Source organism: Panthera tigris, chromosome B4 (genome assembly GCF_018350195.1).
Source record: "Panthera tigris isolate Pti1 chromosome B4, P.tigris_Pti1_mat1.1, whole genome shotgun sequence".
In the NCBI taxonomy this organism is placed as follows: Eukaryota; Metazoa; Chordata; class Mammalia; order Carnivora; family Felidae; genus Panthera; species Panthera tigris.
The window spans coordinates 27,114,795-27,186,193 of record NC_056666.1 but is presented as its reverse complement, the minus strand read 5'-3'; the positions used below and the strand labels follow the sequence as shown (position 1 = coordinate 27,186,193).

At 48.8% G+C, this 71,399-nt stretch overlaps 1 protein-coding gene across 7 annotated transcripts; it reads right to left on the bottom strand.

Annotated features, from left to right (window-relative positions):
- Positions 1-23,033: 23,033 nt before the first annotated feature.
- Positions 23,034-65,281, bottom strand: JCAD (junctional cadherin 5 associated). 7 transcript variants are annotated; one of them, XM_042991320.1, is made up of 5 exons: positions 62,386-62,492; positions 55,246-55,362; positions 52,587-52,925; positions 33,430-37,163; positions 23,034-27,810 (listed from the first exon to the last, which is right to left on the bottom strand). In XM_042991320.1, exons 3-5 carry the CDS (start codon positions 52,865-52,867, stop codon positions 27,674-27,676), a joined length of 4,152 nt encoding a protein of 1,383 aa, XP_042847254.1. In that variant the 5' UTR covers positions 52,868-52,925; positions 55,246-55,362; positions 62,386-62,492; the 3' UTR covers positions 23,034-27,673. The 7 variants fall into 7 exon arrangements, with proteins under 7 accessions (XP_042847254.1, XP_042847252.1, XP_042847255.1 ...); XM_042991318.1 differs by lacking the exon at positions 62,386-62,492 and adding an exon at positions 55,592-55,731; XM_042991321.1 differs by lacking the exon at positions 62,386-62,492 and adding an exon at positions 55,603-55,731.
- Positions 65,282-71,399: the final 6,118 nt, after the last annotated feature.

Genomic DNA, 71,399 nt, shown 5'->3' with positions numbered 1-71,399 from the left:
TTAGCTCAATGTATTTTGGGTAACTTTCTTCTTTGATAGCTTAGGCTCCAAATGCCTCCCCGCTTCCTGCCATCAATCCAATGGACTGTTCCACTGGAGATGAAAATAGAAACCCAGCCCATGGAGAAAGGCTTCCCTGAAGGCTCTGTGCATTTCTTCTTCCCATCTTTCCTCACGCGGCTTAACAGCTTTTTGTTGATCTGATGTTATCTAGCTTTCAAGACAACACAGAAGTACCATTTCCTCCCAGATGTCTCTAACTGTTCTCTTTTCCATCCCAGCCGCACCGACTGTTAGCATCTCCTGCCGTATTTGTGGTACCCTGACTATTAAAAACTTTACGGAAACTAGATTGTTCAGTTTCTTAAAAACTTTCTCACAACTCGGCCTCGAACCTGAAGCGAGTCAAACTCAAGTAATAGACATTCCCGCAGGTACGTGTGAAAGATGAACATTCAAGGGAGCATCATTTGTGTCTAAGGGAGTTACTTTGATAGTCCTGAGCCTTCGGTGCTAGTTTACACTCCTTAGCCTCTAAGACTTCCAGAAAATTCCAGCATTATTGGAGAAAGTGGTCCCTTCCAGAACAACATGTTGGTTTGACAGAACTGGTTAAGGAACGATGCTTTTTTATTTAAAATCAGTTCTGCTTTTTTATGATGCTCTCTTGCAATATCCGATGAATGTTTTCCTGGTTAGAGGTGGAAAGAAGAAAAAAGAAAGAGGAAATGGACCGGATGGGGGTGGGGCTGCGGCAGGTGGGGCTGAAGGGGTGGGGCGGGTGTGAAGAAGGCTGCGTCTTCAGAAATGGGAGAGAGGCTCTGAGCATTCGGCAGACTGTATCCTAAAACCGGGTTGACGGGGCTGGGAGCTATTTCTCTGCTTTATACAGCTTGACTGGTTGAGAGAATGTGGCCTTTTTGAAATGCACCAGTAAAAATATTACGTCACTAATACATATAGAGAGGAAACTATGATATAGCTCTTCTTTAAGTGTGTCTGCACGTATTTATCGAGATGCCTATCCATTGGCTCTTGTCTTGATTTTCATAAATGGGATCACACTACATGTATAGTAACAAATAACATTTTGGAGGTATTTGCTCGACACCGGTACCCTGAGTCCTCAACGTGCAGAACTTAAGTCTCAGAAGAGCCTTGTAAGTACTATCTACACCCCCATTACACAGAGAGGGGGGAAAAAGGCATGCCGAGAGTCAGTGGCTTGCTGGGAAATGACAGAGCCAGGCTCTGAGCCCCGGCTCTCTGGTTGTAGAACTCTTGCTTATGACCAAGTCAGACCACCTCTCCTGTTGGTTCTTGAACTTATTTTGTATTTAAAAATGTCTTTTGTAAATACATTTCCATGTCTGTTCATCTCATCCTTTTAAACGGCCGCGCCATGCATAAAATTCCCTTCTGCGTGTGCTCTGTGTTTTACGTAAGCGTTTCCTATTGACCTTTAGATTGTTGCTTTTTCTCTCAGGAGGCAGCAATAAACACCCTCCATCCAGGTTCGTGGGTCTGTATGGGCAAGTACACACTCCTAGAACTGCAATTGCTGGATGAAACGTTGTGTGTCCTAAAACCTGTGTTCGATAGCTGCCAAATTGCCTCCAATTTACGCTCTCGTCATCCGTGTATGGGAGTATCGATTGCCCCCCCCCCAAAAATAACTGCATACGGTCAGTTGTAGAATTTTTGGTTAGCAGAGCAACTTTTAAAGTCATCATCAGGCTTAACTCCCTTCCCTCAAGAGACAGGAGAGGAGACTGTGTGAGTGGTTACAAAAAACCCAGCTCTTCAGCTTCTAGACCCACGCCGCCAGCCCCTTGTTCTGTACCCGTTGCACCCCCACACGCCATTTGCACAAAGAATAAATCGGAGGGTTTTTTTTTTTAACACTGTGACTTTATTTAATGGGTTAATTATTTAAATTGAACTAAATAATTACAGTGAAGTATGTAATCCGCCCTATGCGTAAGTGTGCAGCTTGATGTTTTACATATGTCATTGATCTGTAATGACCACCAGACCTACACATGGGACATTTCCAGCACCCCAGAAGCCCTCCACAGTCACAAGCTGTCTCCCCAAGTGTACATTACCTGGACTTCTGTCATTATAGATTAGGTTTGCCTATTTCTTAACTTTATATAAATGGAGCTGGAAAATCCGTCCTCTTCGTGTCTGGTTTCTCTCATTTACTCTTGCATGTCAGACGCATTCATGTCACGGGACTGAGCTGCCTGTTCAGTTTCATTGCTGTGTTTATTTCATGGCACGGATATACCATAGTTTAGTTATCCGTTTGCAGTGTTTGTAGTTCGGAGCGATTCTTACACATCTTTTGATCAACATATTGGGTAGCGACTGACAAATGGAATTGCCGGGTGATAGGATTCATGTATGTTATTTTAATAGACGCTCCCGGTCAGTTTTCCAAGGTGGTTGCAGCAGTTTACGTGACGACAGGCAGAGCAGGTGGTGTGATTTGCTCCGTATCTCACCAACATTGTATATTGTCAATCTTTTAAAAAATTTGTACCGTTCTGATGTGAGTGTACAGATACTACACTGTGGTTTTAATTTGCATTTTTATTTTTATTAATGTTTATTTCCTTATTCTGAGAGACAGAGAGAGTGCATGAGTGGGACAGGGGCAGAGAGGGAGAGAGGGAGAAAGAGAGAGAAAGAGAGAGAGAATCCCAAACAGGCTCCACGCTGTCAACAGAGCTGTGGAGCTCGAACTCAAGAACCAGAACCTTGAGATCCTGACATGAGCCAAAATCAAGGGTCCAATGCTTAACACTTAACTGCTTTACTGACTGAGCCACCTAAATGTCCTTTAATTTGCATTTCTTTAATGACTAATGCGATTGAACACCTTTTCATATGTCGATGGCCATTTGGATATTTTCCTCTAGTATACATTCAGTATTTTTGTAATATTTCTCTTGGGCTATCTGCCTTTTCTTATTGATTTATAAGAATTCTTATTCTGGGGCTCCTGGGTGGCTCAGTCGGTTAAGCGTCGGACTTCAGCTCAGGTCATGATCTCGCCGTCCGTGAGTTCGAGCCCCGCGTCAGGCTCTGGGCTGATGGCTCAGAGCCTAGAGCCTGCTTCCAATTCTGTGTCTCCCTCTCTCTCTGCCCCTCCCCTGTTCATGCTCTGTCTCTCTCTGTCTCAAAAATAAATAAACATTAAAAAAAATTTTTTTAATAAAAAAAAAGAATTCTTATTCTAAATCTGAGGTTTTTTGTTGGGATGTGAGTTGCAAATACATTCTCCCACATTGTGCCTTGTCTTTTCTTTTTCTTAGTGGTAGCTTTTAATCGACAGAAATTCTTAATTTTAATATAGTCAAATTTTAAAAAATTTTAAGTCCGTTTTTGTGTGTGTGCTTAAGAATACTTTGTCTAGCCAAAGTCATGAAGACATTCTTCTGTATTAGCTTGTAGAACTTTATGCTTTCCCTATCACAGTCAGATCTAAAATCCAACTGGAATTGGTTTTATTGATAGCATAAGGGAGGGATGCAGTTGATTTCTCTCTTATATGAATATCCAATACCTCCAGGCACAATTGATTGAATAGAACATCCTTTGCCACTGAAGTGTCTTAGTCGAGCGACCACGTAGGGGATGATGTGTTTCTGGACTTCCCATTCGTTTTCTCTGGTCTATTCTTTCTTCTTGGGCCGACACCACATTTTCTTAATTATGTAGCATTGTAATAAACTTGATTTCTGACAGTGCATATTTTCCAACTCTGTTCTTCAAAACTGTCTTTGCTCTTCTTCTCCCTTTGCCCTTCCATATAAAATTTAGAATCTGCTAATTTCTACAGAAAATGGCTGGTGTTTTTAATGGAATTGCATTGAATCTACTTATTCAGCTTGGAGAGAATTGGGGACAAAATTGTAGTCTTTATGATATTCAATCTTTAGCTCAATCCATAAATATGATATATCCCTCCATTTATTTAGGTTTTCTTGAATTTCTCTGCAGTATTTTGCAGTCAGTGTAGAGATACTGAATACTTTAGTTCCTACATATTTGACTTTTTATTCTACTGTAAATGGCATTTTAAATCAAATTTTCTAACTGTGTGTTGTTACAGCCTGCAGTTGAGTTTTTAAAACATTGAAATCCAGTAACCTTCAGAAATTCACTTATTTACCCTAAAAGTTTAATTGCTAAGTTCAAAATCATTGTGCCTGACAATATAACAGTATCGTTTCTTATAAAAGTTATTTATTTATCAATTTATTTTTCTTGCTTTATTGCACCAGCTAAGACCTCCTGTCACAGAATGAATAGTAAGTGGTGAGAGCAGGGGAGCCTGGTGGCACAGTTGGTTAAGCATCCGACTCTTGATTTCAGCTCAGGTCATGATATCCTGGTTGTGAGATCAAGTCCCACACCAGGCTCCATGCTGAGTGTGGAGCCTGCCTGGGATTCTCTCTCTCTGCCTCTCCCCTGCTCACGGTGTCTGGCACTCTCTCTCTCTCTCTCTCTCTCTCAAAATAAAAAATAAACATAAAAAAATGTGGTAAGAGCAGGCTTCTTTGTTTCCTTCCTCATGTCAGAGGGAAAGCCTTCAATGATCAGATGATCATTGATTGGGATGCTTGCTGGTGGTATTTTTAGAGTTCCCCTTTAGCCTATTAAGAAAGTTCTACTTCTAATTTTCTATTTATCACAGATGAGGATTCAATTAAAGAACTACGCATTTTACTTATTTTCATTTATTTTCTTTACTAGAATTCAGCCCTTCTCTCTTTTGTTTTAAGTTTGTCTATCTTGAGAGAGAAAGAGCACAAGTAGGGGTGGGGCAGAGAGAGAGGGAGAGAGAGAGAGAATCCCAAGCGGGATCTACACTGTCAGTGCAGAGCCCGATGGGGGTCTCAGACTCACAAACTGTGAGATCATGACCTGGGCTGAAATCAAAAGCTGGACGCTTCACCACTGAGCCACCCGAGGTGGCTAGGGTACCCAAGGGTAGAATGCAGCCCTTCTAAGAGCCGGGATTTTGTCTGCTCTAGTCCCTGTTGTTTCCCCGGTGCCCGGAATTGATACCTAGAGTCACGGTCCCGAGGCTGTGGGGTTAAATGAGATAATGTATGTAAAGCAGCAGGCACTATGCCCGACGCACAACAGAACCTCATGAACGGTTGCTGGTTTTTTTCGTCATCGTTCTGACTGTGTGACCTGCCAGGTGGCTCGTCCGTAGCTCACATTCACGTGCCCAGGTACGGAGGGCATACCTGGGGCCATCCACCAGCAAAGGCACCCACAAGAATTGTGAATTGAGGTGCCTGTTTTAGCTCTTGAGGCACTAAAGCCTTCTGAAGTGTCCCTGCTCGCCCCCACAGCGGCTGGCACCCTGTGTGCCTCCCAGAGCAGGGCTGGAGAGACTCCCGCAGATCACACAGGTGCTGTCCATTCACCTCTGGCACCTCATCACCAACATGGTGCGGGACCACTGGAGGGGTTCAGAGAAGAGCTCTGGCTCCAGTGAGGACAGTTGACAGGCCGGTTTACAAGGCGTGGCTGGAGAAAGGACCACTGAGAGCAGAAGACGCCACGGGAGAGCAATTATTAATGTGGTGTGAGCCTCGCACGAAGAGAGTGTTTCTTGAAATGCTCCAGGATAAAACCAAGGGGAGACAACCTAAGACTGGCTGTTGTGGGGTGTCTCTGACAAAAAACAGCAGGTCAGCAGAGTTGTGTTTTTTTTTCAACAGGAGAGTTGGAGCCTCTGTCACTTAGAAAGAAAAAAAAAAATTAGAACAGATAGAGTACTATTAATTATTGTAGGTGAAACTTCCTGAACCAGCCAGGGATCGAACCAAATAGGACATCTTTGGTCTCTAGATCACTAGTACCTCAAGGAAATCGCCAAGGATCCATGATCCTTCCATCTTTATCCTGTCTGGTCCAGAGGAACAACAGCAACAATATATGTAACTTACTCAAATTAAAACTAGAGTAAACATGTGCAAGTCAGGGAAGGGCCCGGGGGGAGCTCTGGAAAGTGCATGTACAACTTAACCTCCCATGCCTTTCAACAAGCCTATGCCTTACGGCAGGGTTTCTCAACCTCAGAACTATAGACACTGGGGGCCAGAGAATTCTTTTCTATAGGGGCTGTCCTGCGCATTGTAAGACGTTGAATGGCATTTCTGCCTCTACCCGCCAGATGCCAGTAGCACCCCCTTCCCAACCATAACAATCAAAAAGGTCTCCAGACATCGCCAGATGTGCCCCTGAGGGACGAACCCACCTCTGATTGGGAACCAGCGCCCTAGAGAAAGTGAGCGTGAGAACGTGCTCAGAACCCAAGACCTTACTGTATTGTGAGTATCTTGCCACAATAAACACTTTCAAATTTCCAGGGGGCCCCTGGCTGGCTCGGTTGCAAGAGCATGTGACTCTTGATCTTGGGGTCATGGGCTCACGCCCCACGTCGGGTGTAGAGATTACTCAAAAAGGAAACGAAAAAGAGAATATAAAGACATATGTAAAGACATTTCTTCTACTACTTAACTTGTGAATACAACTCAAACATTTTATCCAGGATAGATGAAAAGCTGGCCCATCATGGGCTTCCTGAGGAATGCTCTTGGCGTGGAGGAACACTACAAGAGTCTTCAAGGAGTACTTTGTCCACGATCTGCACTTCATGCTCTAACGTTAGACCCCAACCTCTAAGTCAGAGGGTACTCCATTGTGAGGACCCTCTGCTGCACCTGGGATTATAAGAAAGGTGGATGGAATTCAAGGCATTTTGCAAATAGAGGCGTGCAAGTTGCCATTCTTGGGAAGATAGGCGTGAATAGCCACGCGAGGACTGAACCTAGATGCAGGGGATGTGGTCCGTGAAACTTCCACAGCGGAGGGAGTGCATTTGGGTAACAAACAGCCCCAAAATCAGTGCCTTAAGAAAGGCAGATGCCTATTTCCTACTCATTAATGCTCCCCATACTGGAGGATCAGCTGTGCTAAAAACGAGAGCTTTGACCTTTATTGGCAAGGACCCAGACGTCCATCTCACGACTCCACCATCTCCTAGGGTACTGTCCTTGGCCGCCAGACCGAAGCCAGGCCATGAGATGTCACTGAAAGGGAAAGAGAGTCCAGGGCAGCAAATTCCTTCTGTGGCAAGTGAGGCGGGAGTGGCGCATACCTCTTCTGTTCACATTCCATGGGTGACAACGAGCTATGTGGCCACACCCAGCCACAAGGAAGGCAGCGATGTGTATAAATGACTTGAGTTTTGTGGTCCTATGAAAGGGAGGAAGGAAGAAAGGAAGAAAGGAAGAAAGGAAGAAAGGAAGAAAGGAAGATCAGGGCTGGGAGAACTCTGACCAGCATCCGCCAAATGAAGAATTCCAGTTCAAATTCTGGAATCCCTTCAAAAAAGGATTAATGTGGGTTTTTTTTTAAGCGTATTTATTTATTTTGAGAGAGAGACAGAGAGAGAGAGAGAGAGAGAGAGAGAGGCAGAGAGAGAGGGAGAGAGAGAATCCCAAGCCGATTCTGCACTATGAGTGCAGAGCCCGACCCGGGGCTCGAACTCATGAACTGTGAGATCATGACCTGGGCCAAAATCAAGAGTTGGACGTTCAACTGACTGAACCACCCAGGCGCTCCAAGGAATTTTATAATCTCTCTAGATTATACCTGACCCCTTAAACTTTCCACATGCTCCTTGGTTTGGGACCAAAGATTGTTTAAAGACAGGCATCTGCCTTTCCCCCAAACATAGGCCTCAGGGAAGAGACAGTAAGCCTTCTGAGGGCATGAGTTATTTGAGAGAAGATGAGGGAATGCCAACTTGGTGGGTTTAGGGCCCTCCCTAGCGACACTGCAGGCCTGGGGCTGAGGTTACGCCAACAATGGGCACCCTGACATTTTTCCTACTTCCCTGCAGAATTTCTGTGCTGAGGGAATTAGTTATCTTCCCAATTTATCCTCTTTCCATCTCTGACGGTTAGTCAGAGCTAACTGTGCATAACACAAAGGCCCGGGAAAAATAATCAAAATGAATAAAAGGCCTTCCCTTGCCCTGGGTTTTTGGTCCAGGCATGTGAGCACAGTCCAGAGACCTACACCTGGCTGGGCTGGAGACAGGAATGGAAATGAGCCCTCCCCTCACCTCCTGGGCAACCCCGGGAAGAGTAACCAGAGGAAGGGGTTTGTGCAGGAGCGGAGGACAGAGGTGAGGTGGAGGGAGAGAGTGGAACCTAAAAGCCCAGAGAAGCCCAGGGCTGGAAGCCTGGCCCTGACTTTATTTCCTTTGCAGAAAGTGGGTCCTGATCCCGCCCCCAGTCAAGACTCCCTTCGGCCAGATTAGGTTAAATGTGAGCGAGCCTGCTCCCAAAGCCATCTTTCACCATGTCACCTGCCATTGGGAGCACCGAGAGCACAGTAGGACAGATGTGTCCATCATGGGACGGACGTAAGCCTGGCTCGGCCAGAGCAAGCATCGATGCCCAATCCAGACACCCAGACGTTCTTTTTTTTTTTTTTTCTTTTTAGTTTTAAATTTATTTATTTTGAGAGAGACAGAGACAGCAAGACTGGGGGAGGGACAGAGAGAGAAGGAGAGAGAGAATCCCAAGCAGGCTCCACGCCGCCAGCACAGAGCCCGAGGCAGGGCTCGAATCCACAAAACCATGAGATCCTGACCTGAGCCGAAATCAAGAGTCGGATGCTTAACCGACTGAGCCATCCAGGCGCCCCCCAACCCCGACACCCAGAAGTTCCGACGGAATGGGTCTGCATGGAGACACGAACCGCGGTCATTCTCAGCGCAGCCAGGACCGAGAGCTGCGGGCATACAGAACCTCCAGAGAGCCTCTGTCTCCCCACTGAGAAAAGTTGGGCCGTTTTATGGATGAGGAAACCATGTTGAAAGTGAGATCGCCAGCGGACTAGTCATTTGATTCTTGGCCAGAAACCACAATTGAACTGCCCCTTGGAGGAAAAGAGAGAATGTTTTTCAGAGTGCATTTACAGCATGCCCCTGCCTGTGCGGTCTGTAGCGATAACGTGATTCAGTGTTACTCTTGCAAAAGTGACCGAGAGGAAGCCACCTGCGTCCCCAGGGCCCCACCTGCGTTCTCCATGTGCCGCGCTCGGATGAGCCTGCGTGCGGGAGAGCGAATCACTCGTTTACACGTTGCCGATGTGTGAATTTTGTGCCATGTGCTTTTGGTCTCCTGGGAAGCGCGGCCATTAGACATTTGTGCCTTGTTCTTTTTTCTTCTCTGTCATCAGGCAAGGGTCTCTCCACTCTGGAGAATCCAAGTCTGCCCCCACTGCTCTCAATCCCCCACCGCCCCCTCCCCCAGGAAGATACCAGCCTGAAAGCAAGCTGTGGAGTGCAAAGCAGGGGACATCTGAACCACAAAACAGGTTTGAACTAGAATGTCCTACTTGAGACTTCTTGTGGCCAGCGGGGGGGACATCTGTGTACAATTATGGAAACCATTTTGTGTTGTAGAAAGACCCAGCACGGCAGCAGGACCTTCCTGAAGTCTGGGGACCCTGACGTGTAAACAGAGGTCTCTTCCCACAACCACCGAGGATGTCTGGCCCCAGCAACTGCTGCTACAGGGGATGGGGGGAAGAGTTAAGATAAGGAACGCTGTCGCTTTGGGAGTGTTAGAGCAAGCGCAAGTGCGCACGCGCATCATCACGCCCACCTACGCAACACACGCTCGCCGCAACAGCCGCAGCACCTGCGCAGGTAACACACGCTCGTGCAGCGTGCGTGGACAATACATGTTCTTTCAACACACGCTCATGCAACACGGAACGCGTGTAACACACTCATGCGATACACATACACAGCACGTGCACACACGACACCGCGCGTGTGCATGCAACACACGCTCGTGCGACACACGGTGCACGTCACACGCTATGTGATACGTACACAACACGTGCACACACAACACTCTGCACGTGCACCCGTAACACACGCCCATGCAACTCATACAGTGCACATAACACGCTCATGCAACACATGCACGTAACACACAGCGCACGCACATGTCACACACGCTGCTGTGACTCACGGTACACACGCGTGCACTCACACTCACATGCAGGTTGCTTCCGAGAGACCTCACAGAGCATTTGCGATGACCAGCCAGCAGGGGACAGCATTGCAAAGGCTTTGGAGGGCGAGGACTTTGCATCCAGAAGCAATACTCACAGAGGACCAACTTCCCAGGCTGCCTCAGTCGATTGCTTACGTGGTGCCAGGCATTTTGCCGGGTGCTGCAGGGGGCCGGCAGTGAGAACCACCGGAATGCCTTCTGCTTCCAGACCAAGCTTCCTTCTGACACTCTCCCGAGCGGGGCTGCACCCAGAGCCATCGTGGGGCCGCCTGGCTCTGAGGCAGGGGTGGGGAGTAGAGTCGCTGCCTTAGATCCAGCCCTGGGCTCAACAGGTCCGTGATGGCAGGCAGGCCACTTCATCCCTGCCCCGTTTCTGGAACAAAAGCGGCTGGTAGAGCCGCAGCACCCAATAGAAATACAGCGCGAGCTGCCAATGAAGCCACACTGGGGGCTTTAAATTCTCTAGTAGCACCTTTGAATAAAAGAAACGGGTAAAATTATTTTTCACAATGTACTTAATGTAACCCAATATATCAAAATACTATTTCAACGTCTAATACAAAAATATCGGGCTATTTTACATTTGTTCTGCACGTAGCCTTCAAACTGGGGTGCAGTTTCTTTCCACTTACAATGTGTCTCGTTCCAGACGGGCCGCGTCACAGGTGCTCCGGGCGAGACGGAGTGGCCCGAGTCTTTGCAGTGCATTGGAATCATCTGGAGAGCTATTTATTTTTTTTATTTTTTATTTTTTTTAATTTTTTTAACGTTTATTTATTTTTGAGACAGAGAGAGACAGAGCATGAACGGGGGAGGGTCAGAGAGAGGGAGACACAGAATCTGCACATGATCTTAGCCAAAAGGCCGAGAAGCGATGGGAGACACAGAATCTGAAACAGGCCCCAGACTCTCAGCCGTCAGCACAGAGCCCGACGCGGGGCTTGAACTCACGGAACGTGAGATCATGACCTGAGCCGAAGTCGGACGCTTAACCGACTGAGCCACCCAGGCGCCCCTGGAGAGCTATTTAAAAAAGCCACCCGTGGGGTGACCGGGTGGCTCAGTCGGTTAGGGCCCGAATCTTGGTTTCAGCTCAGGTCGGGAGCCTGATATCAGGAGTATCAGGAGCCTGAGGTTGTCACCAAATATCAAATGGCAGCCTAGCCCTTTCTTTCCCCCTGTGTAGTGTGTACCCTCATCCTACTCTCCACACACATACAGATACACAAAGACACACACCCATACAAATATATACATGCACAAATACACACAAAGATATACACACAGAAGATATACACGTATACATATATACGCACACAAACACACACATGCAAATACACACACACACACACACAAAAGCATATACACAGGCAGGTACACACGCACGATGTTTGGAACCTAATGTTAGAGGTTTATTAGAGTCGCCTTTTATCAGAAAACACAAAACAAGGGCGCCTGGGTGGCTGAGTCGGTTAAATGTCCGACTTCGCCTCAGGACATGATCTCACAGTTCGTGAGTTCTAGCCCCTCACTGCTGTCAGTGCAGAGCCTGCTTTGGATCCTCTGTCCCCCTCTGTCTCTGCCCCTGCCCTGCTCACGCGCACTTTCTCAAAAATTAATAAACTTAAAATATATTAAAATATAACATAAAACACAACACAAAGGGATGGAAGAGAGAGTCGGACTCGTGCATTTCTTCATAGCTGGACTCCAGCCCCTGTTCTGGGGGCCCCGTGGCTTCGCCTGAAGTCCCCTCAGAGAGCTCAGTACTGCCCTCCGCAGTGAGGCTGGGACGGCCCCTCCTCTGCTCCAGTGCTGGCCGCCTCTTATCATCTTCCTTCCAGGCGCACAGTGCCAACTCCTTTGTTGCTGAGGAAGCTGCAAGTCCCAGCAGTCACAGCCCTTTCCTCTCCTAGGAGCTGAGCCTCCGCCCGCCCCCTCCCTGCGCCCACAGGCTGGGGTGAGGTGAGGTGGGGACTTTCAGGGCTCCCTGCCTGCGGGCATTTCAGCATTTCCTTGGCTGAGAGAGCCTGGCTGATGGGTGTGGCTTGAAGCTTTCCTGAGGGGATCACCTGGAGGCCACCAGCTGCCCCCTGGCCCAGGTGTCCAGGTATGTGACTGTTGACGCTCCAGTGAGACAGACACAGGAGGAATGGCCCAGGGAAACCCCCATGTACTTTGGTCCCTTGAGCAAGAGGATAATAAAGCAAAATCCCATTGGTACCACTCGCTCTCTGTAGGGAACCAGAAATTCGTTTAATAGCAAGCACACATGTAACTCCTAGTTACCCCATCAAGGTTTGGGAAGAGAAGAGAGGTTTGGAGGAAATATCGTTTCCACTTACTGTCCAGACGGGTCTCCTCTGCCATGGTATTAGCTGACCTTGGAAATGTCCCTAAACTTCCTGAGTGTCTGTTGCCTCACCTGCAAAATGGGAATGAAAATACTGCCGTATCTGGCTCTCAGGGGGTTGAGGAGGCCAGAAAGGAGACATTGGCTCAAACTTTTGTTCAGCTCAACGAGGGGTTGGGCACGGCCGCCTTCCTTATAAACTAGCCAGTAAGTCAGCCAATTTCGCGGGTGGTGGTGGAAGACACGAGACTCTTGGGTCAGAGATGAAGGACTCTACTCCTCACAGCTATAGCGGTAAGCCGGGTAGCAGCATTTCTTGCACCAACCTAAAACCCAGTTCACGGGGCAACATAAGACCCCCATGCGGGACAGGAACCCTGCACTCAGGAAGCCCACGGCATTTAGAATGGGTGGTGAGCTGGTCTGAGCTCTGCCCCACAGAGACACATTCTCCTCATTCTACTGGGCAGTGAACAGACCTGCCTTTGCTGTGGAGACAGCACTGCCTCTGTCTTCCCAGGCTGTTCGCTCTACAAACACCCTTGGCAAGCTGGTCCTGAACAAAGTCCAGAACAAAAGCAGTCAGCTCTTCTGTGGGCACGTGGGAGACCCATGGAGAATTATCTCCCCACAGAAGTGCTGTGTAAAGGGTGCACACTGTGCACACGTAGGGCATCCGACTTCACGTATTCTGACAATTGCCCCCTGAGGAGGGAGAAGCAGAAGTTACCATTTTGTCGCTTAGGTGGATCGGGAGTCCGGGGTAGGAAGAGGTTAAGTATTTGCCTACGGCCCACCCAGCCACTTGGTGAACTGCCATGTCTAACACTGAGAAGTCTAGACTCCAGGCCACTGGCAAGATGATCTCTCACTCATTCATCTCCACTACAATCTACAGATTGTAACACCCGGGGGGGGGGGGCACTCAGCACTCACGGCCTTTAGAATCTCCTAAAGCTTCCAAGGCTGAGCTCATTTGAAAACAGGTGATATGGACCCTGAATAACTAGGCTCTGTTCTGGGTTATCAAAATGATTCCAGGGGCTGTCCTGACCTGCCAACTTGGATGTCTGGAGGGAGGGGTAGGAAAGAGCTCAGTGACACCCAGGAGCAATCAGGCGCCACAGGGGATCGGCCTCTGTGAGCCTCCTGATCCAGGAGCTGCCTGGGAGGGGCAGGAGGAGCAGGCCTGCGGGGTGGAGGTCAGCCAATGCCTCACACCTGCCCTCCCATTGCTGCTCTGTCCCCAGGGGTCTTGCCCTGAGGGGTTCTTCCTGTGCAGCAGCAGAAGGTCGCCAGCCTCAAGAGGTCACATGGCCTGGGACTGAGGTCTCTGCTTCAACAAATACGGTGGCACTTCCCCCCTCACCCCCGCCAAGGGGCAGGGGTTTGTGCAGAAGCAGCAGCCTGCCTGCTGGGTCTCTTCAGGGGGCTCATGCCCAATGTGGCGGGGGGGGGGGGGGGGGGTGCCTTTCCAAGCCACCAGTTTGGCTGCCTGTTAACACTGGTTGAACGGTGCTGTGACAAGCCCGTAGCAGGCATGACCTTACTTAATCCTCACAAGATGCATTCCTACGGTGACATGCTCCAGTCACACAGGTAAGTAACCGAACCGCAATTCACCGAAAGCCCATCCGTATTGTGCTTCCAGCCAAGGGCTTGTGGGTTATCTGCACATCTCCACAAATCAGGTAGGGGTCCAGGAGCAGAATCCCTTAAAAGCCTTTCTTCTGTGCCAGCCCGTTGCAGCCAAGTCCCTCAGCCTAGATCTCTACAGAAGGTACCACGTGGGCTCCGCAGGAAAAGCTGTGGCTGTTGTCCCATCCAGCAGGGCCCCGGGCGCTGAGGCACTCTGTCCTCTAGTGGCACGAGCATACGCTGCCCTCTAGTGTCCAAAGAGCGGCAGGACACTTCCTTGGTTCAGGACGCGCAGGGTGGCGGCCCCTGGTCTTTTCTTGAAGCGCGGCACAGAGCCCACATTTTCCCACTCTGAAGAATGGGCCTCTTCCCGGCGGGCTCTCCCACACAGACAGTGAGGCCCCCCTTGTGAAAATCCCCAGCATCCGTGTGCCACGTGGGGCTGCCAGGAGCCCTGCAAGCTCAGCTCTACAAGAAGGGAGTTTTGTTTGACTCTGAGGGGGACTTTTGTACACTGTTGGCTACAGTCACCTCCCAAATGGCGAGTGTTGATATGGAACTATGTTCAGCTCGGATTCCACAATCCTCAGATCTATTTCCCATTCTCTCCCATGTCGCTCTCTCTCTCTTTTTTTTTTTTTTTTTTAACGTTTATTCATCTTTGAGAGACAGAGAGAGACAGAGCATGAGCAGGCAAGAAGCCGAGAGAGGGAGACACAGAATCCGAAGCAGGCTCCAGGCTCTGAGCTGTCAGCACAGATCCCAACCCGGGGCTCGAACTCACGAACTGCGAGATCATGACCTGAGCCAAAGTCAGATGCTTAATGGACTGAGCCACCCAGGCACCGCCCCCCCCCCCCTTTTTTTTCACCATGTCACCGTCTCTTTAGAAACCTAGGCCCCAAGAAAATAATCTGTACACTAAGGAGCAAAGCAACTCCTCATGTTAGGATTTTAGAAAAATGTTTTGAATGTACAGAAAGCAGAGGAGCCCTCTGATGATTAAAAATCACTAGATCATTACCCTTTGAAGAAGTGTGAGAGGAAAAGCCTGAGTTCAACTTGACCACCAGGAATAAATGGGGGTGAGCCTGCATGGTGAGATTTCCCAAGGCACCAGTCCTAGGCTAATCGAGCACTGATATTTCCGGGTCAGGTGCAGGGTCAAAGGGCAGAGAGACAATCTCTTGAGTACACTCCCTCTCCAGGAAATTCTTGATATTCCTGAAGGCCTTAACCTCAGGCATAATTCTCCCCTTGAATGTAATAGCATATACATAAAAAATGGAATTAGCGTATGTCTCAGTCAGCAGCCATTGCCATTGTAATGCTGCGTAACGAGCAACCAGAAAGATTTCAGGGTTGTTTTCCTCATGCATCTGTGGGTTAGCTGACCCTTGTCAAGCTATGGGTCTTCAGGTTGACTGGGGTGGTCTGCCTCTCTGTGTCTCTTATTTTCCTGGAATGAGGGGCTGGCTAGGGCATATTCTTATGGCAATGAGAGAAGCACGAGAGGGAAAGCCCAACCACATCTCCAGCCTTTGCTCACATCCTGTCTGCTGATATATCGTTGGCTAAAGCAGGCTGTGTGGCCAAGACCCAGCTCAATGGGCAGGAAGTGATTCTCTGCCCTCCATGTGTGCACTGAGGAGGGGGGAGTGGAGATTAGAGACTAAACGTTTGTTCAGCTGTAATCCAAACAATTACACCCCTTTGGACCCTCATGTGCCTTTGACTTAATCAGCGGGTGGGATACACAGAACCATGTAGAAGTAGATGCTGGGCTGACTCTCGGATGGGTGACCTATTCCCACACAGGAGGCCTCATTTATGAGCCATCACTACTCTTCACAAAAACCACTCAAGAATAGACAAAACTCTGCAGGCCAGCTTGGCAAAGGCCCTGTGACGGTCCAGTTTCCTCGGGCTGAGAATTCTCCACCCAGGCGGGTCTTCAAGCTGGTCAGCGTGGAGTTGCCCGTGGAGACGTTCCTCCGTGGGACTCCTGGTTCTCAGGCCAGCGCTCACGCCTTGAAACGGGTGGCCTGGCACAGTGTCTCCAACACTTGTCTCCAACAAGACACGATGGAGAAATCTGCACTGGGAAACCACATTTTGTTTGCACAAGACGTTTTCTCTCTATTGTGTGGGATCTATGCGATGGCTCCGGGACTTGAAACTTCTCTGGATTAAGAAAAAAAACTGAAACCCTCCACAGAGACCGTCCACTGGAGGTCCTTAAACTGAATAAAGATGCTCTGTCATAAACGAAATGAATTCTGCAGACTTCAGCTTATTTTTCCTCATGGTACGACCTTACGTACGTGGGATGGATCTCAACCAAATATAATACGGGCACGATTTTAACTCTGACAGGGCATCTTCTGTGTAACAGACCTTCATGATCAAGATAATCATTTTAACATCGTGGTAGGGACCCCTCGGCACACCCCTGTGATCCGAGCACAGCGTTCCGTCCAAGCTCATGCACGAGGGGCTTCCCAAAGGCGGAAGTGACTCTCCTGACAGCTTGTATCATTTGTTCTTCCAGAACAGACCCCGTGGCAAAATGATGAAGCTGTCGGAATGAATCCTCCCAGCCCCCCGGTCTTCTGTTTCTTCTTCTTCTCCCTGATGGCGACCACAAGTTTCCCTCTGCTTTCTGACTTCCTTGCTCGGGTTCAAGGTCAAACATCCAGAATCAGTTTCCTAGTTCTGCGCAACAGATCCCCTCCAAACATGGCAGCTGAAAACAACGGGACACGTTCGTTATTCCACATCATTTCCGCCGGCATGTGGGAGCAGCCGGGCTTGGTGGCGCGAGGTGCCCCTTGAGGCCGCCCTGGAGAGGTCAGCGGCAGACTCTGGAAGCCTCCACGGGGGCGAGAAGACCTGCCTCCTCCGTGGCTGGCTCGCAGGGCCCGGTGGGGGGCTGGCGCTGGCTGGCAGCGAGGGCCTCAGCTCCCCACCGCGTGGCGCCCTCCCCAGGGCTGCAGGAGTGCAGCCTGACGTGGAGGCAGGCTTCCCTCAAAGTGAGGTACCCAAGACAGCAAGCTGGACACCCCAGTGGTGTTTTTTTTTTTTTTTTTTAACGACCGAGCTTCAGAATTCACGCACCGTCGTTTTTGCAACCTGCCGTTGGGTACAAAGTTCCGCCTTTCTCGACGTGGGAGAAGATTCCGTAAGCACGTGCAAACTACAGAGCAAGGGTTACAGGGTCCATTTTGTGAGGCTGGCTACCAGGCCTCCAGCTCAGGGTCAGGGGCCTTTTAAACAGAAATCCCTTTCTCCTACTGAAATGGAAATCAATCTGAAATCAGTCAGTGGCACGGGCTGATCGAGTGGCTAGATTTCGGAGTGAATGTCAGACAACAATCGCATCAACCAGCAGCTGATCTTATGCCTAGTTGTAATAAAAGGCGTCATCCCACGCTGAAAGTATGGAGGAGGCACGCACCAGGAGGAATGGGGGTGCACCCCTGCCGTCACCTGCTGATTTACCTGAGGTCTGATGTGAGGGGAACGGACGGCCCTGGGAAGAGTGAATAGGGTAAAGAGGCCGGGCGGGATCTGTGGGCTTTCTGCAGTGGGGGAGGGGTCCTTCCTTCGGCATCCACAGGACCCACCATCAAGACAAGGGAGGGCCAGGGACGTCAGGGTGGCTCAGTCAGTTAAGCTTCCAACTCTGGGTTTTGGCTCAGGTCTTGATCTCATGGTTCGTGAGAGATCAAGCCCTTTGTCAGGCTCCATGCTGACAATGAGGAGCTTGCTTGGGATTCTCTCTCTCTCTCTGTCTCTGCTCTTCCCATACTCAGGCCCTCTGTCTCTGTCTCTCTCAAAATGAATAAAAACTTTAAAAAAGAAAAAAGACAGGGGAGGGCCAGCCCAGGCTGTGTGGGGAAGACAGAGCGGGAGGGGGAGGGTGCGTCCTGCTCTCCTCCCACCCATGCCTGCTCACGCCCTCCGCCCACCTCCTCTGAACTCCAACGACAGAGCCAGGACCTCCTGTGTGTGGCTAAGACTCCACAGCCCTGAGTCTGCCTCCCCACCGAGCCCCCCTTGACCCATTCAAATCCCAACTACCCTGTGTTAACATGGGCAACTCTGACACCGCTCAGGATCCGGTTCCATTCACTGGCTGGTTTTTCTCCTCTTTTTAAACTCTTTCCTCTTTGTCCATGCAACAGCGATTTCCTATAGAAAACACAGTGAAACGATGTATGCACACTTACATCCATACCCATGATCCCGACCCCAGAGATAACAATTGTTGACATCTTGGTGAAAACACTTCCAGGCTTGTTTTATTTATTTTTTAATTTTGTTTTTATTTGAGAGACAGAGAGAGAGAGAGAGGCAGTGGGAGAGAGAGAGAGAGAGAGAGAGAGAGAGAGAGAATGAGCAGGGGAGGGGCAGAGGGAGAGAGAAAGAGAGAATCCCAAGCAGGCTCTGTGCCCATCAGCATGGAGCCAGTGTAGGGCTCAATCCCATGACCATGGGATCATGACCTGAGCTGAAATCAAGACTCAGAGGCTCAACTGACTGAGCCTCCCAGGTGCCCCTCCGGCCTTGTCTCCAGAAGAGTTTCCTCAAATGTCTACGGGACGACGGACGTGGAAGTCACATGCCTACTAGTTAAAAAAGAAGTGTCCTAGTTTTCACGCCAGATACACTGGGTCCGCCTCTTTTTCTCTTTTAACAAGTTCCAGGAAACAGGATACACACCCAAGTTTGCAAGCCACAGCCCTGGGGCCGCTGCTTGTGGGGACGGCCCGGCGCTCCTGGCATCCAGGCTGGTCATTCCAGAACCAGCCCCGCAGCACCCCAGCAAGGGAGAGACGTGTTCGTGCAGACTGGGAGAGGGAGTGAAGGTCAGTTCCTGCAATTCATCAACTGCCTGGGCACGTCCCTGTCTCACATCTTAACATCTCTGAAATCGGGATGGACTTAGAGTCAAAGGCAACTAATCATTTAACCGACAGCATTTGCTTCCGAACAAATAATGGCATGTCTCCCAGGTTTGTGAAAATATGGTGGTCATCTTTCCCGACTCCCCGAGCCTCTCCTCCCTTGTTTAGCATAGCGCGCCCACCCGACTGGAGCTCAACTCTTCTGCTCCTCTTGGGGAGACCTTCCGGGGACAGTATTCTACGCCCTTCAGAATATTCCAGACCATGCTGTTAGACTGCACGAACAGTGCTACCTGTCACAACTTTTCTCCACACCCTGGACATCTTTAAATGTTTTCTCGTGGCTCCTGTTTCATTTTTGCCTTTAGTCATGATGCCTGCCAAAAAAAAAAAAAAAAGTTTCTGGGGCACATCTGCTTCAGTAGAGATGCATCTATAAATACAAATCTCCATGACCAGGAAGGGGGTTCAGGGACTTTCCCTTGCATCGTTTACCAGCTGAGATCATTAATCGGAGAGGCAGAATATTCTACTGTCAAACGTGCTATCTGACCTGCTCAGAGTTCTGGTCCGGTTCCCTTGTGGTCAACTGCAGGACTTCTAAGGCTGAAAGCGTCCATCTTGGGCAGGAAGGCACTGGCATAAGCCCCCCTCTCGAGACCTTTCCAGCGAGGAGGCAGGGGGAGACGCTGCTTCATCTATCTCCGCGGTGGCTGTCCCCACGCCAGCCCCCTTCCACCGCGGGCTCACCCGCCAGCTGCCCCTCCCCCACCCACCCTGGGGACTTTCTCCTGAGGACTGTTGGGACCTCTGTGAAGACAGTCGAGAGTTCAGCCCGGGCCTCTGGGCAGAAGGTGTGATGAGTGGAGCCTGGAGGTGGCTGGACACAGTCCGTGGTCCTCAGAACCCGCAAATGCGGCATCTCCGCTGCCTTGTGCGCCGGTCACCTTGCCTCACACTTCCTCGTCAGCGCTGACGTGGAAACATCATTTTCCTTCGCCGGACAGTGCATGTCCTAGAAAGCAAGGGACGTTGTCAGACCCGAAGGCTGGACTGCAGGGGGGCTGCCTACAGCTCGCCCTGTTGGCTTCACGGTGGCTCCCTCCTTGGGGTAAAGGCACGATTAAAAACTCTTCGTTTGAAGCAACCTATTTAATCTTTCATGAGCCAGAATCTTCAGTGTTGCTTGTGGAGTTCTGTCGCGAACGTTCTACAGAGACGTGGAAGGCACACGGACTGCTCTGTTTTGTGGCTGGTGGGCACCCATCCGCCCTGGGGCTAATGCCTGTCGGTAATTTAATGCCGCAGAGGCTGCTTGGTGGTTGCCTATAGTTATTGACTATTATTCCTCTCTTGATTACTAATAGAACTTTGATTTTATGCAGACCCTTGAGAGTGCCCAGGTTAAAAAGAACCACATTTCCCAGCCTCCCCTGCAGCTAGCTTGACCATGTGACTGAGTTCCAGCCAATGGAATGTAAGCAGAAGGGTGTCAAATGGCCTGGACGTCTCTTATAAAGGAAGGTGACTCGTTTGGAAGGAGAATTCTTTCTCCTGTCAGCTACCTGGAAGGCGTTCAAGATGGCTGGCACCCTAGTAGCCACCGCGGACCAGAAAGTTACCTTGAGGATGGAAGCCACCATGTGAAGAGGCTGGAGCAGAAGGGACAGGGGGCCTGGCTCCCCCGTTGCCATGGTGGTGACACGCTAGTCCCGGACCACCTGCCTCTGGACTCCTTTGAAACACGAGAGAGATACGCTTCCATCTCATCTAAGCCACTGTTGTTTCTAATTCTCTGATGTAAGCAGCTGAATCTGATCCTAACAAATGCAGTTAGTATCGTTAAGCTGTGACTTTTGAATTTCTTACCTGGAGGATCCTTGTCTCATCCTCCTCCCAGGATACAGCAAGCTAAGACGAACAGCATGGGCTTTGGGGTATAGAAATAGGTTTGAGTCTCTCCTCTCCTGCTAGCTGCAGGCTGCAATTTTTTATCGTCTCCTCCCTGTACCCTTTTGTCTTTTGTAAAGTGATATGCATTAGATTAATCAATGCATGCAACGTACCTGGTCCACAGTGGGGACCCAACAATGTTACTTTCCTTGTCGCCCCCTCATCCCCATGTTGAACATTTTTAAGGACTCAGAAAAGGCTCTAGGTGAACGCACATTTGACTTCATGTCTCCACAAGCTGACCCTGCCATCGTAACTGGGGAAACACCAGTAGGGTCAGGCTGGGGAGAAACAGCCACGGTTAACACAGCGGGCGCACAGGACGGAGGGAGGTAACCAAGAGAAGAAGCAAATGGATGCTCCGCGTGATCTGGCACAGACCTCCTCTTGTTCAAAGAAGAGCTAGACGCTCCCTTCCAGCCGAAGCCAAACCAGAGGCCCACTGCACCTGGGAGCGCCGATGCCCCCCCGGTTTTCCCTGGAGCCATCGTCCCCAAAATGCTGAGCACTGGGGTGACTCACAGCATTTCCAGCCTGTGAAACACAACCTGGGGAAAGATTTACGCGTGGGGTAGTAGCAGAAAGGCCAACTTTGCTGGGGAGACACAAACATCTCCAAACCTCAGTGCATTTAAAAGAACCCCAAGCAGGCAAATTGTGAGAAAAGCACTCTCTACAGACACTGCAGATTAATGTCTTGGGCTGCCAGCCAGGCTCATAAACGCCCAGTGCCCTGCTCTAACATAAGAAAAATATGTTTGGGAGAATTCAATATTGTCAGTCTCTTGGCTGGTTCCAGACTATGGCGAGGCGGGGAGAAGTATGATAAGTTGTTGGAATGGAGAAATGGACCACCCTGGTGAAAGAAATAATGGCAGGGCTCCCTACCCCGGCGATGACCCGGTCCTCAGTCATGTATGGCCGTAGTTTTCAAGTTATTTTACTCTTGGACCCTTCTGGCAGGGCAAAGACCCCATGGACTTCCAATTTTGCCAAAAAATAACTATATAATCTTAGCGTTGGAAGAAACCAGTTAATTTAGTCCAATCCCACTTTCTCTACTTGTGAAGTGTTCCGGAGAGAGTAGGGGAGGTGGCCAGAGTCGCAGCTAGTTTCTGCAGAGCCAGGCCCGGGATGAGTCCCCCGATTCCTAGGTTACGTATTTCATCGTACAGCATTAATTTGGACGAGAGACTTCTTTTTCAGTTTTATTTTCTTATGTGGATTCAATCATCACCCAACCGGGAATAGCTCTTACTCTCATACCTGCATTTGAACATGATCCGAAATGTCAGACTAGTGAGAGGGCCCTGGAACCCTCGAGCATGGAGCCCCACACAGGCAGAGACACAGAAGGAGGACAAATCTACAGACGCGAATGGGGAAAAGAAGGAGCTTAAGTTGGAAAGAAGGACCAAATCACTTCTTTTTAAACTCAGAAACACCAGCTTATCAGTTTCCTGGGCTACTGGAAACAAATTGAGAGCATCAGTTTGGGACTTGGCATGTGCTTCCAGAGCTGGGATTCTAAAAACAAGGAGTGAATTCCTAGAAGGGGACTAAGGCCTGGATTCTAAAACCTGCGAGTTCCCAGACAAGCATTTTCCCCATCCCTCGTAAGGCCCAGGTCTATATCCGTTTTCCATTCATTGAACACCCACGACGTGGGCTTCTCTGTATGTTTGGTCCTTATAGTCAAGGAATAAGAGGGGCAGATGGGGCAACAGAAGCCAGGAAGGGACATGTGCAAGACCATGTGGCTCATAATGAAGCCCAAGTTCAAACCTAGTCCCCAGATTGACCACAGGCCTCTTTTCCACCGCGTCAGCGAGTTCTTGCGGGAGATCCAAGAGGACCTTGAACACCCACCCGGGCGATACTCGGTGAATGCCAGAAGGTGCCGGAGCCCCTTGGGCCACCCGTCCCTGTATTACGATACCACCCGAGCTGCACCCTGTTCAGGCTGCTGCCGTCCGAAGACCAGCCTTAAAGGCTTTCAGGGCAGCACGTGCACCCACAGCCAAAGACAATGGACAGAGGTCCTTTCATGCAAAATGTTTATTTGGAATACGTGTGCTACTGTGCAGGCCAGCCATCCTGAAAGAGCAAGTCTTTACATTGTGCGGATACAGGAGCTCCTGGGAGACATTCATCTGTGCTCTGCTGGCGTTACTCTTCACCCACCTCCACCCCTCATCACCTTCAGGCGTCTGGTGCTGCCTGAACTGGGGGCGATGACCAGCAAGCGGCGATTGGCCATTACCAGTTGTGTCTTCTCCTGGAACCCTCTCTACCTGCCTTACGTTATTAATGGTGCCCAAAGAAATGATGAGCAGATACAAAGTTTCTGTGGGGTTACAGAGCCTTGTTTTCACCAAGTTTCGGGAGTTTTCTTTCTTTCTTTCTTTCTTTCTTTTTTTTTTTTTTTTGAGATGCTTCTGCTTAGCATTCCTGACAGGCCTGGGTGTGAGGGCTCAAATTTCAGCTGACCCAAGTGGGGAGTAATTCATTGATTTTTATAATCCGTAGGTTACTGCTTTTCTCCCTGGCTCCGACATATGGTTTTCATTTCTAATTTCTGCCATATGCTTCTCAACTTGAACTTGCTCTTGTCTCTCTCTTGCTCCGTGACAGTGAGTGTCACGCATGTTGGCCCTGCTACAGGGTGGAGTGAAGGGTAGCGGGAGAGAGATGTCTTGCTCCTTCGGCTTAGCCACAGGCCCCAGCAGACCTGACTTCTGTGTGGAAAAGGGGACAGGTGATCTTATGAGGAGTGTTTCCTCCTCACTCCCAGTCAAGGCAATGCCACGAATGGTTGGACAATCCGGACTTGCCTTCGGGTTCAAGTTTCAGTCACTGAGCAGAGGCCACAGAACCAGGACCTCCCTGTCTTCTATAACAAACACAACTGTGATAGGGGCTCTCGGAAGTCAAAGCCAGGAATCTGCAGGCACTCCGCCCGCCTCTCCGCACTGCTGATGAACCCAAGGACTGTTTCAATGGGCAGATTGCTAGACCGTATCGACCTTTCTAAGAGGTCTCAATCCGAATTGTAGTCTTAACCCTCTTTTTTTTTTTTTGAAACAAAGCGTGCAGGCTAGGGGGTGGGGTGTTCTTTCTTTAGTGTTATTCTTTATCATCCCCCTCCTTCTTCGCTCGGTGGGTCCCAAAGTGGACCAACCCCCACTCCTGGAAAAGGGCCTCCCACCACGCAGACTCTTAAAGGTCACTTGGAATCTGTCTCTTAAATCCTGTCCTGAGTAGCAACTCTCCTCCTACAAACAGATGTACAGAATCTGCTGTTAAAAACAAAAGCAAAAGAAAACGCAGAACTCCCCCAGGCCTACGAGCCCTGCCTGAGACGCACTCCCACCCTTCACTCCGTCCCCTAAGCACAGATGGATCTGGCAGAAAATGGTCCAGACACAAAAGTCACTGCTCACAAGAACTTGGGAAGCTGGGAGTGTTTCTCTAAAGCTCAGATATTTAGACGGTGGGAGTTCTGCTGGTCACTTTCCAAGAGCTGCTAACCTGACACTTCATTGTGTACTGCTTAATCATTTTAAACAAAACAAAACAAAGCAAAATAGCCAAAACACACAAACACAATCTCTGGGGCGGGGAGGGGGGCAGGAGAGGGGGTCATGGATGAAGTGGTGGCTGAATCAGATTTTCCATTAGTCGTTTCTGCTCAGAGCTGGGAAGCAGTTGTGTCCACAGCGGATCGGCTTCGCCCTTCCTCCTCGGGAGCCCGAGGCCGAGCTGCCATCACAGGAAGTCGTTCTGCGGCTGCAGGAGGCGGTCAGGGTCTGGTTCTGGAGCCATCCACGTTATTACGCATTTGAGCTCCACGTTAACAACACTTCACCAACAGTGCGACAGAACAGAAAAAGTTCTACTTCGAATTTGCACGTGGATCCAAACCTTAACCTACGACTTCAGTGAGGAAACCAGCATCTCGGAGACTAGATGCGTTTTAAGGGACTTCTAAAGAATTCCATGTTCCAAGCGGCATGGAAAAGAATTCTGAAGACACACTCAGGAGCTGTGCCCCGTTAGCGGGCGGTTTTCTGCGGTCTGCAGAAACGTAAGGTTGAATGGGATAATGAAGATACTTGGTTTTCGATAATTTAGAAATTGTCTTCAAAAAAAGGGAACTCGAGCTGTATTACCAACATTCTTTCCCTTGCTTTGCACATCAAAAAAGACAAATACATTTCATATGCAATGCCGCATGTAACGTTTAGTCCAAATGGTCAAAATTATAGCTTTTAATTTTATAAGCCCCAAAGTACGAGACACGACCAGTTAGCATCCGTGCGAGAAAACAATGACAAACACAAAATAGGAACACTTGTTTTTTCCAGCCACAAATAATAATGGAGAGTTATATATGTATGAGAAACAGTAATAATAAGAGAATAATCAGCATTAAGTTCAAAACTTCCAGGAAAGCTATTTTGGATTAGATAATGTTTTACTTCAGAATATGCAAGTTTAAAAGTCAAATTGTCAAAGTTCTCCTCGCCACACACCAAAGATTTATATACAGGCTGGAATCCAGAAGTTAAGGTTCAAAGTATAAATATTGATAATTGTGGCTAAATTCAGAATGGTTTCAGAACGATGATACAATTTCAAATAAAAACTGAAAGAAATTTTGCTTTGTGATCTACATAGGTTACTCTATTTTTTTCTCTTCAGGATCCTTTTCTTTCTCTTGAGGAGTCAGCTAAATCTCAAATTATTTTGATTACAAGAGGTTTTTAGATGGGATCAGCAAATTTAGGAGGAAGTCAGAGCAGAGTGAATACATATGGATATATGTATGTGCCTATATGTGGACGTATATATATACACATATAACTTCTTCCATCTGCAATGCAGAGGGAAGAACCCCCCCACAAAGACCTCCCTGTGGCCCCCCCTCAGTTCTCAGATGACTTAAGAGATTCACCAACCGTAACAGAGTGACCTCTTCCCCATTAAAACTTTTCCCGGGAAGAAGTTTCTGCCACTCCTAACGCGGAGACTTGGCCCATGTCCTTTGCGGGGAAAGCAAGAGCCCACGACAACTTTTCACAAGAGCCAAAATATGGAAGGAAGTAGAAGACTCGGGGTAATGGGTAAGGACCAAGACTGCAGAGAAGTGTATTTGAGACGACTGCTCAGGACGACTTCGGTTCTGTATTGTTTATTACAGTCCAAATGCATGAAGTTCTTAGGAAATCAGATCAGATGGTACAGATAAAAATGGGCCATGAAAGCCCGGTCGGAGGTGTTTTTGGGCCAAATTGCAGACCACCCAACAGTTCACATTTTAGGAATTTGAAATGTCTAAAAATAGATAAGGTGGTTTCTCAAAAAAAAAAAAAAAAAAAAGAGAGAGAGAGAGAGAGACAGAGAGAGGGGGGAAGGAAGGACAGGAAAGGGAAGGAGGAAGGAAGGCGACAAGAACCCATTCAGGAAGTGTTCGCTAACGAGAACACCTTACTTAGAAAGGAGGGGCAGAAGCATGAAGACCCATTAACTCTGTGCACGTTACTGCAACGGTAAACACAGCAGAATGCATAGGCCTCGTTATACTTCAGGGATGGCATATATATAATGTCTCTAGCACTTTTAAAAAATATGCCAAGACTAATAATTAAGGACCATCCCAGATAAAAATACATATTTCATAGAGGGGCAGGGGGAAGGGGGAGGAAAGTTTGGTCCCACGGTTGATCCTGGGACCTATCAAGATGAAACCATGTTTTTTTGGTAATCCTAGAGGATATGGCAGCAAAAATAGTTGTAAGGATGTTGGCTGGTTTTAAGAGGGTTATTTTCAAATATAACCTTACAGCTACATTTGCAAAAGCATCTTCGTGAAAAGTTTATTAACCCTGTAAACTGTCTATAGTGACATCTCTAAGATAAAATAAAAGTGGCTGAGGTGTGAGTGGGCAAGGGACGTGTGCTTTAAAGCAAAATCCGAGCCCTTTTGGGGGCTCCTCTCACACAAAGGGATACAGACTCTTAAATAAAATAATACTTCCTTAAAAATCTGCCACCTCACAATTGTTTACATCATAGAAAAATAGCATTTTTGTAAAAAGAAATAGAGTTACTTTGTTAAAATGGTCTATTTTAAACCAGCAGTCATTTCTCATATAAAGGATTTCTAAACATCCATACAGAACATAAAAATAGTACGGAGTGCAAAGCAGACAGTGGCATGTTTGCGAGTGATCGAAGGATTTCACTGCCAGATAAATAATACTCTGAGTACATTATGGTACAAGTTTTAATCTTTTAGAAAGTTAAAAGGTATCGCTCTTATCCTCTGATGGCAAGCTACTTATAAACAGAGTTACTTGCAGCAGCAGAAGGCCAAATTGCTTAGAAATGGGTCAGATGTATTCATCACGTCTCCCCTAAACTCAAAGCGCCGGGACGCTGGGCAGTTGGCCCACGTCCCAAACTCCTTAACGCAAGCGCGGACCACAGGCCGTGGAGACGCAGAGGGGAGTTTACGACATTCACAGTCCTTTTAAAATCGTTCACGTTTGAATTTTCACATAGAACCAGATTAACACCAAACTATCTACCAGCTTGGCGAAACCCGTCACGAAGGAGAGTTTATGTGACTCCTTTGCAAATACAGGCATTCACTCTTTATATTATAAAAACAGATGGTTTCAACGGACTAATGCTTTATTTCCACACAGCGATTCCGTGGGGACGACGAAGTTCCCGGTGGCAGTGGTAAAGGATGTTACGGTACACGAAGGGCCAGTAGTCTCCAGCTTACACACGGGCAAGTCGGGCTGACGGGCTAAACGAGAGAACACTCAGTTAGTAAACTCTGGTGGTCCCGTGCTCAACTGGCGTCTCCTCACACCCTCTCCACTCTGCTAGGGTCGTATGAATCTGTATAAAAGAAAAAAAAGAACAAAAAGAAAAAAATTAGTAGTATATTCAATTTGCGTGTTTTGGTTTAACCCTCAGACCATAAATAAGTATGTTTAGGGAGCAAAATCCACAAGTGTAGAGTTAATGCTTCAACATTTAAACAATATTATTTTCACTGAGAGGCAAAAAAAACTTATCATCAAAAGGCTGTTTCGGGGCGCCTGGGTGGCTCAGTGTTGAGCGTCAGACTCTTGATTTCAACGGAGGTCACGATCCCTGCCTGGGATCTTTTCTCTTTTCTCTTTCCTTTTCTCTTTTCTTTTTTTTCCTTTCTTCTTTTCTCTTTTCTTTTCTTTTCTTCTTTTCTCTTTTCTTTTCTTTTCTTTCTTTCCTTTATCTCTCTCTTTCTCTCTCTCTCTCTTTCTCTCTCCCCCGCCCCTCTCCCCAGCCAGCACGAACTCTCTCTCTAAAACTAAAAAATCAAAAAATTCTTAAAAAGGCTATTTTAAAAGGACATGTATGATCACTACCTAATCATAGATAGAAAAATGTTAGTTGCTTAATTTCTGATAATCTTTTCCTGTTGTCCACAGTGGAACAACATTAACTTTAAATACAACACATAAACCAGCAAAGGCATGCTTGCCTGATACCAAGGATTTTGTTTGCTTGTTTTGTTTTTGTTTCTTATAAATTACAACTCCACTGAAATCTTGCTTTAAAAAATGCATCTTTGTGATCAAATGCTGTCCCTGGAAGGCTTGAGGACCCTGAAATCTTGACTGCTTGGCCAGCAATGAGAGGCCTCTTGTCTCCGGCCGCCATCAGTCAGCAGACAGGCCCAGGCCTGGACACAGGCCTGTTCACACACTCTTCTAGGCCTTTCCCACGCACAGGGGTGTAGGAGCCTGGGCCACCACACTGACCCGTTCTACAGCCCACAACTGGAAAATCCCAGCCTGGGCCCGAGTGAGCTGCGTTTCCAAAATGGGACGCCATGCAGAACGATGGTCCGAAGCTGCCATTAGTCCTACAGCTGGGTGATTTTGATCTGACCACCCCGGGATTCACAGTCCTCCAGGATCCACATAAGCCCCAAGGCCACACGTGTGCCTCCTACGGCCAGAATTTCCTGCCACAGAAGCTCAAAGGCGTCCTGACTTTTATTTAAGAGAAAATGCTTAGGAAATCTAGGAGGATTGGTACAATTTGACGGTTATAAAAACGGTGGCAGAACGATCTTTTCCCAAACCCATCTGGACCCCTGTACATCACAAAGGCCACGTACATCCCAATTTCTCTAGCCACAAAATGTGCTACCACGTCTCCTCACACCTTCTCGGCATAGCCACCATGTGTTTAGTGCACGTAAGACAACCATGACGCTAAGGGCATGCTTACGGCGCTTTGAGCCCGACATCACAAGCCGGATAGGACAAAGCGTCTGCGTTTAGGAAGAGCAGTCTGCTCCTCCTCGAACGTGATTTACCGCACCACTGGGCTGAAAGCAAGTGGAGTCCAGGTGGGTCAGCTGCCTTCTGACATGTTACGCTGAACGACGCCCAGTGTGACGACACAGGATGTGAGCAGCTGAGCGCTACGCTTCTGTGCTCAGTCAGCCTCTGAGTGGGGCTGCTTCTGAGTGGGGGGGCCTCCTCTGAGCAAAAATATCTTCTTCTCCACCGAGAATGAGGAGAGCGGTCACTAATGGATGACACGGTAGGAAGGGCACGCTTTCAGCTGGTGACAGGCCAGGAGGCTGAGCATCCACTGAGCCTTGAGGTACACAGACAGTGGGCACTGAGCAGCTCACCTCGGACCAGGCACCGGGAGACACCTCCACAGACCGTGCGTGTACCCCCGAGCCCCACTGATGAAGCTAAGGGCCCGGAGCCAGGGAACTGGGGCTAGAACTCTGGAGAACAATGGGCTCCTTCTTCAGATCATGGAGCATGTAGGTCCAATAAAAATATAACGTGAGCCACATAACATTACTTAAAATCTTCTACAAGCTGTGTTAAGGCAAATGGAAGGAAACAGGTGAAATTGATTTTAATAATATATCCCATTTCACCAAATCTATCAAAAACACGATCATTTCAACAGGTAATCAACATAAGAATTGTTGAGAAATTTAAACTTTTCTATCTGCTAAGTCTCTGAACTCTGGCATGTATTTTACACGTACAGCACATCTCAGTTCGGATGAGCCACATTTCAAACGCTCAAGGACCCACATGTAATAAGGAGCTAGCAGATCTAGAAGACAGACAGGTTACCGAGTAGTTAGAATCCTGGTTCTGGTGGGCAATATTTCAGGTGAAGACAATTCAGTAAGGCCCAACCCTTGTGGATATTTTGTGTATTAACACTCTCGAGGGCTACTGCCCTTGACATCGTGCTGACATCCAGCCTTCCGACAGACGGCTCCATCACACCCTCCCTGGCTGGTCTCTCCTTGTTCCCTCCCGCACCCATACAGATGGAGTGTGCCACCAAAGCTGATGGAGCCAGCACGTTCTGAGCACTGCCAGTGCCTGGGATTACACTTCCAAATTGGAACACAATCCACCCAGAAGGGATGGACTGCTGTCACCTGAGTTAGTTTTGAGGTGCTGACTTCTTGGCCAGAGCCCCAAAAGACCACTAAAAAGATGTCAGCTGAAAGGACCGTCTTTCAGCGGCGTGAAGTACTTTATGATGCAGTAGGCGCTCCATCACAACACAGATCATGAAGTTCTAGAAGGGTGTGTGCATGTGTGTACGTTGGCGAGGGCGGGAGGAGGTTACAGATACTCACGGTATAGTTTTATTTTAAAATTCCAGAACAAAATCCAAATCTAAGTGGGCTGTGAATTCAGGAGGAGTGAAGTGGTTCGTGCACACTGGGCTGAGGGGGGCAGGGGAGGGGCGGGGGCGGAGACGATTCTTGCACATAAAATAAAATGTATCAAAAGGAAAACAAAGTCCAAGAAGTCCATCTGTGAAAACGCAGTAAGGCTTTACTCTAACTTGTAAAACGATGAGTGGAAAAGGGAACATATCTCAGAGTTTGACTATCTCAGTCACATGATCCACATTCCTCTCCAGACGATTGATTTTGTGTAGGCCTGGTGACCAGTCCATGAAGGACTGACGGAGGTTCACCCGAGCCCCGTCCTTCGGGGTGTCCTGCTATGCAATTGCTTAAGAATGCCACCAGTAGCTGTGTGGCATCATGAGTATCTCTCTGCCTTTAGATTTTGGGTCATTTCATTATTTATTAACAAATGCATCAGGTGGAGAGGAGAAAAAAAAAATTCTACTTGTTAGTCACTATGGTTAAAAAAAAAAAATAAGGTCATGGAAGAGGTATTTTAGATGGCTAGCTAACACTAAAATTGGCACGATCTACATGTTTTCAGATACCTCTCCAACCTCATTCACATGCCAAGGGATCACGCTAAAAATTGAGGGGCACTTGACTGAACTAAAACTTCTGTGTTACAAAATACTGCCCAGAATATGTGCCCATGGACTGAGACATAGAAATCTTTACACCCTGGTGTTTTATTATAGCAGGATTTGTCTTATTTTATTTTTTTTAAATGTTTATTTATTTATTTATTTTGAGAAAGAGAGAGAGAACATACGAGCAGAGAAGGGGCAGAGAGAGAGAGAGACAGTGGGGGGAGGGGAGATAGAGAATCCCAAGCAGGCTCCATGATGTCAGTGCAGAGCCTGATGTGGGGCTCGATCTCACAAACTATGAGATCATGACCTGAGCCGAAATCAAGAGTCGGACGCTTAACCCACTGAGCCACCCAGGCGCCCTGGATTTGTCTTATTTTAAAATTCTTACAATTCTCAGGATGAGACAGGACTGATAAAGAAACTCATTTTAACTCGTACTGAAAAGCAAGTGGGCATATTTGGGGAGGTGGGGCCGGGGGGACCAAGAGAGGAGGAGAAACCTAATAAATCCCAACAGCTTAAAACATGGGCCGTGTAATGCTTTTTCTGCCCTTATGGCAACGGTTCCACATCCTAGTGTTCTCTTTCTCAGAAAAGACCAACTTTGTTAAGTCAGATGATCCGACAGAGCCCTGACAAATGGCTTGTTTCAATGATGTATTTTGTATAAGGAACCAAGCAACACCATCTAACACTCCTAAGAATCATACGGCATTTGTGGGAAAATTTTTAAAGTGCCAAGTAGGCGTTTCATGAAACAAAAATTCTGGATTTTTCTAGCTGAAAACAAGCGAGCTTGTCCACTGACTTTTAAATCCTTGGATTTCACCACAGGAAGCAGAGAAAGGGGGTGTTCAGGAAGACTAGAGGGCTGGGCTCCGGAGGTGGGCCTGGGACCCAGGGTCCCCGCTGTCCCGCACACAAGGGAAGAGATTCGCCTTGCTGTAAAAAGGTGTGAATGATTCATGGTCTCTTCTGTCTGCGGTTTGCATGTGGGCCTTCTGACATGTACAACTCTTCTTCGAATCAGTTCTAGGATACATAATCGATAATTCCCCAGCCCTGAAGAAAACGCCAGAAACAGAGATCCCTGTTTGTGTCAGAGCTGAGGCTGAGACTGTGTTTGGGGAAAATCCCTGTTGCCACTGGGAACCCGCCTTGTGGTCTGAACCAGAGCAGCTCTGAAGGTGTGAAGGGGACAGAAGGGAGAGGGCCCAGAGGCGTGCCAGGCCCTGCTGCCGAAGTTCTCTGTCCTGGGCTTTACTGCATAAGACCATAGGGGACCTTATGGGACACGGCTGGTGGGTGAACTTTTTTTTTTTTTTTTTTAATATTTAATTATTTGGAGAGAGAGGACGTGAAAGGGAGAAGGGTAGAGACAGAGGGAGACAGAGGATCCGAAGTGGCTCTGTGCTGACGCCAGAGAGTCCGACGTGGGTCTTGAACCCACGAACCGTGAGATCATCATGTGAGCCGAAGTCGGACACTTAACCGACGGAGCCCCCCTGTTTAGGGTGTTGACACAGTGCAAACTGCTCCTTTTGTTTACTAAAGCTTTTTAAAGTTTCATAAATGGCCGGTAGCAAAAACATAAAATGAGGGTCAAAGGATTTTGGAAGGTACAATGTAAGACAGCATCCTGGGCTGGGTAGTTTACTTAATCATATGATTAGGTTGGTATAAAGAGCATGTGGGGGGTCTGGGGGGAGCGCTTGTTTTCGGGGAGGGTGCAGAGCACACACTGTCGCCTCCTACAAGATTCATCACGGTACAGCAGCACAATTCCAGTACTTTACTGATTTACCTCTGCACAGTACGGGGCCCAAACTATGTGTGTATAGATACCTAGATATAGCTGCTTGCATAAGGAATTTCCGTAGATATACAACCATTTACGGTACACTACCGGATCTTGATTTTTAAGGAAAACCTTCGGATAATTCTTTGGACAATGGAGAATCTTTTGGGGCAACAATGCACAGTATCAGCTTCACCAGCGCAGGACTGGCATCATCCACCAGCCTGGTGTTACACGCTCAGAGCACCACACTAATACTCTGTAACGCCTGCCTGCACACTGACTCCTCACCTGGGCACCAGAAATCCTGATGGATGGTCTTCTCCCCGTGTGCCGTTGGACGACCGTCTTCTTCCGGCGGGAGGGCGCCCTTGGAGACCACGAGCGGGAGCCCGGCCTTCCGAGCCAGGTCCCCGGCGTTCAGAGACACCAGGCCTCCGGGCTGCATCCCGGGGTCCCTCTCGGCCTTCGGTTCCTCGGCTTCCTCTGTGGAGTCAGCGCTCCGGGAGGTCAGGAGCCTCATCCGGGACACGGAGCTCACCTCCTTCATCCTCATCAAGCGGCCGGGGTCTGCTCTCCTAGGGGGCGAAGCCAGTTTCTCTTGTAAACTTTCAATCACTTTGGAAGTGCTTCTGAGCCTCTTTTCTGAGCCTGGCATATTTGGGGTCCTTTCTATAAAATGGAACAGGGTGGACTTGAAGGGTGGCTTTGTCCCCATGTCCTTGGGATTGAAGGACCTGGACTCTTGGGGACTGTACTGAGGCTCAGGGCTGGGGGCCTTGCTGGGGACAGTCCCGTCCGCACCCGAGGGCTCAGCGGCCGGGGCAGCGCGACGGGCGCTGTCCCTTTCCCCTACAAAGAGAGGGCTTTGGGTCCAGCCGCACTTTCTCCTGCCGTAAAAGGCGTCAGGGGACGCTGCGGGGTCATCCAGCTGTGAACCGGACCCAGGCTCCTCCCTGGGGGCCTCTGGCCCACGGCCACCTCTGTCAGGCTCGGGGTGCTGGTCCTGTCCCGTTCTCCTGGTGCCTGGCAGCAGGGACTCCACGGCCACCTCGATGCCCAGGATCCTCGCAGCCCTTGCTTGAAGGGACTCATTTGGGGGGATTTCTATTGCACTGGCTTCACCTGAAGACACATCTGACTTCCCGGCGCTCTGCTCCTGTGCCCGCGTCAGTCCCACAGACCTCAAGTCCGGCGCCGAGAGCCCTCGGGGTTTGCTGGCGAGAGCGAGTGGGACCGGCGGGCTCCTCCCCTCCTCGCCACCGGCCTTCCGAGGGGTCGCTGGGCTCAGCTCGGCAGAAATGGGAACACGGGGCAGTGCCTGGCTTCCCGGGGGCTGCCTCAGTGAGGCCGGATCCGACGAGGGCACTGGTTTTGTGTCACCTGACCTGGAGGAAGCCGCTCTCTTCACAGGACCTGGGCTGACGGCTGGCTCGGTGTTCAGGGCGCGCTCCACCTCCTGGTTTCCCTCATCGGCGATCGGGCCTCCGTGTGCCGCCACCGCCGCCCCCCGGCCTCCTTCCACCTCCGCGGGGCCCGGGCACTGAGCACGGGCGCCAGGCCGGCCAGGCTTCTGCCCCTCGCTCCAGCTTTCGGACTTACTCTTGGCTCTTCCCGGCCTGGCCCCGGGCTCCTCAACCCTCCACGCCTGGCCATCTCCCCCGCAGCCCCAGTGCTTGCCCGTGGCCTCAGCACGGCCTTCGGGCTGCCACTCTGTGTCACTGTCCTCGCTGCTGCTGTCGCTGCTGCTAGGACTGCTCTCTTCCTCTTCCTGAAGCTCCTTGTTAAAACTCTCTAGCTGGCTAATCAAATCCCAGGGACGGCGGCTAACTGGCTTCAGGAGAAACTGACCAAACAGCTGTTTGCTGTTGCACGGGCCGGTGGTCTCCCCCTTCACCACGTCGCCCCTGGGCACGGGGCTGGCTCTGCGGCCACGGCCCTCGGCGCAGGCCTGACTGGGCCCGGCTTTTGAAACAGGTGCCTGGCTTACGCAGGAGGCAGTCCTTGAGAAAGCACTGTTGCTGGAGGGGCTGAGGGACATTTGGCCTTTCAGGTGATGAGCACTTGGCCTCTGGTTTCGGTCGCCGGGAGCTAACTCCGTGGGCGCGTGAGCCTCAGAGACGAGAGGGTCTGAGTATTTTGGAGTCAGCACTGCTTTTGGTGAGCCTCCCGGCTTCTGACCGGGGAGGGGCAGCGCGCTTCTGGACTCCTCTGCAAAAGTGGTTTGGGTTTGCTGATCTCTGTACTGGTGCCCTGGCCACGAGCCAGAATACTTGAGCTCTCTGTGTTGTGCAGGGTGAATGAATCTGAGGTCATTTGTTTGTTTGCCTTCTTCTGGTTCCCCCAGATCTTGTTTCTGGAACTCTGTTCTCCCCACCATGCTTCCTGTGAGTGCCTGCAGCTCCAGGTCGGTGGAAGACATGCTCAGCAGACTTTGTTCCTGCAAAGCTGCGCTCTTATCAAGCCCATTCCTTTTATCAGTGCCCTGTTTTAAGTCATTGTTGTTCGTATCTATATCTGGCAGATGTGATTCTGATTTAACTGGGATGGAAACCAAACAAAATATTGTCTCATTCATTTTCTTCTTTGAACTTTTCTTGGTCCGAATCCCAGTTTCGAACTTCTTGAGCTTGGTTCGAGTTTCACAGGTACTCTCGCCCTGCGGGCTTGGGGGGGAGACGAGGCCTTCTGTGTGCCCGCCCTGGCCGCCGTCCAGGGCAGGCCACTGTCCCCCCACGGCACCATGGGCTCTTTGGTCAGGAGCGCCATTTTCCGCATCCCTGGGGAGCTGGTCCCACAGCCACCAGGGACTGGGATCGGCAGTGGCCGGGCCACTCACACCCCCCGGCGAGGTTCTCACACTCTGTGGGCTCAAAACGGCACCATCTTGTTGACCGTTTCCATGAGCGGGGGCCAGGGCAGTGCTGGGACTAGAGTTGTAGGACTTCTCGTTGGCTGTTGTTTCTTGACAGAAACCCCGGGGGCGGGCCAGTTTGAAATGCCGTATCCGTGGGTCGTCAAAGGGAATATACAGAACGGAGCCATCGTACGCGGTGGTCGGCCGGGGCTGCTGAGGGACCCCGCGAGGAGAGTGTGGGCTTGCACCATACTCATTCCCGGTGCCAGGGGGACCGGCCGGCTCCAACGGATGCTGCCGCTGACGGGGACCACACACGGGCCCAGGCACTGTGTCCTCCACGTAGGGGTTTGCGATGTGCTGGGGCGGCGACCTGTACGATGGCGGAGGCACGTACACGGGAGGCTCCAAACTAGAGTCGGGCGCGCACAGCTCCAGCCGGGGCTCGCTGGATTTGGTCAAGTAGGAGACGCACAAGTCCGCCTGCTGACTGTCCAGAGAGTCACTGGCCTCCACGCCCGCCCTGGAGTGTTGGTGGGAGTCGTAAGGTGGAGGCTTGAGGGGTCTCCCAAACTTAGGCCGGGGGAAAGGGACCGAGGAACCCCCCTTCTCGGGGTTCCTTTTGGATTCCAAATTTGGCGCACAATTTGGGGGATAAAATGGCATTTTAGGAACACCTTGAAAATGTCCATCATTTAATGGAATGGGAATTTCCATGCAACTCAGGCCCTCGGGGGAAAGAACCCTGGGCAATGACTGGGATTTCCCTTTGCTTTGGGAATTCAGCACATGTTCTCCTTGCATAAATGGGTACAGATCTTGAAACAGTCTCTCCCCATCACCATCAGACATTTGCCTCCCTAGTTTCCTTGGCTGGTTCCAGCTCTCCAGGCTTATATTCTGCCATTTGGCAGGTCCTGCCATTCTCAGCTCTTCTTCCCAAACTGCCTTCTTCATCACGTTCTCTGTCCTTCCTCCAACTTCCCATGGGCCCTCCCTCGTGTGAACGGGCAGACTGTGGGCTTGGGCCATCCCTCTGACCTCTGGGTCTTCTCGGGCCCTTGGCCCCAGCAAGCCACCGACCTCCTGTCCTTTTCTTCTCCAGTAGGCGTGGTCGTGAGCGGTCTGGGGCTGAGAGGACCACCTCAGCACGGGCTGATGATAAAACCTACAAAACAGAGAGGCATGGAAGTTATACCAGGGGAAGAACCACACGGAAGAAATGTGGATGTGTCTGCTTCTGAGTCAAACTCAGGTCAGTACTTCTGAAAAGTGTGTTCCTAACCAGAGTACTTACTGACTTTAAAGAAAACACGTCCCAACTAATTATGGTTGGAAGGCAGCCACGTGTTTTGCCACCGAGGGCCTAGGAGTCTCAGCAGCAGGCTTCCCACAAGAGCATCAGGCCACTGGTGGTACTTGAGAGATGTCAAGGCCCTTACAAGTTTGAAATGCCCAAGGGAGCAAGGGTAAACTCGAGAGTAGTATTTCTCAAGTGTGGTCATGGGCCACTGGGAGTCCACGCCCCACGGAGGCCAGACCACTGAGTTCTCTCAGGAGTAGGTCTGGGAACCTGCTTCTCACAGCCCCACCCTAGAGCAGTGGTTTGTCAGCATGAGCAGGAATCATGAGAGGGCTGCTAAGGCACAGACTGCTGTGTCCTATCCCCAGTTTCTGCTTCAGCAGCTTTGGGTGGGGGGGTGGGGGTGGGGGGGCTCTACAATTTGCATTTCTTTTTTTTTTAAGTTTTGATTTTTTTTTTTTTTTTTGAGGTGGGGGGCATAGAAAGAGTGGAGGATAGAGAGAATCCCAAGCAGGCTCTGTGCTGTCAGTGCAGAGCTCAACGTGGGGCTCGATCCCACAAACCGTGAGATCATGACCCGAGCCAAAATCAAGAGCCGGACGCTTAACTGACTGAGCCACTCAGGTGCCCCTCCCCAACGTGCATTTCTAACATGTGCCCAAGCGATGGGGTCCCAGCACCCCACTGTGAGAACCATCACTGCTAGTTGTTGGGAACCATGACTTCACAAGTCCCGAGGCCCAGACAGTGTCCCAGCTCCACTGCGTCAGAATTGTGGAGGCAGGAGGGACACCCAGCATCGGCGTGTTTCTAGGCACCCCTGATATTCCCAGTGTGCAGCTGAGATGGAACCAGGACTTCAGCCGGGTTCCCACACTTCCCTGATGGCAAGAATCACCCAGTGGGCTCAGCAAATACACACACGACCACGTCACTCCTGTCAAAGTTCAGATTCAGTAGGTCTGGATTAGGGTCCAGGTGCCCACATTTTTGTAATGAGCCCTCCAGGCGAGTCTTAACTTAGGTGATGTGGGAATACGGCTCGGGCCGACTCTGACCAGAAGAAGGGGGGCTCTGTCCATGTGGCAGAACCCCCTGCCAGGTGGGACGGGGTGTGGCAAACGCCAGCCTCCTTCTGGGTCACCCCCCATCACCAGGCTGCACGGTAGAAATGTCCTCGAGAGCCTTTGCGAAATGCTAATGCCTAAGGCCCACCCCCCCAAATATCTTAATCTAGTCAGACCAGCCAGCAGCCACCAGTATATTTCAAAATCTCCTCAAACGATTCTAGTAGCATCAGCCAGAGTTTGGAATCACTGCTCTAATGCAGCTGGAGAAAACAAAATCCGAACAACTGTTACACTGTCTACGACAGTCAGCTCTGTGTACAAGAGACCAGAGACCAGGACCCTAACACAGAAAAACCATCAACTGGAAGGAAGCTTTGGCACACTCCCCTACTCTGATTAGCCATGGGCTACACGGACAATGTTCCAGCTCCAAAACTGCTATTCGTTTTGTAAATTATAAAAGTAACATGTAGCTGTTGTTGAAAATTCAGAAAAATAGAGGAAAGAACAAAAAACAAAACCACCATGGAATCTTTCCCCCCAGGGATAGTTATCTTGATATGTATCTTCCAGTCTTTGTGTGGGTGAAGATGTGGGTTCTCAAGCAGTCTTGGTTCTCTACGAGGGATCTGGTTTTCTGTGAACGTTTCCCTGCACTCACAGCGCAAACAGCAGCTGTCACTTGCGTGGCGGTTACTCTGTGCTCAGTCCATGCTTAATGCTTTCAGTACATTTGCGCACCCGCACCCCTCGGGAGATAGGAACTGATGTCATTCCCATTGACAGAGGAGGAAACTGAGGTACAGAAGTAATGTAACATTAACATGCACTTGGGCACTTAGCTGTGTCTGGCCCTGTGTGACGAATTATTTCCTTTAAATCTTATAACCACTGTTCTCTCTCCCTTTTACAGATAAGGAAACCGAGGCACAGAGAGCTTTTGACAGCTCTCTCAAGTGGTACAGCTTGTAAGTAACAGGGAAAGATTCAAACCCAGGAAGTGTGACCCTCCATGAAGCCCATTCAGTTAGCCACTCCGTTTTACTTCTCCTAATGTAATGAAAAATTCCTCAAGTGCATAATTTTAACAGTTGAAGAGTACTGTGTCATATGCACATGACTCACTTAACCACTGCTGGGCATCTCCGTAGATTATATTCTAAACGCTTTGAGAAATACTGTCATTCACAAACACTGAGCGCATCTCAGGTTACGTAGAATAAATCCTCAGAAAAGGAATTAGTGGGTTGGGGGCATTATGTTATCTATATCGTCAGATCTGCCCTGGGTTCCAATATACTCTCCCACCTGCAGTGCAGGGCACCAGTCTTGCTGATTTTTTCCATCTCTGGTTTTTCCAGTCAATTTGTTTCCTTATTATAGAAGTGAAAGTAACTCCTGATTGGTTTTAATTTGCATTTCCTTGATTACTTGTGAGGTTACCTTTTTTTTTTCCATGTGCTTAGGTGTCATTTGTGGTTCCAAAGGACTTCTACAACACAGCCCACTTTGCAGCCGGCAGGTGGTAGAGAGAGGACGGTGTGAACAGGGAGGAGTCCGGGCGACAGCAGGGGAAGGCCTTGGAGGGGACAACGGTGGGGACTGGCTGAAGGGGGACCACTCCCAACACACAGGAGGAGGCTGCCGCTCTGCGGGAGCCAGGATGGTAAATACGGATGGTAAATGCATAGTAAACATCCATCATTACGATCACAGGCATACCTCGCTTTATCGTGCTTCACAGATACTACGGTTTTTTTTGTTTTTTTTTTTTTTTTACAAATTGAGCATTCAAGGCTTGAATGGAGGAAGTCCCTGCAGATGGGCTGGAAACAACAGGAGAACTGGAATTACAAGCGGAGCCTGAAGATGGGGCTGAATTGCTGCCACCTTGTGATCAAAGCTCAATGGATGAGAAGTTGCTTCCTATGGATGAGTAGAGAAAGTGGTTTCCTGAGATGGGGTCTACTCCTGGTGAAGACTGTTGAAATGACAGCAAAACATGGAGAATATGCCATAAACTCAGCTGATAATGCAGAGGCAGGGTCTGGGCAGATTCAGTCCAATAGTGAAAGAAGTTCCACTGTGGGTCGAGTGCTATCAAACAGTATCGCATCTTACAGACCAGTTGCGAAAGAAAGAGTCAATGATGTGGCAAACTTCACTGTTGTCTTATTTCTAGAAACTACAGCCACCCCTGCCTTCAGCAGCCAGCGCCCTGATCAGTCAGCAGCCATCAACCTCGAGGCAAGACCCTCCACCAGCAAAAGGACGATTCACTGAAAGCTCAGATGATAGTCAGCATTTTCAGCAATATTTTAATGCTTTATTTTATTTTTTTTAAGTAATCTCTACACCCAACATGAGGCTCGAGCTCACAACCCTGAGATAAAAAGTTACATGTTCTGGGGTGCCTGGGTGGCTCAGTCGGTTGGACGTCTGACTTTGGCTCAGGTCACGATCTCGTGGTTCATGAGTTCGAGCCCCATGTTGGGATCTGTGCTGACAGCTCAGAGCCTGGAGCCTGCTTCGGATTCTGTGTCTCCATATATCTCTGCCCCTCCTCCCTTGCACTCTTTCTCTCTCTCTCAGAAATAAACATTAAAAAAAAAATTTTTTTTAAGTTGTATGTTCTACTGACAGAGCCAGCCAGGCACCCCAATTCAGCAATATGTTTTTTCGCTTTTTTTTAATTGTGGAGAGAGAGCATGAGTGGGGTAGAGGGGGAAAGAGAGAGAATCTTAAGTGGATTCCATGCTCAGCACAGAGCCTGACACGGGGCTCAGTCCCACGACCGTGGGAACTTGACCTGAGCCCAAATCAAAACTTGGACTCTCAACCGACTGATCCACCCAGGCGCCCCTAGTAATATTTTAAATTAAGGTATAGACTCTGCTTTTTCAAATGTAACACTGTTGCACACTTAATAGACTACAGTATGGTGTACACACGTTGCTTTAATATGCATCAGAAAACCAAAAAATTCATAACCCAACCCAAAATATCTCCAAGGCATGCCATCATTATTAACAGTAGTAGCAGTAGTGTCTTGGAATGACTTCCTTGCCTCAGTAAGTGAGGGTTGCTCTTCAAGTCCTGCCCCCACTCCCACTCCCAGATAACTTTTTAAGCAGCCACTGAATGAAAGGGTTGAAAAAGTAGAAAAGATTTCAGATCAATTTGAGGTAAAGCATTTGCCACTGAGCAGCCTAAGTGCTTCTGCGTTTACTTCTTACACGTAGTGACAGCTGTGTTAACCCTGGGCGTGGCTGAAGGTCAACGTCTTGGCGGCTTTCGTCGTTATCAAAATCACGTTTTGAGCACTCAGGCTTTGAATGCGTAACAGAACACCTCTCGGGTCGGGTTCCATAAGGATGGTTCCCGTGGAAGCCACCACCCTCAGCCCTGCGTGCACGTCTCCTGCCCCCACCCTGGTGAGCCGAGGAACCCCCCTCCTGAACCCCAGAGGCCACGGGCCCTCCCCTTACGAACTCCTCCATGACCGCCCGTCCATCACAGATGTGCCGAGAAACGCTAGGGGATGAACCACTTCTGGGGTGACAGTTGTCACAGCCCCGATTAAGAGAGAGTAAGACGAATAATTGACGTGTGTGGCTGATGCCTTGCTTCAGAATCCCCTCTCCTGCCTTGATTCCTCAGCTGACGGGGAGTGGATACCACATGGCTTTAATGGTTTTAATCAGCACCACTCACACATGATCCTTACAGTCCCATAAACATGTCGCCGGGGCACCGACTTTAGGGGAAAAATCCACAGTGTCGCTTTTGCCCATTTTCCCAATGGAAATTCTGGTTTCTCGGTAAACATGTGGCGTGCTGAAGTGCCAAGAGGTAGCTGGACTCCCGAGGTGCTATTTGTCTATGTAAGTGCCATGAGCACCATCAGAAGACAAATAAAAAAGGACATAAATAGGGCAAGAATATAATCGGACCCTAACTACCTACACAAGCAATGCAGTCTGTTTTCTTCCCTGCCCACCTATATATTCCCAGATATAACCTTTGTCAAATCTGCCCTGACTAACCCAAATGGCTAAGCATTCTGGATTAACCTTTCTTCCTTTGTACAATACACCAAAATCCCAATTTAAGGTAAACACAGGTCATCTGGGAAATCTTACATAATCTGTTTTTTTAATTGCTTATTTGGGGGGGTGGGGGCAGAGAGACAGAGGGAGACACAGAATCCGAAGCAGGCTCCAGGCTCGGAGCTGTCAGCACAGAGCCCGATGCGGGGCTCAAACTCACAGACTGCAAGATCATGACCTGAGCTGAAGTTGGATGCTTAACAGACGGAGCCACCCAGGTGCCCCTTAAATAATCTATTTTAAAATTAAGCCATATGATATAGTGCTAAAGACCTTATTTAACAAACATCTATTCTGTACCCAGTATAAGCCTGAGTCTGACAGGCGTGAGTGGACCCCACATGGTGGCAGTTTTGTAAATTTCTCCCTCGGATAAGTTATCAGCCTGGATATCTACTGGCTACCATGCATGATGTCCATTCCTGGCTCAATTGTGTCCTCCCTCGCATGGCTTCGAGGCCAAGAATATGTTTTCTAATACCTTTGAGGAAATAAGATGAGATCAAATTTGTCTTTTTAAAAAAAATGAGACCTAATAATTTACATCTTAAAAAAGTTAACAATGGGACGTTTTACAAAAACATGCTGAACACATTAATACAGGGTGGGAAAAAGATAAGAAAAACAAAGAGGAATGTGAGAGCTCAAATAAATTGTGTGGACAAGTTCAACGAGACAAGCAGGGTCTTTATACAGAGCCCCTGGGAAAACAGGACCGAGGTGAGACAGAAGTTAACACTTGCTAACAGCTCCATGCCTTATCACAGAAAAGAGACATGATAGCAACGAAACAACTGATAAGAAACTGCTTGGGACATATCTGAAATGTGAACATGTGAAAAACAACATGTCTAAAGGAAAACAGGCAAACCCATTCACTGAAGTAATAAAAGCTAATGATGAAAAACCTCCGGAGACATTTCTATTAGTGCTCTCAGGACTCCTTTTCAACCACAACAGAAAATACTGTCCTTCTTTTAAAAAAAGTAAAAGCCTACGTAGAATGGCAATATTTGACATGACTTTTTGTAAGTTTATTTATTCATTTTGAGAGAGAGAGAGAGAGAGAGAGGGAGCATGCACACAAGTTGGGGAGGGGCAGAGAGAGAGCAAGAAAGAAAATCCCAAGCAGGCTCCAGGCTGCCAGCACAGTGCCCGATGCGGAGCTCGAACTCATAGACCGTGAGATCATGACCTGAGCCAAAATCAAGAGTTGGACGCTTAAGCAACCGAACCACCAGGTCGCCCCTCTGACATGACTTTCAACCATGGTTTCACACGTTCCAGGATAATCTTCTGACTCCACGGTCCTCAGCTGTACCAACTTGTTACCATCCAGGCACACTACAGCCTAGCTCTGTGTCCATACCGGAGGGCGGGGGAGAGATGCCCTCCCTCCTCCATGAACAAAATCCCGAACCTGGTTCCCCGTGAGCAGTCCCCAAAGTCCAGCCAACTGGGCTTCCCTCGGAGGCCTGCATGGAGGGTGGGAGGTTCCACCCAAGTGGTCTCCTGGTCCAGTGATTTCTTCCAGTTAGCAAGCCCGCCTGCCGGCCTAGCAGATGCCAGTATGGCCGACCGCCTTCCCACACCAGTGGGCATGTCCTGGACCAGGGGGCAGCTGTGCCAATTCTGTTCCTTCAAAAGCCATGCCCTAGTCCAGATGCACAGTCTGAGCATAAAGGTGGAACGGGTCATTTAAGGAGCCTCATACTCCTCAAGGGAGAAGCTCTTCTCTTTGGAGATTGGCAGAGGCGTTGGGGCATCTCTTCGGAGTGACTCATATTCACCAGCCCCGTGTGAGATGTTTGCCATGTTTCCGTGAGCGGGTCAGCCATCTGCTGCTACAGAATTTGCTCTTAATGCTCTCTGGGCCCGGAAACCTGCAATTTTATTTTTCAGTGTGCCTTGGTATATTCGATACACTATACTGGGTAAGTAACCCTCTGACACAGGGTAATAAAAAGGTAATTTTGGAAAGGGGAAATAGGAGTCAGGAGAAGATTAAGCCTAACCTACGAAGGTTACCGTAAAGATCAGTCAGGGAAGACGAGGCTGTTCTGAAAACACTATGGATGCATATCACTATTTAGCAAAAATTCAATCTCAACAAGAATCGTAGGCTGCATTTACTGCTGGTTCCTAGTCACCTTCTGATGAATGTCTGAGCTTCCGGAAGACAGGGCTTAGGCGGAGCAGAGGGGAAAGAGATGGGGCCTGCAGTCAGGCCAGAGGGAGCCCAGTGTACCTGTGCCTGCCCCCCAGGGAGGGCTACTCGGAGTCGACAGGGCTGACGGGAGCGTCGGTGGCTTTGGATTTCTCAGTACGCCAATGGGGAGAGTGAGGCAAGCCGCCAGGGAGCGTGAGCCCCCGGCCCGGGCGCGGGCTTTCCAATCAGAGCCTTCGGCAAGATACTTCGCTTGGCTTTTGCCTCTCATTCTTCATTTATACTCAAGGGACGGGAGTAGTTCCTTCCTTTTTGGGTTTGTTGGGAGGGCTTAATGAGATAATGCATTTAAACTGTTTAGCAGAGTGCCTGACACACAATAAGCCCTTGGTTTTTTTTTTTGTAAACAATCACTACTATTATTAACCCAATTAAAATAAATTCTCAGCAGAGTAGATAATTTTGAAATTCTTTTCCTCACATCAAGGAAGGAGGTAAGGGGCACAAAGGAAAGAGAGAAAGAACTGAGTGTTTGTCTTATGTGATGATTATTTTCGGCCCGTATTGTCTTTTTTGAAGTTGTAATCAATGGGCCTTCACAATAACAGGAAATAATGATATAGCTGACTGTCATAACAAGACTCTGCCCCTCCGGTGATGGCTGGTCTCTAAGGAAGAAGCTACACCCGTTTCCACAATGATGATGTCGAACAAAACCAATATTTAGTTTATTACAACAAAGCAGGAAGAGCAAGCTCTGATCCCTTTTTTTGCACATAACTCCAAAAGGTGAAGCAGACTGTCTCAGTATTTTCCTATTTTCTCTTTAACAGGGATACTCTTTCACCAAGGTAAAATGTCTTCACTAGCGCAATCCACACACTGCCGCCATCGACAATGAAACGAAACAAACCACTCCGAGTTCCTCACTTCCCTTTCACGAGTCTGTCGGCACCCCCACGCTCACGTGGGGGTCTATGGAGCACTCTGTGCCTCAGAAGCGAAGCTGACGACAGTGAAGAGTGAGGGAGGCAGCCACCAAGGAAGGTAAACCGGAGCCAGAAGGAGCTAGGAGGAAGCAGTCGGCTCTCGGTGTAGACAGATAAGGACACTGATCCCACAGTCATGTACATCAAATACGTGTCAGTACCTCAGCTAGACTCTGGTCTAAGGCTCTTTGTTCTTCGTCAAGAACTCAGAGGCATCATCATCTCTGAAACAAAGTGAACCAGAACCGAAGACCCAACTGCAGTGCTTTCTTGGACCCAGGTTTCACATCCTTCCCATCCAGAGCCTCTCACTTGGAAATGTCCTGGCTTCCTTACGAACCCAGTTCTCCACCTGACGAAGAAACGCAACTCACAATTCTCTCGATGGAGGCCCAGCTACGAAGACAAATGAAGTTCTAGACTGTGCTTCTGGAGCCTTCCCATTTCTTCTAGAGGCACCTCCTCATCCTCGTCTCTGTTCTTCCACAGGTCTCCTCTCCTGCTTTTTATTGGGAAGAACTGGGGATGGGAAAGCACCCTGAGAGTGTGTGCAGGAGAGGGGGCCGGCCCCAGGCACTTCCGAAAGGTTGCACTGCCTAACGACAAGAACAAAGCACCCCAGAAGAAGGGTTTGTTCTTGAAAAGACCATGGGAAAAACCAGGGGTCTGCCTCTTCACGTGTGTTCATGAGCTCACCAACTCAAACAGCTGGCACTTTTCTCTGTGAAGAGGTCAAAACAACAACACCTAATAATTAGAATGCGAAGCAAGCAGCTAAAAGACAAATAACGTTTGTGGAAATGTAATTTCATAAAGACAAAGAGAGATATAGAAACAGACGTTAAACTTGAAGCATTCCTTCTTGGGAAACCATTATAAGCAGGATATGATTGGACAGCAGCTTAGAAAGCCTCTGAAAAGTGACTGTTTGCCATACCCAGGAGCACCATCTAGAACGGACGTTTGCTAATCAAATATAAACCTCCCGAGATGAGGCCCCCGACCGCCACATCAGAGGCTCTTCTAGATTGCTATGTCTCTACACGGTTATGACTGCCGCTGATGACAAGAGAGAATTACAAGTTATTCTCAGGGTTAACTGACAAACATCTTTATCAGAATTCCTGGGGCCGAGCAGAGAAGAACCTATTATGGTATGACTTTCAGATCCAAACTTCTGCTACGTTAAGTTATTTTACAGCTTCCTCTGATTATAGTCTCTCAGAGGAAACACAGTAAGGAAACCGTGAATGCCTGATAACAGTCTTTTATATATTTTAAAGGTAGCTAAGTATTATTCAATTATGGCTACTTACATTTTAAGCACGCAGTTTCCTCCACGTATAGATAACGGCTAGCTTTTCTCCCGTGCCCACTTCCTCTATTCTCTCCTTAATCTTGGCAGGTGCGGGCGTGCGTGCGCGTGTCTGTGCCCGGGTGTGCGCACGCGTGTGCGTGTGTGTGTTGGCAAGCGAGGCTTGGAACAACACAGTAGGTGCACAAATAGCTAAAGTGCGTGCAAACTGACGGACTAGAGAATACTTCTCTTTATGGTCTCTGAACACGGATGTAAACGTAAGCTTCCAGAAGCATCCTTTCCATATCGCCAGAGGGAGGACAGAGATGCCACATAGGATGCGCTCGAGAAGTATCTGTCGTTGGTTAGACGGCAAAAATTAGGATACAAGAAAAATCTGGCACCAAGTCATTTGATAAGTGGAACGCTGACTGTCTGTGCAGTTTTAGGACATTCCTGGTTTTCCAGCTATGAACCTATCAGTCCTGCAGGGACACCTGAGGCTGCCTGTGAGGTTCTTCCTGCACCACGGGAGTGACGTCTGTGCAAAGCCTGCGGCATCTCCATCGTCACAATCTGCCAACTGAGACCACTCAGGAGTGGTTTAGCATCAGGGGAAGGTCTCTGGAGTACCCGACTGAAGGGGGAAATGCCAAATCTCTAGAGTTACTAAATGAATGGCCTGTGAAGAGAGAACAGGTTTGGGGTACACGGTCAGCACTCACCTCCCTCATCCGTAGCCCCTTCATCGAGGGCAGGTAAAGGTCAGACATCCACATCTGGTCATCCCCTCCTCCCCGTCCACCCTGCCTTCCCCTAATCAGCCCCTGCTCCCTGTCCCCATTGATGGGACAGGGCTGAGATGTGCCAACCAAGGCCAAAGCCCAACTAATGATTCCTTGTCTCAAAAACGTAAGAGGCATGGGTGGCAGTCACCAGGGCCGTCTGGAGCTAAACCGTCACATAGAGGCAAGAGCGGAACAAAAGTCACTGTGAGCCAGTTACTGGAAAGCAGGGACCGTCAGCGAAGGGAAGAGGCCGGTCTGCAAAGGAGGGAGCAGAAGTGCGGGGAGATGCAGAGACAGGAGACAAGGTGGGACCCAGCGTGAAAGCGCCCCCCAGGGGAACAACTCACAACCCTGAGAGAAGTCACCTGACTATCAGCCTTGGCTCCTAGTTTTCTCATTCCCACTTCGGCGAGGCCCAGCCAGGCTCCATTTCCTCCCTGCAGTGGGCCCCGAGCCGCCCCAGTACGGCCTCACGAAGACTTGCCCCGTCTCACTCAAGTGGGCTAGATTGTAGATTCTTGCACCCACAGAATCTACAAAGGAGGGGAATTTTACCACCGAGGCCGTTCGGCCTAGTGGGAGTTTGGCCGAGTCTGTGACTCGCATTTCCTTCTCCCTCCCTCCCTGTTCATCCCCCAGGAGTTGGCATGTGGACAAAGCCGTCAAAACTGCTACCTCAGCTGCCCGGCGCGGAAAGCCAGCGCCCCTCCCTGTCACAGTGGAACCTTCCTCCCTACCCCAGCCTCACACAGGTCCTCCCGCTGGAAAAACCTCCTCCGTTTCCCACCCCGCTTTATCCCAATGTTCCGAAATGCTCAGCACTTCCACAACTGCCTTGGCATGAAAAGCACTAGGTTTCATCCAATTTATCAAAAGAAGTTTTTCTGAGTGTTTTAATAAGTGCAAAATTCCTTAATAGGCTTTAGCAAAACCAGAGGTGAATCAGAAATGGGGTCAGCTTTCAGGAAGCTGGTGGCAACCCTGGAGGGGCACGAGGGAGCCAGTCATTCCGACTGGGAGAGCTGAAGAAGCCACCAAACTGATGGGTGGGGCTTCCAAGGGGAGTGGGAGGAGGGCCCCAGGTGCTTCTAGGCAGGGCTTAGTGCCGGGGAACACACGGTGGCCCTGCGTGCTTGGCACCCTGAAAGCACGAGATTGCATAGGGCAGGCAGGTCAGGAGTGGAGAAGGAGGCCTGCAGGGCCATACGGAGATGGGGGGTGACGTTGCAGGCGAAGGGGGTCAAGGACCCAGTGCAACACCCTGCACGTAGCTTTGGAAGGGAGCTCTCTCCTCACTAATTCGGATACGTGTGTACCAGCAGGAAGTGACTCTAGGGCCCATCTACACCACCTGAGTACAAGAGCTTCTCAGCAAGCCAGCGGCTCCTTCAGCTCCCCACATGACACAACTGTCATGCTCTGCCCGTGTCGGGATCTCCGTGTCACTTGATATGGTAACAGTGCAAGCTCAAAGCACAGCCTCTTCGGCCAAGTTGGGAAACATGCATCCTGCATGTTTGGAAATCTAGTCAAGGCTCCATATTTGTGGTTTTTCTTTTTTTCTTTTTTCTTCATTTTACTGGATATAACCAGCCCTTACATAAGAAACTCTGTTGTAAGATGATGTTAATTCGCGAGGGAAAGAAGAAGCGCGATCATGCTCCCAAGGCAGTCTTGATGTTTAAGCCACACCCCAGATGACAGAGAGAAGCCACGTTGTGCACACGTATCTGATCTAGGTGATTAGATTAGATTAGATTAGATTAGATTAGATTAGATTAGATTAGACACGACAGGATGCATTCCTTAGGCAGCTCCCCAGACAGGAAAGGGACACAGCTGTGCCCTGGGAGCCACCGCACATCCCCTCGTGCCCATAGAGAGGGCGGAGGACAAGGAAGTGAGAGAGGACAGTCCGCCACAAGGCAGCTGTGAAAGGAGCTTGGAGAAATGCAGGCCCCTCTCAAGCAGGGACAGGCCCCACCCGGGGAGAGCTGATCCGGGCCCGACACCGCTATGGAGCAGCAGACGCTGGCCTGCCTGGCAGCCTGGAGCCTGGGGCCCAAGCCAGGCTTCCTTCCGAGTGGCCCTTACAGAGTCACCGAGGACCTCTGGGCTTCATGTCCTTTGGCTATAAAATATGACTCTGCTAACGTGCTCTCCTAATAGAATAAAACAAACCAGGCTTCTTTTGGCCCCCGTGGCCTTGGAAACCACTTTGACCACCGCCTTCTCTGGGAAGTCCACGAGGCCCTGAGGACTGGCCTGGGGTGGGGGGGATACTCTCTAAGGCAAACCTCAACCCTCCTAAGAGAGTGCAAGAGGGTACCCTCGTGATGCTTCCCAGCCACCCTGATGGCGTGGAGTTGGGGGCCCCACCTGCCCTTCCCGGGACCCCCTGCCCCTCCAGACCTGGAGCCCAGCCCAGAAGAGTCGCCGTGTGGGACGGGCACGCAGCAGGACCACAGCTGCCCTGGTCGGCAGCCTGGAGGCTAGCATTTGGCAAAGCACCATTTGCTCATCCAGATTCAGAGTTCACAGAAGCCAAAGTATTGTTGGGTTTGCTTTTTCTTCAGTTTTCAGGCTTTAACGATTAGCACCTCTTTATTTCCTCTCAAGGCACTTTTTTTTTTCTCCTGAAAACGCATTCTCCTGCCTACCTTTCTGTTTGCTTTTCTGTTTGCCTCCTGTTTTCAGGTCTCTATAAGCTACTAAAGAAAGAAAACATCTTTTCACTTCAACCCAGGAAGGCTTGCAGCTGGTCTCAGAGGCTTTGGGCACTGGCATGGATTTCTGCGAACACGTATGCATCTTCTGTTTTTACCCTACAAGGCAACCTTCAGTCTGACAGCTAAGATACATCTCAGAAGGTAATCAGCCCCCCTCAGAACTGGGGGGACATGGCCAGATCTGCCGAGAACACGGTCGTCTGTATGAAGACATCCCAGTGCCACACGAAGCCACTGAGCTGAGCACTTTTCATGACAGAAAGAAAGACTGCCTACAGATCCGATTATGCCTACCTACCTAGGGGCTGGGCTGTGAGTGCCTGGGGTCCCCAAAAACCTGTTAGCACAAAGGGGCTAGAAAGTCCTGAGCAAGTTGTAGACGAGCGTGGGGGCCACATGGCCCACACAGCATTCTAGAGGGGATTTTACTTGCCCCCCACTGTGGGACCCAACTCTGATCTCTGATCCAGCCCTCTGAGATTGAGGGAGCCCCCACACAGCCTCCAAGGGCCATTTGTAGGGATTCCACTGCCCCAGTCTTTACCTCATTACAAGTTGAGGACTTCTGCCCCTCAACAGTGGAAGAAAGAACTGAATCCACGAGCACATATTAAACACACTGTGTATCCAGCAACCATAACAAACTCCGTAGGAAACACACAAGAAGGGGAGACAAGGTACAGCCTCAGGGCCCCAAAATCCAAGGTGGAAGGTACAGATATACTCAGCACAGAGCTAGAAGCAACAGAGGGCAGGACAAAGTCCAGCACAAGTTTGTGTAGTGGTAATTACACTAATTCTCTAATTCTCAGCCAACTCATCCGAAAGCAGCCTCTTCCAAAATCCAGGGCGGGCATGTTTTTCAGGGAACGTGGCCAAAAAGAGACTTAGGCCCAAGACAGTAGTGGACACACGTGTGAGTCTGAAGGGCAAGGTTAAATAAAAGCAGTTTTACGTCCCTTTCCATTGTGGGTGTCGTCCTGAACCTGGCCACTAACCCTTGCCAGAGAAATGGTTCTGACGTGGCAACATAAGCCTGCTTTCACTGCACCACGCACGTGGAAGGCAATCACCTTTGCTTTTACTCGATGATGGGGCTGAACGCTCTAAATTTTAAGAATGAACCCTCTCCCTTCCTCACCTGAAAGCTGTCAACCAACATGGAAAATCCTCTCTGGGAAAGATGAGTTTTCACCATGGAAGCCTGCTTCTTTCCCTCTAGACTGAACTCACTCCCCTTTTAAGTTTGCTTGGCTTTTTGTGTGTTTGTTTCCCTTGAAGATAGGCCTCTGCTTCCACTGGTTGCTTTGGTCCCTTTCTTGCCGGTTATGCACAATTACATAATCTGCTCTACAGAGGCAGAACCCTCCTCCTCCAGTCTGAGCCTGGTCCTAACGCAGCCCTGGAGACAAATGCACTTTTATGAAGTGATGACAAGGGTCTCCTCTAGGTGGAAACCGTGTGCATGAGGGCCACAGGGCTCCCCTCTCATGCGGCTCTGTGGCAAGCCGCCCAAATTCCCTCTTTTTTACCCCCGCCTCTGGCCCCCCAGCCAACCCGCCCTCTTCTTTGTTGTAGGAAAACACCCACAGATTGCAGCTGTATTCAGATGGGACACCCACATTAGGGCCAGTGTGTGCAAGGGAAAGATGGGTTGGAAGGCAACGAAATTACACAAATGTACAAGAAGAAAGGTTTTCTTCTTCACACACGGAGGGGGACATACACCTCTTCCAACTCTGTAACGTACGCAATATTGAAACATATTAATTACTAAGGAAGCCTGATGCACTAGGAATGTGTGCCTGACAGAAACTAGCTTCTCCAGGGTTTTTAAACGATTCCTAGAGAAGGCAATATGAGGAGATTCTAAGGGAAAACAGAGGGTGGGTATTAAAATGCCATGGGTTTCCCATGACAGAATTCACCTGCTGACCACTGTTCATCAAAGGCCTCCCGTGGCCAGGCCCTGTGCTCAGTGCGGCGAACCCTGCACCCACCCCCCCCCTCCCCCCGGCCCATGGAACGAAGTGCCCCTGTCTCTCACCCTTCCCCACCTCTCTCTGAAGGATCAGTCTTGCACACCTGCCGCCAAGTCCCCGAGACAAAAGAAAACGGCGGGCTCTTGTGGGAGCTTACCCCGCCTCACGAGCTCTAGAAGCAGAAGCGCTCTGGGGCTCCCCGAGGGCTCTCCGTAGGTGGTGGCTGTCTTCCGAGGCACTCACGTGGCCCTTCCCTGGGGACGGCTTACTGGGGGGGGGACCCGCGGGGCCATCCTCGCACCCATTCAGCAGGCCCTGGCCAGCTCGCGCGCGGGGCCTGGCATGCCGGCGGCCCTCGCGGTCACCGTCGTGTGGCGCCGGGATGCCTCTTGACAGCTTGTATCCATGAGAAATCAGGAGGTCCTCTACGCTGTACATAATGCGCTGGCTTCATGGGAGCTCGGCCGCCGGGACCGTCGCGTTGGCAGGACCCACCCTGAAGGGACAACAGAGAGGGTTCGTGAGGGGTGTCCGACTCTCCCCGGAGCTGCGGCTGACACGTCCTCCTCCCCTCGCTCCCTCCAAACTCGTCCCCAGCTGGGAACGTGAAGGAATGGGGACCGCTCCCCCTAAAATTCTGCCCCGTCTAACTCACTGGGGATGGTGCACGTGGCACGGGCTCTGCAGGATGAGGCGGGAAACCTGGGGACCCCACCCTGTGCCGGCTGCCTCTTGCAGAAGTCTGGACTAGCGTTGAAGCAATGAAATGATTAACAGTGTCCACCATTCCCTTGCCCCGGGCATCCAAAAACAATGGGCACGAGCAGTGAAGGCAAAATAAATACAGATGCGGAAGCTGCAATTACCTCGTTGAGTTTCTAAAATGAGAAACTGCCAGTGTCCGGCTTTACCTTATTATACTTGTCATCTTGCAGCCATACCTTTTGCTCTCAAAGGGCAGAGCCGGATCTCTAATCAGCACGGAGCTGTGATCCACCCTGGCGCTCTGGGGGCTCTGGGGGGCGGCCACACCGGGCTGCTGCGAGCAGAGCCCAGGTCTCTGGGCGCATCGTGAGAGACCACGGGCCCGGCTGGCCAAGCACGCACACCCAGCACGCTCCACAATCCCCAACTTCTCCCTTCCAACGTGAAATTGTTTTTAATTTTTTTTTATGTTTGTTTATTTTTGAGAGAAAGAGAGAGAGAGAGAGAGAGCATGAGCGGGGAAGGGGTAGAGAGAAAGAGGGAGATACCGAATCCGAAGCAGGCTCCAGGCTCTGAGCCTGACGCGGGGCTCGAACTCACGGACTGCGAGATCACGACCTGAGCCCAAGTCGGGCACTTCACTGACTGAGCCACCCAGGCGCCCCTGTGACGTGAAATTTTTAAGACTCAGATTTCTCGCCAACAAATCCTGGGGCAGCTCTTCCCTCTGGAGCCACTGCCCAATCCCACCGTGGTAGATGAATTCCACTTGGGCAACTTCCCCAAGTCAACCGGCCCAGGGCAGAAGGACCACGGAACAGAAGGAACCTACCTGTGAGCACAGGTGTAAAACAGGCGGGCCATGTTTATTTTTACCCAGGGGAATCTTCTTTCCCATGGCTTCCGGCTAGTGGGGAGCAGCCCTGCGTCCCTGGAGGTTGGGCCGCGGGCCAGGCCTGCAAGAGCTAGGCCAGAGCCGGCCCCACTTCTCTGGTGGACGGAAACGGCGCCGTGGCAGCCCCCGCGAACAATGGCCAGGAAATGCCTGCCGGCCTGTGTGCAGGTGAAAGGGAGACACATGTGCTTCCTGTCGGGGGAATTCTTACGGGGGCCCATCGCACAATTCTGCTGACCGGGCGCGTCCTCGCTCTTCACCACATGCTCTGTTACGGTGGCAGAAAAGTCCCGGCCATCAGCGCAGAGAGCATCGAACTCGGGAAGTCGATCACTTCCCACGAGGCCCCCACATCTTATGGAAGGCTGACAGGCCCTGGCGGTTACTGTAGCAGAAGCCATTCCTGACGCTTCTGTTGCACGGCTCGCAGGGGTTGTACCACTTGGGCCGTTCACAGGAATGGAAGGACCAGAGAGGCGAGCATGTGTTCTTGGATTCCACTGCAAGTCACTGGACTACGGTCCACAGGGGAAAGTGATCCCATTACAAACACAGGGAGGGCTACGGGAACACAGAGGCAAGGCCACGAAGGCGAATCCCTGTTCTGTGCGGTGCTATACCCCCGGCATCTAGCACATAGCCTGCTCTCAATAAATAACTGTGGAAGGAATGCACAAAAGGAGAAAGGGACATTTAAGCTGGGTTTTGAAGAATGATTAGGAGTTCACTAGATAAACTGCATGTGCGTGTGTATGAGAGAGGGAATTGGTATATAAAATAGATCTGGGGTGCAATTATCTCATTGTAGCATTTAGATCAGGGAGGGCCCCCATAGATCGGGCCCCCCCCCCCACTGACTGGCTTCATGTCGCTCATGCAGTCGGCACCACAGTAAGCCCTGGGATGTAGGTCTTATTACACTCAGTTTCTCTTACCATGTCAGGCTCTTTAAAAGCCATGTACCATGCAGGACACAGGGGGGCAGGCAGCGCCCACGGCACAGCCCCCTGCCAGTGCGCAAGGAGAGAGGGCCCTCACCAAACACACACGCGGCCCCTCTTCTTACTGGGCAAGGAAATGGTCTGGTTGGTCTGGTATGGCCACGTCCGCGTGGACATTGTGTTTAACAAACCCTCAAGTGGCACGACGACCCAGGCCGACCCATAAACCTCTTTCAAAAAAGATCCAAAAGGTAAGAGCCATAACTCGAACTTACAGGTGTGAGGTCAAAAGCATACTGGTTATTGGGAACTCCGGACTTGTGTTGCCTCACGGAGGCCAGGTGCCTCTGCGGAGCGGGATTACAAAGCACGCCAGCTTCAGGACACCGGGCCTAGAGCCGTGCGGGAGAACAAAGAGGAATGGGCATACCCGCAAGCCCCACAACCCAAATGGGCCGTCCCAGCCACCACCCGATCCCCGAGGACTTCTCTCCTTGGGCTGACACTCTTCACCTTCTGATCCCAACTCTTCCCCTGGGCCTCCACCTCATTTCCACCCATGCTAAACACCACCTGAGACAGATCTGGGAACAGTCACATGGGTTTTCCAATCCCTCTCACCGTCTGCTTACTGTCTTTAGCATCCTCATCTACTTAAGATGGAATGGGCTGCCTCAAGAGGTAGCAAGCGCCCCATCACACGTCAATCACAGAGGCCACCGTTAGAGGAGCTGGCTTGCTGAGGAGACAGGCATCCAATGAACTGGACAAAAAGCTGTCCCTTTTAAAGTCTCTTTCTGATCCTGAGATCCCAGCATTCTAAATCAACAGTATTTAACTGATCACCCACCCACCGACTCACAGGGTGGCTGTAACTACAAATACACAGCAAAATTTGCCATAAATGTAAATTATTATAGCATTGGATTTAACAACTTCGAAAGGTATGGGTATGGCTCAAGCAACAAAGTATCAGGGGTGATCCTTTTAATCCTAGTGCTAATGCCGCTGGCACCCAGCCCCAGCTATGACCCCTGGAATAAGTCACTAACTATACCAAACCTCAGTTTCCTGATCTGCGAAATGGCAATGCTCCCATCTGCCCGTGCCACTAGACTGTTTGAGGACCAAATAAAGATATATAAAAGCATAAATCACCACGTAAATCCAAGATTGTGGATTTATCATGCTACCGTGGTTCTAGTTTGTCTCTGAAGGGTTACTACTTGCCTTATGGAAAGACTTCATATTAGTTGTTAATTTTCGCCATGAAGTTTAGACTATTTCCTAATTCCTCTTGTATCCCTTGGGATCTGACTTTTGATTTCCAAGGTCAAACCTGCTTTATATCACCCACATATCTCATCTTTTGGGAATGGATATTTCGATCTCCATCCAAGTCACTTAGAAGAGTAAGTGGTACTTTGGAGAGCCCAAAACATTGAAGCACAATTCCTGAGTGCTTAGAAACCACCAGACACTCAAAGTATAATGAATAAGACACATACTTTGCCCTTGAGAATGCTACTATCCTGCTGTACAGACAGCAGGAAAATAGGCAGAAGGGACCCTGACCCAGTCTCAAGGGGTCAAGGAAGCTTCTGGAAGGAAGACTGAAATCCACCTCAAGGTAGATCTGCACTGTAAGATCACCCTGTAAGTATGATTGTCCAGCCAGTTCATTTAAGAAATGTTTTCCTTCCCTACTTTGGTTCGTTACCTTGTTCATCTAGGAAGAGGGATCAGGACAGTGAAGGTGCCTGGATAGGATCTCAGGGAAGGAGGGGGCTTTTAGCACCAGCTGGACCAGGACACAAGAGACAAATGAGCTCACTCTAAATATTTATTTTTTTCATTCTGTGAATATCTAAATACCATTCACACAGATGAAACATTTAACGTAAGAACAAACATGTTCAGAGAGAAAGCACACTTTATTTCATTTTATGCTCCCAGCAAACTTCCTAAGGTAGCTATGGATGTCTCCATTTTGCAGACAAGAACACTGAGGCTGAGGGCCTGAGCCTGTAAGCGCAGATTGGAGGTTCAAACACAGGTCTGTCTAGCTTCCAAGCCCTCACTACTATTTTAGGCTTACCCATCTAAATTTCCTTCCTTGATGACAATAGAAGTTTCCTAATTTACCAAATACTGCCTAAATATAAACAAGGAAAAATGAAAGGCACGGTGACATTAAAGTGCAAAACTAGGGACGCCTGGGTGGCTCAGTCGGTTGGGCGGCCGACTTCGGCTCAGGCCATGACCTCACGGTCTGTGAGTTCGAGCCCCGCGTTGGGCTCTGGGCTGACAGCTCGGAGCCTGGAGCCTGTTTCAGATTCTCTGTCTCCCTCTGTCTGCCCCTCCCCCACTCACGCTCTGTCAAAAATAAATAAACATTAAAAACAAGTTTTTAAGTGCAAAACTATACTTAAAAGGAAAAAAAAAATCTCCTTTCTTCTCTTGGGTTAAGATGGCTCTTCTACAGGATTCTTTCCCAATACACACCAGGGCACACACACATATGTACATACGCACACACAGCCGCAAGGCCTGATGCCTTACTTGACTGTAAGGTTTTGATGGCAGTGTTTGTATTAATTTTCAATGCCCAGTAATAGGACTCATTCACACATAGATCACATCATTGCTCTGTGACCTTCAGTAGCCCTCTTTGGTCATTTTTGGATTCGGGCTCCTACAGAGCTATCGTGAAACCTGTTGTGTGAACTGGAGAAGCAGACAAACTACAGCTATGGTAAATGGGAGAGGAGTGAGTGACCTCCAAGAAAAAAAAGCCACCTACATTCTAAAAGAAAAACTATCGATCTAGAAATAGTCACTCTTATCTACAACACTGATAGAATCTGGGCTTCATCTGGGCAAGGGGAAACCACAAAAGCGTCTGGGCGAGCAGGGGAAAGTGTGCCTGACAATCAGTATGGTGGGAAAGTGGACAACTAAAGTGGCTAGAACACAGACAGACGAGCAGTTATGTCTCTTCTCTTGTAACGTGCAAGGCTGGTAGCAGAGGAGATGGGGGAAAAGGAATAATACAAGTCATTTTCAAGAAAACAAGTGTAATGTCTTACTTGGCGACTAAGATAATGGTCATTTAAGAGAAATGTGGAAATCAGAAATAAGTGTCGGTTGGAGAAGATGACAGGTAATTTGATTGTAATTTAACCAACCCAGTCCCATACATTTTTTTCTCCAAATCATTTTTGAGTGGATTTTCATCAGATTATTTGTCCTGTCCAAAAAACCGGAACGAGACCACTTAAAGTAATCTTATTTTGTGGTAGATTTCGAAGTTCTATTCAATACTAGCCATTAGCATTTAAGCAGAGAGCTGTCCACCCCTTCATTGTAGGGATGAATTTCTGTTTCTCCACGTTGTTCAATATGTATCTGTTGTGTTGAATTGAGCCTGAGACACTGCACAAAAGAAGGGAACATCTTTGGGCTTCAGTCTTCTCTGAAGGTTCTTCGGGGTCCTTCTCGTTCTAGAAATCTGTCTGTCTCTCTAGCCTATTCACCCTTGTGATGAACAGCATGTGTTTCTAAGTCAGCTGGCCACAGTAAAAAGGGTACAGCTTGTGGCCATGACACGGAACAAAGCTAAATAGGTCATACGAAGACAGAACCTCTGACCTTGGCCCCATTAGCACCCATAGAGGCCAACCAAGAGAGCTGAGCAAAATGGTCACATACGAAGAAGAGGAAGAGGAGAGGGTGGGGGCTGAGGCCATGGAGTACACCATCCAGCAACTCTCCACCCAGGGGTCCCGGAGGGCAGGTGTTGCACTCTTATTCCAACTTAGGTTGGTCAGGACACTTGTTTTACACTGAATGTGCTAGGCACTGGGCTGTACTAAAGAACATAAAGACACAAGGCCAGCCAACACCCTCCCTTGCAGATGCAATGGTCTAGGTTGTAGTATGTCGACTAGGGGCTCATCACCAGGGTAGACGTTGGCAAATGGATGTTATTTCATAACAGGTACCAATTCCTCCTCCCTCTACAGCCTTAAAAATAAAAATAGTTTTTGTTCTCGTATTTACAGTTGTAAGGCTCCCCACGACAATGAAATAAAACTATTAATAAGCTCATTAGATCAACCAAAACTCTTCTTCCTTTTAAAATTTGCCTAGAACATGAACTGAAAATAAAGGAAAAAGACAAATACCCAATTAAAAATGTAAAACAAATTGGGACACCTGGGTGGCTCAGTCGGTTAAGTGTCCGACTTCGGCTCAGGTCATGATCTCACGGCTTGTGAGTTCGAGCCCTGCGTCGGGCTCTGTGCTGACAGCTCGGAGCCTGGAGCCTGCTTTGGATTCTGTGTCTCCTTCTCCCTCTCTCTGCCCCTCCCCCACTTGTGCTCTGTCTCTATCAAAAATAAATAAATGTAAAAAAAATTTTTTTTAATGTAAAACAAATGATCACTCTCACCAGTAATCAAAGATAAGTAAATTAAACCCAAATGCCATTATTCACTGGTCAAATTATCGAAGTTTCCAGAAGGCAGTATTTGTTGGTAAGGGCATGGTAAGCTGTAAGGGTTCTCCTATTTGTGTGGGCGTATGAATGGGGAGGGGGGGAAGTATCTGTGTGTAAATGGGTATTTCCTTTCTTAAAAGTCATATGTTATAAAATCTTCAAAAACCTGAAACTCTAATAATCTCATTTCCTGGGATCCATCCTAATGAAATAATCAGAGACACCCACAAAGTCTTCTATAAAGAGACTTACCCAAGTTTCAATTATGATGACAAAAAAATTAGACCAAATAAATGTCCACTTGAGATACGGTTAAAGAAACAAAACCCTGATGCATCCACACAGTAGACTAGAATATGCACACACATGTATAAAATTATGTTTTCAGATATACAATGGCACAGGGAAATGCTCATGGTACCACGTTAAACAGAAAAACAGGATACAAACCCTACATTCAGTGCAACAGCAATTTCACACACACACACACACACACACACACACACACACACACACACACTCAGGAGAAAAATCACCAAAAGGAAACATATCAAAATGTCAACAGTGGTGTTTTATTCTGGTTTGCTTTTCTTTTTTAATGTTCTTATTTATATTTTACTGTATTTTACAGTGACCTGTCACGAAATGCATTTGGAAGAGCCATATGAAGTAACGCCGTTTTCAAGGAAAAAAGGGCCATATGCTGACACTTTCGTGTACTTTAACTTAATATGATCTCACCATCAGAAAAAAAAAACTTAGGGGTGCCTGGCTGGCTCAGTCAGTAGAGCATGTGACTCTTGATCCTGGGCTTGTTGAGTTCGGGCCCCACATTAGGGGTAGGGTTTACTTGATTGATAGATAGATGGATAGATGGACAGATAGAAAGAAAAACAATTAAGAACAGTTTCTTAGGTAGGATTAGGAAAATGTATCTTTGAAAATATATTACGTATTTGGCAGTCTCAATGAAAAGAAACACTGAAGAAAAAAATAAATGAGCAATAAATTACATAAGGTTCTAAGGGTCTAGTATATGGCACATGGGTCTTATCTGCTACAGAGTTTCTTAACCTGTTTCCAGGAAGCCTAAAGTTACATGTTCTGCTGATAAAAATCTAATACAAGGTTACAAAACAGCATTCTAAAGGTCTTGATTAGACATTGTTACTCTTCTAGAAAACCTAAAACTTCTCAGTTGTGTTCACTGACATTCCATATTTAAGATGTAATTAGTCCCTCAAGTTGTTGGCAGTTCACTGTAAATACTTCTTCCACTGACAACTTTTCAGTCTAATGTTATGATTAATATATAACAAAGTACTTTCTTTAAACAAGAGGTAAATAGCTAAGACCTAACAGCAGGATGAAGCACGTTGCTAACTGACACATGGATATTTACTGCTTTCTATGTACTTTATTATGAACAATAGGATTGCCATTTCTCTTTTCCATCTTAATGAAAGAAAGAACTCAACAGTTTCAGTGTAAACTCTGGCGCGGTGAAGTGCTCACACGCTATTGTTACCATACCACAATACTGTGATGACCAGCTCTTGTCAGGGCACTCAAGTTGTTAAAATCTTCTCCACATAAAAAGCATATTTAATCTGTGAAGTAATAATTTCAGTATGGTAACCATTCCTGAGTTAAGTTTCTTTAGGGTGACAAAAAAAAAAAAAAAAAAAAAAAAAAAAAAAAAGGAGGTGGAAAACTTGGGTCTCAGATCAAAAGGACTTCTGGAATGCTAATCTTGCTGGGTTGGGTCGGTGTTAAGGCACTGATTCCAAAACAGAGAGAGACAAGGGAAACAAAGTACCAAATGTTATGCACTTTATTTTTTTCATAAATATTATCTCTTCTAACTTCTTTTTTGTCTTTTCCCCCAAGACCTGAGTGAACACACACACACACACACACATATACACACACACACACACACACACACACACACACACACACTCCCATCTTCTCTTTCACCTCTACGTTCTGTCACACAATTATTGCTTTGGTGACCCCACCCCCTTTTTATGAGACCCTAAGTACCTCATTAACATTTCTCAAAGATTAGTAGTCATTAAGAAGAGGAGTAAAATTGGATAAGATTTTTTAAATCTTCTGGAATTTCTGGCTATTTGAGAAAATAACCATAAAACTTACAATAGACTAGAATTTAATCCCACTACCAACATGCATGTCAAACTCCACATGTAAAGATTCCTGGAATAGTCTATTAAACTTAGAACACACTAGTTTTCTTTGAAAATATCTTGAGAACAAAAGAGCCAAGGTTTTATAATAATGTTAAAGTTCAAATCATTTCATAAAACTTGTAAATTATTTTCTAATTGCAAAAGTCATGTAAAGTTATTCTAGAAGTAAACGCTGCAAAATTCAGTGTTGAAGAAAAAAGAGTTCCCAGGAACCCCACTGTGCCAAGAGATAACCACCAACAGTTCGGTTTCTATCTCTCCTATTCTTTGTATACATGCAGTTGCTTTCTCACTCTCCTTTTTTTTTTTTTCCCTTCTTCGAAATGTATCTTGGTATCTCTTCATTCTTTCATTTACGTACAGAAGAAACAAGCTTATAGGTAAGCTACAGAGAGATCACCAACAAGCAACAACTTACAAGGATATTTCACGGTCTAATAATTAATCTTTACTAGTTTAGCCTGCCTGTGCCCAACTATATTATCTACAGAAAGTTTTTGGAGAATATATTTAAAGAAAGTAAAGGTAATAGTCCAAATGCTAAACAAGATACCACAAATTTAAATCAAGATAACTGACGTTTCAGTATCAGGGCAGTTCCTGTATTTTTTACATGACTGTTAGTGGTTAAAGGATATATCAAAGTATTGGAGACCCATCTGCCCCCCCCCCCAACCCCCGCCCCAGGCTGCTGGCCTTACCAAGTGTCCCTCAGCACTCCTTAAGTTGGTAAGCTCTTGGAACAAAACACAGCAGCAAGGTTTTAATGAGTGAGAGAACACTTCCCATCCAAAAGGTGAAAAACAACATCTGTTACCAAAAAAGTAAGTAAATAAATAAATAAAAAGAAACATTGGTAATGGGATCAACGATAGACCTAAAGGATTTCAGAGGCATAGTCTTCGCTTATCAAAATCAAAACCACAACAGAACAATTGTTTCAACGCAACACTCTGTGTTCTAAACTCTCTCTAGATTAATTAGCGTGAAATCCCGCCAAGCTCATTAAGGGAGAAATTCTGGACTCCTACAGCACGACTGGTGTTTACTGTCCTCCCAAACTACAGGACTCTCCAACAAGGACAATGGGAACTTGGCGGAACCACAGACTTCTGGGCTGTCTTTACTGATAGCATTTCTAGTTTATTTTTAAGCTGCATTTAAAAAAAATTATAGTCCAAGGATCTTTTCAGATTTGGGTGTTTTTTTTTTTTTTAAATGAAAAACTGGTCCTTATTTACTCTCCTTGTGTACCTCCAATCTCCAGTTACATTTTATAGCTATTGAACAATAAGCCATATGCTTCTGGAGTCTGTGACGACTCAGATGCGTTATTAACTAACTCTGATTAGCTTGTCAAGTCCTCCAGAGCCTGTGAACACTCGGGCACTTTAAGTTATATCCCAAGGAGGTAGAAAGACAAAAAAATTTTGGTTTGTTTTTTTTCTTTTTTTTTTCCTGGCACAGGCTTTCTCCGCCCACCCAATCCCCTTAAATCTCTTGGGCCTGCCAAGGGCCTGACCTTCCATTCTCTGGAGCACAGGGTGAAGTTTGCCAGGAGGAAGGCCCAGCAGATTAAGGCCTCTGTTCAACAAATATTTGCTCACCCACTCTTGTGGGAGTGAAAACTGTTTGCTACAAGTTGCCTCCCCAGAGTAATAGTTAGGGACCTGCAGGATGCCTGTTTAGTTGGTGGCTAAGAATTAGACACCTAATAGCAAGGTAAATAGAAAGTTCAAACCCACACAACATTATGAAAAACCACATGAATTTACCAAATTCCCAATTTCACATGAAAACCATCACAATTCTCCTGAAATAGAATCCACATATGAGTTCCAAAACACTATACACGCTTGCCTTGCCAAAGGGCCATAATCCAGTCATCTTAACTTCTAAAACTGCCTGACTCAAGGCACTGTTTTCCTGAAGTTTTACCTGCATAGCCTGTGACCACTCAGTTTTGAATACTGAGTCTGCCATTTTTGTCTAAGTATTTCTGGCAGCCTGACCCCTCCCACCCCATCTTCCAACCCTCACCTCAAATCCCTAGGATGTCTGTTCTTTGCAAATCTGAAAAGACAAAAAGCCAGAGAAGGAAGACCTGAAGATGCTACACACACACACACACACACACACACACACACACACACACCCCCTTGAAATTGTGTGGTCCACATTACCCCATCCGTCTCCCTAAGACAGGCCAGGCAACTAGACTAAGGGAGGGAGAGGTGAGCATGGGGGTAGAGGGAGGAGATGCCGCGGATGGCCGTGAGGGTGGCAGGGTGTGTGTGTTGGGAGGCGGAAAGGGAGGGTGATCTGCCTAAGCTAATTCCCCAAAGTCCTCTGCTCCTAGAGAGCACGGATGAGCAAGGAATGGGGCATGACCAGGTCGCGCTGGCGAGGAGTTCTCATTTTTCTTTTTTCCAGTAGTGAAATCACAGCTCCTTTCTCAAAACCCCAGAGGAACCCAAGGGGGCTGGGCTGCTACCTCCAGTGACAAGGACCAAGAGCGGTGCTGAACCTCACTGCGGTCAGGGCATCTAGGCAAACCCGGGCATTCTAGGGTGAACTGATGGCGACGGGGGTGGGGTGGGGGTACTCAGGAGATCCAAGTGCGAAGACCGGGCGCAGGCAGGCAGGCTCCAGATCCCATAAACGAGCTGATTAACGAGATTTACAGCACTCTCAGGCGGGGCTCTTTCCTTTCTCCCACCCTTTTCTCTCCCCCCCCTCCACCCCCAACTTAACCACCAGCAGCCGGGGAGGCCCGGCAGCCCCGGGCAGTTGCTGGGAAGCAGCGGCGATTAGCGCCCTAATCCCGGGTCCTGACCCGGCAAAGCGGTGGGCGCGGAAGGCCGGGCGGAGACCCGAGCAGGGAGCGCCGGGCGCGGCAACGAGCTCCCAACGTCCCGCGGGCAGGTCCGGACTGCCGGGGGGAGGGGAGGGGGAGGGGGGGGGAGAGGCGGGTAGGGGGCCACCGTGGGAACCGGGGACCTCGGAGACTCTGAGCAGCGGCTGTCAGTTCCTGGGGTGCTGTCCGCGAAGTCGGGGCGCGCAGGCGAAAGAGCGGGCTGGCCGGAGCCGGGCCGGCGGGGAGGACGCCGAGAGCCGAGGCAGCGACCCCCGCCGTTCCGGGCCCTCCCCGCGAAAGGGGCCGAGCGAGCGCTAACGCCAGCCGCGGCCCTCGGCGCGGGACCCGCGAGTCCCGCACCCGGGCTGGGCACCTGAGGGGCGCGGACGCCCCCTCCCAGCAAAAGCGAACGCTCCCTCACCCCGAGGCTGCGGGCGTGCGGCCCGCGGCGGCCGGGCCGGGCACCGTGTGGGACGCCCGGGGCGGGGGTGCGGACGCCCCCCAACGCCGGGGGAGGCTCGCACCGGAGCAACGTCCGGGCTGGAGAAGTTGGGGGCGCGCGCGGGAGGCTGGGGGCGAGGCCCGCGTAGCGCCGTGGGAACGGGCCAAATGGGCGGCGGGAGTCAGGAGGGGCGAGACACACCGGGACTTACCGAGCGGCTCCCTCATGCTGCCCCGCGCCGCCGCCGCCGCCGCCGCTCCGGCCGGCCGGGGACCAGCGCGACCCGCCCCGCTTGCAGCCGCCGCGGCGGAGCATGCCCGGAGCCGCCGCCGCCCGCCCCACCCACCGCCCGGCCTCGCCCCGCCTACATCTCCGCCCACCGGCCGGCTTCGCCCCGCCCATATCCCCGCCCCGCCCGCTAGGCGGCCTCCAGGCTCTGGCTCTCTCCGCGGGAGGGCGGCACCCGAGTAGGGAGCCTAGCTCACCCGCCTCGGGTGGGCCCTGCGTGGGTGGGTCTCCCCAGAGGTACAGGTGACTGGACCTTCTTTCTCTTTCCCTGTCACTTAGGTTTGAGCGGCTTCAACACTGTGCGAATGTCCACACGCACACACACACACACACACAGATACATACAAAACAAAAATATTCGTATACAGATGCACACACTCATATATAATTACGCAAAGATGCACATAAACACACCCATATGCAGTCACACACAGATGCATACAAACACCCTCATTCGGTCACAGGCAAACCCACACACATATACACACATATACACACTCACACACAAAGACACACATACAACACAGACACACACAAACACCCATACACACACACTTTCAGAAAAACACAATCATGGAAGGTGTGAGGAGCAGTAAATAATGCCAGGGACAACAGCTTAGTGCTTGGGATTTCCTCGTTTAAAAAAAGACCTCTAAGAGCCTTAGCTATAGGCTGGAGACTTTAGAGGTCAGTTAGTTTATCCTCTCTTGTGATAGATGAGGAAACTGAGGCTAGGAGTAGGATATGCCTAAAGGCAAGAGTAAGGAGGAGGTCAGAGGGAGAGTTCAGAGCAGAATAAACAATTATTCGTAGCCCACTCCACGTTTCCCTGGCAGCAGTGATTAGACCACTGCCAGGTCCACTCAGGGGCAAAAGTCCTGGTACTTTGGCGAGTAGAGAAAAGACATGAAGCGTTCAAGTTTGCTGATGAGTTGGAGAGAGAGAGAGGGTGTTGGCTAAGTCAAGTCCAAGGGGCAAACATGGATGGCAGAGCAGACTGGAATCCCTGCAGAATTTTTAGGAAACCTCTTAGCCACACCGTGGATTTAGTGTCAGAACAGCATTAACACATGAAGCTGTTTGCACTGTCACCATGGGCGACCCCGGTCCGAGGATTGTTTTCTTTTGATCCTCACTACCGGGACTGGGGCTCAGGGAGGCACACAGAAGTTGCAGAATCAGGCCAAAGACCCTTGCCCTTAACCCTGACTATGGAAGAGTATATAGGCCAAGAGAGCAAAAGAGCTAAACACACTGGAAAAGAGAAACAATCAAATCTGATGCTGTGTGTGTGTGCGTTATCTACTGCACATCAAGCATACCGGGGAGACGGTGCAGACAGGACAGCGTGATCAGGTGCTCAAGGAAGAAGGTGTGGATCCCGATTTGGGGTACTTCTGCCACTTTCTAGATGTGTTACTTTACTTCTGTCCACTTCAATTTCCTCTCTAACAAAATGGGGATAATGACAGTGTTCACCTCCTAGGAAATGAGAATTGAAGGAGGTAAGTAAGGCCTTTTGAGCACTCAGCATAGTCCTGGCACATAGTGAAAATGTAGAAAGTGGCAGCCCCTACCATGGAAAGTTCTGTGGGCTGAAGCCGGCAGGGGAGGCATTCTGGGAGGGCACCCTGGAGGACAGGTGGGTTGTGTCTAGGCAGAGGCAAAGGGTATCATCTCCAGGCTGGAGGAGTTAAGATGAGAAAAAAAGACAATGAATCGCAGAGGCTTTTCTGGAAAATCGTAATCATACACAGTGGTGACATTGCTTCTTGCCATAAACACATCTTTCAGGGACAGAGTGCTTCAGTGACATACAATTCCCATTTGTCCTCAATTTGTCAAATCAATGAAATAACTTCTTCTTCTTCTTGTGGAAATGCCTATACGTGCCCAGCACTATGCAGACACATATGGAGCTCAATATTCCTGCGAGATCATTTATCAGCCCGAAAACTGATTAGAACAATGTTATATTGTTGGATTTCTGGGTCACCCCCGCAGAAGTTTTATAATGTCACTGAAATGCTATATAGTTGCAATAGAGAAAACACAGAAGCAATACCAGCAACTAGGCTAAACATACCTAAATAAAGTTTAATAAGAAATTGTGTCTCAGCAGAAAGGTTGGTAAAGGCAGATTTCATTAGAGGAAGGTAATGAGATTGAGATACTGTAGATTCTGAAGAAGATGACGGTGCAATTTCAAAGATTTTTGTGGTTTCTGAGCGCTGGCTCTTTATCATGACAACCTCATTTCAAGATGTTTTGCTTCCCTCTTTCTCCAGCACTGATGTGTCACCAGCCCTGTTCTATTGCTTCCCAACCATGACTAAGGCCATTTCAAATGAACAAGCAAATGAAAATATGAGGATAGAAGGTGGTGGAGGGGCTGGAGAGCGAGGAGAAAGGTGGGAGATTTTTTCAAAAGATTTGAAAATAGAAAAATGAAGAAGGAGGTAAGGTTGAAAAGATACATGAGTATGAGTAGATAGTTGTCTGAGTTACAAAGGGGAGGGTGGTGCTTCCCCAGATGAGTATGAAAGTTGGTGAGGTCCATCCATTGGGCAATTTGCCACACTGGTGACCGGGGCATAGACACGAGGTGGTGGACAGGATATGTGAGAAGCCAGCTGTACATACGCATGTATGCATATGTTGGCGGTTATGATTTTAGAGGAAAGGAAATTTCTTCGTTAAGTCAGGATTTTGTCGCTCAGAGACCACCTGTGTAAGTTTTATTTTGACTGTAAGAAGAGTCACGTTCCTTCTCCTCATTGCCACCCACCCCACTTCTGTGCAACTTCAGTCACTTGCTCCTACCTACTTGATTCGGGGAGGTTTAAACACAGGACAAAAATATCTGTCTGCTGCTTACGGGATATGTGATATAAAATATGATTGAAAACAACTTTGAGCGTGATGCTGTTAGAAACCCAGCACCGGCTAGGGAACGTGAGCCAGATTCCAGCCCCGGGTGCCCGAATGTCTCCGCCTTTCTCTGAGTCCTGGAGAAGGGATTTCACAGACTCAGGAAGGAACTTGGATTATTGAGTCATCAGGGCAGATGTGCAATGACCAGAGAATGCTTAATGGCCTCTTAAGAAAAAAAAAAACGAAAAAAAAAAAAAAACCTTGTTTCTTTAACTCCTTGCCTTTTCAAGGACCTAGAATAACCCTCTTCCCTCCTTGCTTTAGGGCTCTTTTGTGATGACCTAATATACGGTTTCCTTTCGTTGACTTAGATATTCTTTGATGTTTTTCTGAGTTTGAAAAACACTACCAGTTCTCATTTTTTAAAGATTAATGTCCTTGATAAAAATCTTGAATCCTTCTTGTTGGCTTGTACTAAAAGTCAGACAATAAGTATTATACAAAAACTACAAAAGGTTTTATGTCAACAAGTGCTAATAAACCTTATATATTTTTTAGATACTGACATGCTCTGTATTAATTCAGAGGCTATTCTGCATAATTGTTTTTGGCCATAAACTGGAAATCTGTTTCTCAAACTGCGTTCCATGGACCACCTAATTTCAGATTAATGTTAGGTTTGACTGGAAGCCAAATGCCTGGTCCTCATCCACATCGGACACAATCAGAATTTCTAATCACCGCAGTTGGGACCCAGGAATCTGTACTCTTAAAGTGAATGTCCAGTAAATGTCCAGATGATTCTTACACAAATAAAATTTGAGAAGCAAGAATAGAGCACAAGAAATAGAAAGAGTGTGTCAAAACCTAACAGAATGATAGGCACAAAATAAACGTTCAAAATACAGTAGTCATCAGGGGCACCTGGGTGGCTCAGTCGGTTGAGCATCCGACTTCGGCTCAGGTCACGATCTCACGGTTCGTGAGTTCGAGCCCCGCATCGGGCTCTGTACTGGCAGCTCAGAGCCTGGAGACTGCTTCAAATTCTATGTCTCCCTCTCTCTCTGCTCCTCCCTGGCTCGTGCTCTGTCTCTCTCTCCTTCAAAAATAAATAAAAACATTTAAAAAAAATTTAAAAAAACAAAATACAGTAGTCATCAACATCATTGTATGATGGTGAGGAATGGTACAACGATGCCCCCTGTGAATAAAATGCAATAGATGTTTGTTAACTGTTGACTTAGAAGATCTGGCATCAACCCAGACAGGAAATTGACAATCCTGGGGATTAAGAGAAGAATAACAAATATTTTTAATCATATACCTTCACTCTAAGGAGAATGAATCTGCATGGTTATTGCATAAGAAAAATCATTTTTAATCATTTGCTATCTCTTTGTTGGCTTTTTTCCTCCATGAGGCTACACATTAATGGGAAACAGCCTAGCTCTGCCTCTCTCCCAAGCCCTGTCGCCACCCTAGCAAAGGGTTGCTGTTTACTAGTGGTTGACAGAACATTCCAAGCATCCCCCTGCCTGCAGTCTGCGATTCTTTCCCAGATTCATTAAGGAAACCTTGTTTTCCTGTCCTCCAGGGAATGACAGTGGCTGGCTGGGATCCCACTGGTAGAAGGGAGATGCACACGTGACTTCAAAAAGACAGTGATGTGGCCGACATCAGAGTGGTCCAGACATGGGCAGCCCTGAGCCGCCTCTCTTGCCATCACATACCAGCTAATCAGGGATCAAGCAAAAACAACTCTAGCATTTTCTTTAACCCATACAACTTCTTGGGGCGCCTGGGTGGCTCAGTCGGTTAAGCGTCCCACTTCGGCTCAGGTCAGGATCTCATGGTCCGTGAGCTCAAGCCCCGTGTCAGGCTGTGTGCTGACAGCTCAGAGCCTGGAGCCTGCTTCGGATTCTCTGTCTCCCTCTCTCTCTCTCTGCTCCTCCCCCACTCATGCTCTGTCTCTCTCTCAAAAATAAACATTAAAAAAAAACATACGACTTCTTATTAAAAAATGGGAACTATGTGAACAAAAAGGATACAAGTTGGTTACCAACATTCATTGAAAAAAAAATGCAATGCTTCCATTGGGGGAGAGAATGACATATTGGCCTCTTATGAAGTTGGCAATGGCTAGCAACACAAAAAGGACACTGACTTGGGAGGGAGAAGTGTGAACTACCTTTCATTTAATGTTTCTTTTCTTTTCTTTTCTTTTTTTTTTTTTTAGTTTATTTGTTTAATTTGAGAGCGAGAGAGCATACGCAAGAGCATGCAGGAAGGGCAGAGAGAGAGGGAGAGAGAGAATCCCAAGCACCGTCAGCACAGAGCCCGACACGTGCCTCGAAGTCACAAACAGCAAGATCACGACCTGAGCCGAAATCAAGAGTTGGATGCTAAACCTGACTGAGCCACCCAGGTGCCCTCATTTAATATTTCTTATGTGCCAGGTACTTGCTAGGTCTTGACTTGTTGTCTTTCACGTACATAAGGGCAGCATTTGTTACCAGGGTGCTCTGATTTTGAAGAAGTGCTCCTCGTTGAGTGTTGAAGATATCGGAAATCTCCCATATAAGAAAGCTTTCTATGACTTGCTTGAACAAGCTTGCTTGTTCGCCTCTGTGAAACTTCTCTAGCATCTTGTTTAAGCTCTTGGTACAGCATTGATCGTGGCATGCCTTGCATTTGCTTCATCAACCCATGTGTTTAGTTCAGCTACTAGATTCTGAGTTCCTAGTGGAAGGGATTGTCCCCTTCCACTAGGATCATCCCCATCCTAACCGTGTTTTCTTCACCCTTCTGCTTGTCTATTTGGCATCCATCAATCACAGTACAGGGCCAACCTGATGGCCATGGTTGTTTACAACCCCCTGGTGATGTAGAGCCCATCCTCTAAACCACCTCCTTATCTACCTGTCACACACCAAGTCAGTGTCTTCCCTGACCTAATCGTCCCAGGCAGCCCCTATCCTCTCCACCTGCCTCAAAACCTACTAGAGTTATTCAAACCCTCCGCTGATTCCCCAGCCCTGCCTTGCCTTTTGCACAGAGACGTCAGTAAAGGCTGTGGTCTGTGCTTTTCTCTTGCTTCTTTCTGCCTCCTGATGGACACTGGTGCTTCCCCCTGTGGTCCAGCATGGTGTGCCATGCCTGTTTCTAGGGGAACAGTGAGTGACTTGAAACTTTTCTTTCATTTGTTTTGAGAGAGCATGCATGTGAGTGGTGGTGGGGGGGGAGGTTGGTCAGAG

What these genes read in the sequence shown, in the direction of transcription:
- JCAD (XM_042991317.1), bottom strand. Translation starts at nt 52,867, where the DNA reads ATGTACAGCGTAGAGGACCTCCTGATTTCTCATGGATACAAGCTGTCA. An exon ending in TCTAGAGCTCGTGAGGCGGG is followed by an intron (nt 37,164 to 52,586) that starts GTAAGCTCCCAC and finishes TCTGTTTTGTAG; the next exon opens with GTTTTATCATCAGCCCGTGC. An exon ending in TCAGGATTTCTGGTGCCCAG is followed by an intron (nt 27,811 to 33,429) that starts GTGAGGAGTCAG and finishes TCTCTCGTTTAG; the next exon opens with CCCGTCAGCCCGACTTGCCC.